General features: G+C 31.9%; 5 protein-coding genes and 2 long non-coding RNA genes across 9 annotated transcripts; 1 reads left to right on the top strand and 6 right to left on the bottom strand.

Moving 5' to 3' along the window:
* Nucleotides 1–8,308: 8,308 nt before the first annotated feature.
* LOC145114836 (uncharacterized) lies at nucleotides 8,309–8,935 on the bottom strand. The gene is made up of 3 exons (XR_013711256.1): nucleotides 8,835–8,935; nucleotides 8,481–8,703; nucleotides 8,309–8,372 (listed from the first exon to the last, which is right to left on the bottom strand). It is a non-coding gene; the product is annotated as an uncharacterized LOC145114836 (long non-coding RNA).
* Nucleotides 8,936–28,791: 19,856 nt separating this feature from the next.
* LOC145114878 (major pollen allergen Ole e 10-like) lies at nucleotides 28,792–29,462 on the bottom strand. Its single transcript, XM_079050991.1, has 3 exons — nucleotides 29,367–29,462; nucleotides 29,014–29,236; nucleotides 28,792–28,904 (listed from the first exon to the last, which is right to left on the bottom strand). Exons 1-3 carry the CDS (start codon nucleotides 29,439–29,441, stop codon nucleotides 28,879–28,881), a joined length of 324 nt encoding a protein of 107 aa, XP_078907117.1. The 5' UTR covers nucleotides 29,442–29,462; the 3' UTR covers nucleotides 28,792–28,878.
* A 19,389-nt stretch (nucleotides 29,463–48,851) lies between these two features.
* On the bottom strand, nucleotides 48,852–49,504 carry LOC145114752 (major pollen allergen Ole e 10-like). The gene is made up of 3 exons (XM_079050839.1): nucleotides 49,410–49,504; nucleotides 49,057–49,279; nucleotides 48,852–48,947 (listed from the first exon to the last, which is right to left on the bottom strand). Exons 1-3 carry the CDS (start codon nucleotides 49,482–49,484, stop codon nucleotides 48,922–48,924), a joined length of 324 nt encoding a protein of 107 aa, XP_078906965.1. The 5' UTR covers nucleotides 49,485–49,504; the 3' UTR covers nucleotides 48,852–48,921.
* A 2,113-nt stretch (nucleotides 49,505–51,617) lies between these two features.
* LOC145114753 (major pollen allergen Ole e 10-like) lies at nucleotides 51,618–52,319 on the bottom strand. Its single transcript, XM_079050840.1, has 3 exons — nucleotides 52,228–52,319; nucleotides 51,823–52,045; nucleotides 51,618–51,713 (listed from the first exon to the last, which is right to left on the bottom strand). The coding sequence occupies exons 1-3, from the start codon at nucleotides 52,300–52,302 to the stop codon at nucleotides 51,688–51,690; spliced, it is 324 nt and encodes a 107-aa protein (XP_078906966.1). The 5' UTR covers nucleotides 52,303–52,319; the 3' UTR covers nucleotides 51,618–51,687.
* Nucleotides 52,320–56,235: 3,916 nt separating this feature from the next.
* On the bottom strand, nucleotides 56,236–56,889 carry LOC145114792 (major pollen allergen Ole e 10-like). The gene is made up of 3 exons (XM_079050875.1): nucleotides 56,795–56,889; nucleotides 56,442–56,664; nucleotides 56,236–56,331 (listed from the first exon to the last, which is right to left on the bottom strand). The coding sequence occupies exons 1-3, from the start codon at nucleotides 56,867–56,869 to the stop codon at nucleotides 56,306–56,308; spliced, it is 324 nt and encodes a 107-aa protein (XP_078907001.1). The 5' UTR covers nucleotides 56,870–56,889; the 3' UTR covers nucleotides 56,236–56,305.
* A 2,068-nt stretch (nucleotides 56,890–58,957) lies between these two features.
* On the bottom strand, nucleotides 58,958–59,663 carry LOC145114751 (major pollen allergen Ole e 10-like). Its single transcript, XM_079050838.1, has 3 exons — nucleotides 59,569–59,663; nucleotides 59,184–59,406; nucleotides 58,958–59,074 (listed from the first exon to the last, which is right to left on the bottom strand). The coding sequence occupies exons 1-3, from the start codon at nucleotides 59,641–59,643 to the stop codon at nucleotides 59,049–59,051; spliced, it is 324 nt and encodes a 107-aa protein (XP_078906964.1). The 5' UTR covers nucleotides 59,644–59,663; the 3' UTR covers nucleotides 58,958–59,048.
* A 7,590-nt stretch (nucleotides 59,664–67,253) lies between these two features.
* On the top strand, nucleotides 67,254–70,460 carry LOC145116151 (uncharacterized). 3 transcript variants are annotated; one of them, XR_013711895.1, is made up of 7 exons: nucleotides 67,254–67,607; nucleotides 68,054–68,146; nucleotides 68,349–68,600; nucleotides 68,686–68,888; nucleotides 68,975–69,208; nucleotides 70,070–70,166; nucleotides 70,278–70,460. It is a non-coding gene; the product is annotated as an uncharacterized LOC145116151 (long non-coding RNA). The 3 variants fall into 3 exon arrangements; XR_013711894.1 differs by lacking the exon at nucleotides 68,054–68,146; XR_013711896.1 differs by lacking the exon at nucleotides 68,054–68,146 and having other exon boundaries at nucleotides 68,326–68,600.
* The last annotated feature ends 1,629 nt before the right edge of the window (nucleotides 70,461–72,089 follow it).

The raw sequence follows: 72,089 nt of genomic DNA, 5'->3' as shown, positions 1-72,089 counted from the left end.
ATATATATATACACACACACACACGCACACACACACACACATAAATACGCCTGTGTGCACGCTCATTATTTATATAATAATAAATATACTATAATAATAAATGTGATCAGCCAATGAGAATGAAATAAAACAAAGAAAAGATAATCTTGTCTACATTTCTTTACTTCTAAAATTAATTTAATTTACTAATGTAAAATGATAATAGTAAAGAGGTTTAATTACACCTTTCAAATGATACCTTAATATATAAATAAAAGTTTCAAGCTTTGTAAATAAAAACTTGGTTATTTTAATGAAGAAGCTTTCTATTTCTAGACAAAAAATAACTTATTCTATATTTCGTTTTATTCAAATGGACTCTTTAATTTCATTGATTTAAGTTTTTTGATTTTTTAATAATATTAAATTTAATTGGTCTTATCAATTCTACCATAGATTAATATGTAATTTGTGTTACCTTATGGTTGTTAAAGTTTTAAGTTATTTTTGATTGGGTATTATGTCTCTAAATTTATATTTGTTCCAAATAAAAAGATAATTAAATGCATACGATATAGCTGCAAAAAAGCGCTTCTTCATTCATCAAACTTTTCTCTTTAACATTGTTTAAACAATGAAAGTTAGACATAGATTATTTCCATTATCTTCACAGATATATTGAGATGCCCATTTTCATTGGTAGACACACGATTAAAAATCAGCATAAAGTAGAAAACTTAATGTGTTATATTCGTTAATGAAATCCAAAATCCATCATTTATATATGTTAGAGTGCAAATAACCTGTTATTTCACGTTTCTTGTCGACAAAAAAAATACGAACATTAATGCAAAAACTATAGTAGTAACGTCCGGAGTGGTGAAACTCATATCACATTCACCATTGAAATTAAAGTTAAGATGAATAACATATGTTGCATGATTGCGTAATGTATTTGGTACATAATACAACCCTCCCAATATGATAGGATGAAGATAAATTTGCAAAAGTACATCGTTCATTAATTAGACTAGTCGTGCTTCTAGCACACATGTTTGGGGCATACACCTTGATTCCCTGGTACAATCACAACAAAAATGTAGTTTAAAGAAACGTTAAAATCTTGAATTTACAAGTAATTAATACATAATGTACAAGAATTATTGGTACCTTACTTCTACATAAGTAGAACAACCAAATAAGGAAACTAAGAAAGCACAATGAAAGATATCTAATGTCATGGAAAATTTTCAACTTCAATATTCTTGTAACGATAGAAACATGTTATGTTTGTGTGAATACTTTTACTCTTTCATTTTATTTCGCCTTTTATATGACTTCCCAAGTGAAACCTATTTAGCATTTAACTACTTTATGTTTGTAACCGACTAAATGGACATGAAAATGTTAATACTAATCTTCCTATTCTAATAAATTAATAAGTTTATTCTCCTATTGACAAGTGTCACAATATTAGAAATCCTCATTAATATTATATGCCACATGTCAACCTATTAATTCTCCATTTTAAATTTTAAATTTTAAATTTTAAATTTCCCACTCTAATTATATTAAATTAATAAATGATAATTGATTCTTCATTTCAAATTACAAATTTCAAATTTACAATCTAATTACATTAAATTAATAACATTAGAATAAAAAATAAAATAAAATTAATATATATTATAAGGTGATATAATTTCATGTATTTATTTAAATTAACGATTATAATTTTATATAATTAAAAAATATCATTTAACTACTAATTTATTTAAAACAATTTATTTGAAATAATTGATTAATAATTTTAAGTTTTTACTTTGAAAGTTTAATTAATTTTATAACCGTGGTTCTCACGGGTTATAAACTAGTAAATAAATGTATTTAGCTTCAAAACTTGATGTAACCGATCAATTGATGGTAATAGCTTTTCAAATCCAATATAAAAAAATGATAATATAAAGTCCTTACTTTCAAACATCATAATGCTTAGAAAATTTTTTGAACACATGATTGTGAAACATGCTTATAAGTTTTGAACATTTTTAGAGGAAATTCTTATAGTGAAAATGATTACCTACACTGATTTTCTAGATAAACGAACAATACGATATGTTTTCCATAGATGGACTTTATTTAGGGATTAAAAAGATCGGAAACTGTGTAATATAATTAAAAGATGAGAGAGTAGACGATTTATATTTTTTTTCTTGATTTGAAGATTACTAAACATATTTTTTCGAAGTGAACGTTTTTGAGAGAGTTCAAAAATTAGTTTAGTGAAAAATTAGGCTCCAAATTATTTCATGTCTTATATATCGATGACAACTAAAACAAGTTCAAAATTCTAAAAAACATAACATTTTCGGGTTAGGTTATTTAGTTTGTAATATTTAAAGGATACAGTACCTTTCTTATATATATCAAGAGAAAATGTTAATTTTCATGAATAACCCTCCAAACTATTTGAAGGTCGCCTCAAACTCAAGAATCATTTGAGTAGTATACACATCATTGCAAATTAATGGAAGCAAATAAACTTTACGGAAGTCTTACAAAAACCATATTATCGATGTTTAATCCAAAAAAGGATAACATCATAACCTTAATTTCAGTCTTTTTTCCAATTTATTTTCAAAATCCATCCGATCATATTTAACCAACAATAAAACATTTCACTTAAACTCAAAAGAAATCAAACGAGTACGTATATTTTGAAAATGAAGAAAAACGTTACTTTCTTAAAATGGTATATGATGTTCTTAGCATACACACAATATAATATATCAAACAACAAGTAAAGACTAAAAGAACATTTTATTTCCACTTATTAGATTGTTTTATACATTCTTTTCAGCGTTCAAGAATTTGAAAAAATATGATCTTCCCTTCAACGTGTCGTTCGATTACGACTTTTTCATCACTTACGGGTAGACACGTGTGCCGAAAGCTACATAAAAACAACACAAAATTAGTTTCAATTTGGTACACCTATCACCCGATATTTGATGTGCGATAGCAGTTCTTTAGAAAATATTCCAATAGAAAAAGAAACTTACATGGATCTGTGACAGCAGGAGTAGCATAACTAATATCGCATACACCGTTAATTTGAAAGTTAAGATCAATAGCATAAGACGCATGATTTCGCACGGTGTTAGGGTTAAAGCATGATCCTCCAGGTTGAATCTCCTTGCAGTCGAGTTGTCCATAAAGATAGTCAAGAACTTGTTGCAACTTCGGTTCGGTAGCCTCGCTTTGAGCTACACACCACGTTTTCCCCTATCCATTATCAAAACAAAAAAAAAACAAAAACATCATAATTCCATAAAATATTTTCATAATATTTTCCAATCTAAAATACTTTTTAAGTTGTTAGTACAATAATAATGAGTTTATATATATATATATATATATATATATATATATATATATATATATATATATATATATATATATATATATATATATATATATATCTTACTTGCACGGAATTGGTGCACATAATGAGGCACAAGAAAAATCCAATGAAGCATTGTGAGAATGTAAGTCTTGCCATGATTTTATAAAATATGTTGCTTTTTTAGAATGGTTTATGAAATATGTTGGGAATGTTCATTGAAATTTATAATGTTTCTGATTCGTAACCGTTTATGTTCTTAGAAATCAAAGAGTTCAACTTTGGAATTAATTATGTATATTTCGTAATTACTACGTAAGTTATACATGATTATTTACATGTACACACACAGGCACACACACACACACATATATGTATATACTAGGCGAATGCCCGCGCGTTGCGTACAAACACCTATATAGTTGAAATATTTAGAAATATATATTTTCTTAAATATAACAATAACGTTGCTGTTAAATTTGATATAATAATTCGTATACGAAGCTGATATAATATAATGATTATTTTGAATAACATCGTTTGAATGACCTCTACCTGCGGGTTACTCATGAATGAAAATAAAAAATAATATATGGTTTAATGTTATTTATAGTTGTTGTTATTGTTAATTAAATTTTTTAAATTTATTAGCTTAACGTTTTAATTTCTATCATTATAATTATTTAAAACATCAAACATTGTTTTTAGTTTTTCAAAAGTAACAATATAATCATTTATATAGTGTTATTTTTAACGATTGGTATTGTAAGCTATTTATTTGAAAACTTTTAATGATTACAAAAATATCTTTAAGAAATATTTTAGTTAAATTGAGATTAAAATTTAGTTTTTGTATTTAGCACTACAATTTATCACTTTTAACTATTCACAAAATATTTTTTGGGTTTATTAAGTGGAACTAAAATTTATATTTAAGTTGACCATGTAATGTTATATTTAAATTAACAATTTAAGTATTTTATTCAAACTGTTCAAAAGTTGTAGTTTTAAACTCATAATGGTTTACATACAACAACATATTAAATCTATTAAATTAAGTATAATATATTAAAAGTTAAAGACATAACTTGATAAGTAGAAGTAAAAATATTATTTTAAAACTGAAATTTAGTTTATTTATGATTACATTTTAGGTTTGATATTTATTTAACCTTATTAACCAACTTATAATCATTAATAGAAAGATACTACAGTTTATCACCTTTAACTATTTACAAAATATTCTTTTTGTGGTTTAAGTTGAAGTAAAATTTATATTTAAGTTGACCCTATAATATTATATTTAAATTAACAATTGGAGTATTTTATCCAAACTATTTAAAAATTATAGGTTTAAAATGATAATGGTTTACATATAACAACATTTTAAAACTAATAAATTAAGTATAATATGTTAAAACTTAAAGACATAACTTTATAAGTAAAAGTAAAGATATTATTTTAATAATGAAATTTAGTTTATATATGATAACACTTTAGGTTAGATATTTATTTAACCTTATTAACCAAGTTATAATCATTATTAAAGAGAAATTGAAAAGTCATGGGAGTTTCAAATGAATGTGGTTAAAGGAAAAATGCTTTCTTTATAAGTATACTAGGCGAATGTCCGCGCGTTGCGCATAAACACCTATATAGTTGAAGTCTTTACAAATATATGTTTTTTAAAAATAGCAATAATGTTGTTGTTAAATTTGATATAATATTTCGTATACTAAATTGATATAATGTATTGATTATTTTGAATTATATGATAATATATACATCTATTATAACTGCATAATCTCAATCGTTTGAATAACTTCTATCCGCGAGTTATACATGAATTAAATTAAATATAATATATGGTTTAATGTTATTTATAGTTGTTGTTATTGTTAATTAATTTTTTATTTGCTTAATGTTTTAATTTTTATCATTATAATTATTTAAAACATCAAACATTGTTTTTTGATTTTAAAGGTAACAATATAATCATTTATATCGAGTTATTTTTAACTATTGTCATTGTAAGTTGTTTTAAGCTACTTATTTGAAAACTTTTAACGATTATAAAAATATCGTTAGGAAATATTTTAGTTAAATTGAGATTACAATTTAGTTATTGCATTTATCACTAAAAATTATCAATTTTAACTATTTACAAAATATTCATTGGTTTTTTAAGTGGAACTGAAATTTATATTTAAGTTGACATTGTAATGTTATATTTAAAATAACAATTTAAGTATTTTGTCCAAACTGTTCAAAACTTGTAGCTTTAAACTGATAATAGTTTAGATACAACAACATATTAAATATAATAAATTAAGTATAATATGTTAAAAGTTAAAGACAATACTTTATAAGTAATAGTAAATATATTATTTTAAAATTGAAATTTAGTATATTTATGATTACACTTTAGGTTTGATATTTATTTAACCTTGTTAACTGACTTATAATCATTATTTGAAAACCACTACAAATAATAATTTAACTATTTACAAAATATTATTTGGGTTGTTTAAATTAAACTAAAATTTATATTTAAGTTGACCCTGTAATGTTATATTCAAATTAATAATTTAAGTATTTTATATAAATTGTTCCAAAATTATATCTTTAAAATGATAATGGTTTACATCCAACAATATATTAAAACTAATAAATTAAGTATAATATGTTAAAGTTAAAAAAAACAATTAATAAGTAGAAGTAAATATATTATTTTAATATTGAAATTTAGTTTATATGTGATTACACTTTAGGTTTGATATTTATTTAACCTTATTAATCAACTTATAATTATTATTAGAAAGAAATTGAAAAGTCATGGGAGTTTCAAATGAATGTGGTGAAAGGAAAAATACATGGGAGTTTCAAATGAATGTGGTGAAAGAAAAAATGTTTCCTTTATAATATAGTATAGTATGATATATATATATATATATATATATATATATATATATATATATTTCATAATTACTTCTAAGTTATGCGCGGACCAATAACTCGGACAATAACCAGGGCCATGACTATGACTATGACTATGACTATGACTATGACTATGACTATGACTATGACAATGACTATGACTATGACTATGACTATGACTATGACTATGACTATGACTATGACTATGACTATGACTATGACTATGACTATGACCGGTGTTGACGTCGAGTTTTTAAAATTAGCTTAGGTTTTATATCTTGTGGATTTGGTAAAAATATCAAATGTAGCACCACTAAGTATGATCAACATATCAAAGTGTTGGTGATCAAGTTTTATCATTATTGATTACGATGTTTACGCCTATTTTCATTCGTTTATTTGTTTACTTTTTATATGTTTGTTTATGTTCATATGTGTTCACTTATTTTTATTTGTCGTTCATTTGTTTATGCTTCTTTATGTTAGTTTGATTAAAACACATAAACGAAAGAAGATGAACACAATCATTTATGTTAGTTCAAAAACAAGTTGTTAGGAACCGACTTATATATGTCATGTGGGTATTAGCCAATCCAAGAAAATGTTTAATATCCCATTTATTACAAACCATAGGGCATGTCATTAGTGCATTAGACCAATAGTCGAGCCAAAATCAGTGTCATACTACAAATATTGCGACTTATTGTCCCACCCAGACAATTGCAACAAATTGGACCATAAACTTATTCTTGGGTTAAGTGAAAGAATTAGTAACTTACTTATGTCATAATAAGAATAAATTAAAATTTTAATGCTGCAATAATTGAAAAAATATGTGGTATTTGCATGTATGTATTTCTCTGTGTGCATCTGTGTGTAAGTGAATGTTAAGAGCACATAAAACAAAAAAACTATGTTAAAGCATTATTTATCCGTACTAAAAATTATGTAATTGTCACATGCATGGAGGTTTAACAGAGAATTGAGATTTTTTCTAATCTCTTAAGTGATCGTTTAAACCCTGTAACCATGGACCTTTCTTATGTAATTGTCACATGCATGGAGGTTTAACAGATATTTGAGCTTTTTTCTGATCTCTTAAGTGATCGTTTGAACCCGGTAACCATGGACCTTTCTTACGAATTCCACCTCTCAACTATTAGTATTCCTCTGCGTCTCAAATCTATATCAAATAGATACATAATTAACCAAAATCCCCACCATCCAGATGGCCCACATGGAACCTACTATATTTTCATCACATATAACGTATATTGCAGTGCACTGGCAATATTTTAGGCATCTTTTATACACTAGCTTTAAATAAACTTCATCAGTATAACTTAATGGACATGTGAATTTGTGTTCTTCAAAAGTGGCTCTAATTACTTGATCCAACAAGGTAAATGAAATTTGGGTAACATCCTTCTTTGGTTTTTCACAAAAGTTCCACAGGTTTTAAGCTATCTCTCTCTCTCTCTCTCTCTCTCTCTCTCTCTCTCTCTCGTGTGTTCGTGTGTGTATCAAGAGAAAATGTTAATTTTCATGAATAACCCTCCAAACTATTTGAAGGTCGCCTCAAACTCAAGAATCATTTGAGTAGTATACACATCATTGCAAATTAAGGGAACCAAATAAACTTTACAGAAGTCTTACAAAAAACCATATTATCGATGTTTAATCCAAAAAAGGATAACATCATAACCTTAATTTCAGTCTTTTTTTCCAATTTATTTTCAAAATCCATCTAATAATATTTAACCAACAATAAAACATTTCACTTAAACTTCAAAAGAAATCAAACGAGTACGTATATTTTGAAAATGAAGAAAAACGTTAATTTCTTAAAATGGTATATGATGTTCTTAGCATACACACAATATAATATATCAAACAACAAGTGAAGACTAAAAGAACATTTTATTTCCACTTATTAGATTGTTTTATACATTCTTTTCAGCGTTCAAGAATTTGAAAAAATACGATCTTCCCTTCAACGTGTCGTTTGATTACGACTTTTTCATCACTTACGGGTAGACACATATGCCGAAAGCTACATAAAAACAACACAAAATTAGTTTCAATTTGGTACACCTATCACCCGATATTAAAGTGCGAGAGCAGTTCTTTAGAAAATATTTCAATAGAAAAAGAAACTTACATGGATCTGTGACAGCAGGAGTAGCATAACTAATATCGCATACACCGTTAATTTGAAAGTTAAGATCAATAGCATAAGACGCATGATTTCGCACAGTGTTATGGTTAAAGCATGATCCTCCAGGTTGAATCTCCTTGCAGTCGAGTTGTCCATAAAGATAGTCAAGAACTTGTTGCAACTTCGGTTCGGTAGCCTGGCTTTGAGCTACACACCACGTTTTCCCCTATCCATTATCAAAACAAAAAAAAACAAAAACATCATAATTCCATAAAATATTTTCATAATATTTTCCAATCTAAAATACTTTTTAAGTTGTTAGTACAATAATAATGAGTTTTTTTATATATATCTTACTCGCACGGAATTGGTGCACATAATGAGGCACAAGAAAAAGCCAATGAAGCACAGTGAGAATGTAAGTCTTGCCATGATTTTTTAAAATATGTTGCTCTTTTATAATGGTTTATGAAATATGCCGGGAATGTTCATTGAAATTTATAATGTTTCTGATTCGTAACCGTTTATGTTCTTACAAATCAAAGAGTTCAAATTTGGAATTAATTATGTATATTTTGTAATTACTACGTAAGTTATACATGATTAATTACATGTACACACACACACACACACACACATATATATATATATATATATATATATATATATATATATATATATATATTTCATAATTACTTCTAAGTTATGCACGGACCAATAACTCGGACAATAACCAGGGCCATGACCATGACCGTTGTTGACGTCGAGTTTTTAAAATTAGCTTAGGTTTTATATCTTGTGGATTTGGTAAAAATATCAAATGTAGCACCACTAAGTATGATCAAAATATCAAAGTGTTGGTGATCAAGTTTTATCATTATCGATTACGATGTTTACGCCTATTTTCATTCGTTTATTTGTGTACGTTTTATATGTTTGTTTATGTTCATATATGTTCACTTATTTTTATTTGTCGTTCATTTGTTTATGCTTCTTTATGTTAGTTTGATTAAAAAACATAAACGAAAGAAGATGAACACAATCATTTATGTTAGTTCACAAATAAGTTGTTAGGAGCCGACTTATATATGTCATGTGGGTATTAGCCAATCCAAGAAAATGTTTAAGATCCCATTTATTACAAACCATAGGGCATGTCATTAGTGCATTAGACCAATAGTTGAGCCAAAATCAGTGTCATACTACAAATATTGCGACTTATTGTCCCACCCAGACAATTGGAACAAATTGGACCATAAACTTATTCTTTGGTTAAGTGCAAGAATTAGTAACTTACTTATGTCATAATAAGAATAAACTAAAATTTTAATGTTGCAATAATTGAAAAAATATGTGGTATTTGCATGTATGTATTTCTCTGTGTGCATGTTGAGAGCACATAAAACAAAAAAACAATGCTAAAACATTATTTATCCGTACTAAAAATTATGTAATTGTCACATGCATGGAGGTTTAACAGAGATTTGAGCTTTTTTCTAATCTCTTAAGTGACCGTTTAAACCCTGTAACCATGGACCTTTCTTATGTAATTGTCACATGCATGGAGGTTTAACAGATATTTGAGCTTTTTTCTGATCTCTTAAGTGATCGTTTGAACCCGGTAACCATGGACCTTTCTTACGAATTCCACCTCTCAACTATTAGTATTCCTCTTCGTCTCAAATCTATATCAAATAGATACATAATTAACCAAAATTCTCACCATCTAGATGGCCCACACGGAACCTACTATATGTTCATCACATATAACGTAAATTGCAGTGCACTGGCAATATTTTAGGCATCTTTTATACACTAGCTTTAAATAAACTTCATCAGTATAATTTAATGGACATGTGAATTTGTGTTCTTCAAAAGTGGCTCTAATTACTTGATCCAACAAGGTAAATGAAAATTGGGTAACATCCTTCTTTGGTTTTTCACAGAAGTTCCACTGGTGTTAAGCTCTCTCTCTCTCTCTCTCTCTCTCTCTCTCTCTCTCTCTCTCTCTCTCTCTCTCTCTCTCTCTCTCGTGTGTGTATCCATAGAAAATGTTAATTTTCATGAATAACCCTCCAAACTATTTGAAGGTCGCCTCAAACTCAAGAATCATTTGAGTAGTATACACATCATTGCAAATTAATGGAAGCAAATAAACTTTACAGAAGTCTTACAAAAAATCATATTATCGATGTTTAATCCAAAAAAGGATAACATCATAACCTTAATTTCAGTCTTTTTTCCAATTTATTTTCAAAATCCATCAAATCATATTTAACCAACAATAAAACAGTTCACTTAAACTCAAAAGAAATCAAACGAGTACGTATATTTTGAAAATGAAGAAAAACGTTACTTTCTTAAAATGGTATATGATGTTCTTCGCATACACACAATATAATATATCAAACAACAAGTAAAGACTAAAAGAACATTTTATTTCCACTTATTAGATTGTTTTATACATTCTTTTCAGCGTTCAAGAATTTGAAAAAATACGATCTTCCCTTCAACGTGTCGTTTGATTACGACTTTTTCATCACTTACGGGTAGACACATGTGCCGAAAGCTACATAAAAACAACACAAAATTAGTTTCAATTTGGTACACCTATGACCCGATATTTAATGTGCGAGAGCAGTTATTTAGAAAATATTCCAATAGAAAAAGAAACTTACATGGATCTGTGACAGCAGGAGTAGCATAACTAATATCGCATACACCGTTAATTTGAAAGTTAAGATCAATAACATAAGACGCATGATTTCGCACAGTGTTAGGGTTAAAGCATGATCCTCCAGGTTGAATCTCCTTGCAGTCGAGTTGTCAACAAAGATAGTCAAGAACTTGTTGCAACTTCAGTTCGGTAGCCTGGCTTTGAGCTACACACCAAGTTTTCCCCTATCCATTATCAAAATAACAAAAACAAAAACATCATAATTCCATAAAATATTTTCATAATATTTTCCAATCTAAAATACTTTTTAAGTTGTTAGTACAATAATAATAAGTTTATATATATATATATATATATATATATATATATATATCTCTTACTTGCACGGAATTGGTGCACATAACGAGGCACAAGAAAAAGCCAATGAAGCACAGTGAGAATGTAAGTCTTGCCATGATTTTATAAAATATGTTGCTCTTTTAGAATGGTTTATGAAATATGTTGGGAATGTTCATTGAAATTTATAATGTTTCTGATTCGTAACCGTTTATCATCTTAAAAATCAAAGAGTTCAACTTTGGAATTAATTATGTAGATTTTGTAATTACTACGTAAGTTATACATTATTAATTACATGTACACACACACACATATATATATATATATATATATATATATATATATATATATATATATATATATATCATAATTACTTCTAAGTTATGCACGGACTAAAAACTCGGACAATGACCATGAACATGACCATGACCGTTGTTGACGTCGAGTTGTTAAAATTTGGTTAGGTTTTATATCTTGTGGATTTGGTAAAAATATCAAATGTAGCACCACTAAGTATGATCAACATATCAAAGTGTTCGTGATCAAGTTTTATCATTATTGATTACGATGTTTACGCCTATTTTCATTCGTTTATTTGTTTACGTTTTATATGTTTGTTTATGTTCATATATGTTCACTTATTTTTATTTGTCGTTCATTTGTTTATGCTTCTTTATGTTACTTTGATTAAAAAACATAAACGAAAGAAGATGAACACAATCATTTATGTTAGTTCAAAAACAAGTTGTTAGGAACCGACTTATATATGTCACTAGGCGAATGGCCGCGCGTTGCGCAGAAACACCTATATAATTGAAGTATTTACAAATATATGTTTTTTTTAAATATAACATTAACATTGTTGTTAAATTTGATATACTAATTTGTATACTAAATTGATATAATATATTGATTATTTTGAATTATATGATAATATATATCTATTATAACTTCATAATCCCAATCGTTTGAATGATTTGTACCCGCGAGTTACACATGAATAAAATTAAATATAATATATGATTTAATGTTATTTATAGTTGTTGTTATTGTTAATTAATTTTTTAAAATTTATTTTTCTTAATGTTTTAATTTCTATCATTATAATTATTTAAAACATCAAACATTGTTTTTTTATTTTAAAGCTAACCATATAATCATTTTTATAGAGTTATTTTTAACTATTGTTATTATAAGTTATTATAAGTTATTATAAGTTACTTATTTGGAAACTTTTAACGATTATAAAAAAAATATTTTTGAAATATTTTAGTTAAATTGAGATTACAATTTACTTTTTTGGCATTTATCACTTTTAACTATTTATAAAATATTCTTTGGTTTTTTAAATAGAACAAAAATTTATATTTGAGTTGACATTGTAATGCGCAGAAACATCTATATAGGTGAAGTCTTTACAAATATTCATTTTAAATATAACACTAACGTTGTTGTTAAATTTAATATAATAATTCGTATACTAAATTGATATAATATATTGATTATTTTGAATTATATGATAATATATACATCTATTATAGCGTCATAATCTTAATCGTTTGAATAACTTCTACCCGCGAGTTACACATTAATAAAATTAAATATTATATATGGTTTAATATTATTTATAGTTGTTGTTATTGTTAACTAATTTTTTAAAATTTAGTTGCTTAATGTTTTAATTTCTATCATTATAATTATTTAAACACCAAACATTATTTCTTAATTTTAAAGGTAACAATATAATCATTTATATAGATTTATTTTTAACTATTGTTATTGTAAGTTATTTTAAGCTACTTATTCGAAAAGTTTTAACGATTATAAAACTATCTTTAGGAAATATTTTAGTTAAATTGATATTACAATTTAGTTTTTCCATTTATCACTAAAATTTCTCACTTTTAACTATTTACAAAATATTCTTTGCTTTTTTTAGTGGAACTAAAATTTATATTTAAGTTGACACTGTAATGTTATATTTAAATTAACAATTTAAGTATTTTGTCCAAACTGTTCAAAAGTTGTAGCTTTAAACTGATAATGGTTTACATACAACACCATTTTAAATCTAATAAATTAAGTATAATATGTTAAAATTTAAAGACATAACTTTCAATATAGAAGTAAAGATTTTATGTTAAAATAGAAATTTAGTCTATTTATGATTACACTTTAGGTTTGATATTTATTTAAGCTTATTATCCATCTGATAATCATTATTAGAAAGACACTATAATTTATCACTTTTAACTATTTATAAAATATTCTTTGGGTTGTTTAAGTTAAACTAAAACTTATATTTAAGTTGACCATGTAATGTTATATTTTAATTAATAGTTTAACTATTTTATACAAATTGTTCAAAAATTATACCTTTAAAATGATAATGGTTTACATCCAAGAATATATTAAAACTAATAAATTAAGTATAATATGTTTAAAGTTAAAAAACATAATTTTATAAGTAGAAGTAAAGATATTATTTTAATATTGAAATTTAGTTTATATATGGTTACACTTTAGGTTTGATATTTATTTAACCTAATTTACCAAATTATTATTATTATTATAAAGAAATTGAAAAGTCATGGGAGTTTCAAATGAATGTGGTGAAAGGAAAAAAAGAATGAGAGTTTCAAATGAATGTGGTGAAAGGAAAAATGCTTTCTTTATAAGTATATAATGAAATGATGTGGGTATTAGCCAATCCAAGAAAATGTTTAAGATCCCATTTATTACAAACCATAGGGCATGTAATTAGTGCATTAGACAAATAGTCGAGCCAAAATCAGTGTCATACTACAAATATTGCGACTTATTGTCCCACCCAGACAATTGGAAAAAATTGGACCATAAACTTATTCTTGGGTTAAGTGCATGAATTAGTAACTTACTTATGTCATGATAAGAATAAATTAAAATTTTAATGCAACAATAATTGAAAAAATATGTGGTATTTGCATGTATGTATTTCTCTGTGTGTGCATCTGTGTGTAAGTGAATGTTGAGAGCACATAAAACAAAAAAACTATGCTAAAACATTATTTATCCGTACTAAAAATTATGTAATTGTCACATGCATGGAGGTTTAACAGAGATTTGAGCTTTTTTCTAATCTCTTAAGTGATCGTTTAAACCCTATAACCATGGACCTTTCTTATGTAATTGTCACATGCATGGAGGTTTAACAGAGATTTGAGCTTTTTTTCATCTCTTAAGTGATCGTTTGAACCCGGTAACCATGGACCTTTCTTACGAATTCCACCTCTCAACTATTAGTATTCCTCTTCATCTCAAATCTATATCAAATAGATACATAATTAACAAAAATTCTCACCATCTAGATGGCCCACACGGAACCTACTATGTGTTCATCACATATAACGTAAATTGCAGTGCACTGGCAATATTTTAGGCATCTTTTATACACTAGCTTCAAAATAAACTTCATGAGTATAATTTAATGGACATGTGAATTTGTGTTCTTCAAAAGTGGCTCTAATTACTTGATCTAACAAGGTAAATGAAATTTGGGTAACATCCTTCTTTGGTTTTTCACAGAAGTTCCACAGGTGTTAAGCGCTCTCTCTCTCTCTCTCTCTCTCTCTCTCTCTCTCTCTCTCTCTCTCTCTCTCTCTCGTGTGTGTGTATCAATAAAAAATGTTAATTTTCATGAATAACCCTCCAAACTATTTGAAGGTCGCCTCAAACTCAAAAATCATTTGAGTAGTATACACATCATTGCAAATTAATGGAAGCAAATAAACTTTACAAAAGTCTTACAAAAAACCATATTATCGATGTTTAATCCAAAAAAGGATAACATCATAACCTTAATTTCAGTCTTTTTTCAAATTTATTTTCAAAATCCATCAAATCATATTTAACCAACAATAAAACATTTCACTTAAACTCAAAAGAAATCAAACGAGTACGTATATTTTGAAAATGAAGAAAAACGTTACTTTCTTAAAATGGTATATGATGTTCTTCGCATACACACAATATAATATATCAAACAACAAGTAAAGACTAAAAGAACATTTTATTTCCACTTATTAGATTGTTTTATACATTCTTTTCTGCGTTCAAGAATTTGAAAAAATACGATCTTCCCTTCAACGTGTCGTTTGATTACGAATTTTTCATCACTTACGGGTAGACACATGTGCCGAAAGCTACATAAAAACAACACAAAATCAGTTTCAATTTGGTACACCTATCACCCGATATTTAATGTACGAGAGCAGTTCTTTAGAAAATATTCCAATAGAAAAAGAAACTTACATGGATCTGTGACAGCAGGAGTAGCATAACTAATATCGCACACACCGTTAATTTGAAAGTTAAGATCAATAGCATAAGACACATGATTTCGCACAGTGTTAGGAAAAAGAAACGCATGATTTCGCACAGTGTTAGTGTTGGATCTGTGACAGCAGGAGTAGCATAACTAATGTAGCACCACTAAGTATGATCAACATATCAAAGTGTTGGTGATCAAGTTTTATCATTATTGATTACGATGTTTACGCCTATTTTCATTCGTTTATTTTTTTACTTTTTATATGTTTGTTTATGTTAATATATGTTCACTTATTTTTATTTGTCGTTCATTTGTTTATGCTTCTTTATGTTAGTTTTATTAAAAAACATAAACGAAAGAAGATGAACACAATCATTTATGTTAGTTCAAAAACAAGTTGTTAGGAACTGAGTTCTATATATCATGTGGGTATTAGCCAATCCAAGAAAATGTTTAAGATCCCATTTATTACAAACCATAGGTGTCACACTCCCAAACCAGACGGCGGAAACGTCCGGGGGTGGAGGACTTCATTTGTAGTATCACAATACATGTAATATAGTAATCATCGTACAAACAACCATTGTATTAAAAAGTATAAATAATTACATGTGTTTCACTTTGTATACTGAAACCCAAAAGTTGTACAAAAGATAAAGACAAAACATAAACTGGTCCATCTTCAAAAGCTCGGGTGTACCTGTCTACGGGTTCCCTGAGAATACAAGTAATTTGAAAAGAGAGTATCAACATAAAGTTGAGTGAGTGCATAAGTATTTATGTTTTGTAAGAGTGTTTTTTGTTTCTTGAATATGTAAATTGTTTCTAGAAAATCCTATATTTTCTGTTGTATATGAAAAGTAGTTGTATATGTATAAAACTGTTCTGTTTGTAAACCAATGTTCTGCATCTTGTAAATTGTATCGTGTAAATTGTATTGTGTAACTGTATCTTGTAAACTGTATCTTGTAAACTAGTACTTTGAAAATGTACTTAAGTTTAGGTAACTATACACTAACGTATTGTTAATACCTTTTTAATGAGTTATTATAACCATACTAACTAGATGGCCTGACCCAACACTATGTATGCGTTGAAAGTTGATGATAACAATTGTCACTCACAGGCGTGTATGCCTGACTGTAGCTAGCAGTCCAAGTGCGGGGGTTGTTAATCCCAATATAGATCTATACACACATTGTTTTGATCCCCTGCTGGAGACTCTAGTTATAATATCAGGACTTTACTGTATCGTTTAAAATGAATTAAACTAACTGTACTCTTTGACTCATAAAAGCGTATAACGTTACATGTATAACAGTTATGAAATTCCAATCATTCTGAAATGAATGATTGATAGTATATCCTTGAATTAGTATTATTAACATGTATTTGAATGAATGAATACACTTGAATAGTTTTGAATTAAACCTTTGTTTTTGTAAAACAATGTACTCTACTATGCTAGTTTCGTGAATTAATGTTCTGTGTATCATAAATTATACCTATTATAATTTATATGTACTTTCTGAATTGATAACGAGTATTCATGTATGGGATCCTTGGCTCAACATGTACAAAAGGTAATTAAATCTAATTGAATAAACTTTTATACTTGTATACATATATAAATATATATAACTAAAAGTTAAATGACACTTGGACAAACAACATACACTTGTAATCCCACATCCAAACAAGGAAAAGGAACCGAAGTGTGTTGTCAGTCCTAAGTCTTTTAAACCTTATTTATATAAATATATGTATACTAGTATGATTTTTGGGGAAAAATATAAGTTTATAAAACATTTAAAAGAAGTTTTATATTTGGAAATCCATTTTGGTAACTTGATGTCTTTTTGAAATAACCACTTAAAACCACTTGATTTGATAAGATGTTTGAAACCATTTGTTTTGATAACTGTATTCCATTTGAAATTATGTGTTATAAGACAATATCTTTATGTTATACTTGTATTCCCCCCCCCCTTAAAACAGTAAAAACTATGAAAATGTGGGGGTATGAACTCACCTGTTGTAAGTTACTCAAATGTAAGATTGGTGTAGGATGATAAGTGTCAAGTGAAGACTTGAGCACACACGGATCCTATTGAACATATAATGACACATATATATGTTTATAATTAGTGAATAAACAACTATTCATGAAAGGTACCACCCTATTAGACTAGGAAACTCTAGGTTTTAAGTACTACAATCACATATGATTGCATACCAAGGGTGTATGGCCATTCTAATGAGTTTATGGCCAACATGGTAAGTCTTATATGAGTTTACGGCCTAGGGTTTACGGCCCTATGAGTTTACGGCCGTAAACTCATAGTATCTTGTACCATTTTGTGTTTTAAAGTCCTAGGTTCTTCCTTGAGGTGTTCTAGACATAGTTCCAAGGCTTAGTAAGAGGTTTAGGGTTCATTTATAATCCCACATCCAAACAAGGAAAAGGAACCGAAGTGTGTTGTCAGTCCTAAGTATTTTAAACCTTATTTATATAAATATGTGTATACTAGTATGATTTTTGGGGAAAAATATAAGTTTATAAAACATTTAAAAGAAGTTTCATATTTGGAAATCCATTTTGGTAACTTGATGTCTTTTTGAAATAACCACTTAAAACCACTTGATTTGATAAGATGTTTGAAACCATTTGTTTTGATAACTGTATTCCATTTGAAATCATTTGTTATAACACAATATCTTTGTGTTATACTTGTATCCCGCCCCCCTTAAAACAGTAAAAACTATGAAAATGTGGGGGTATGAACTCACCTGTTGTAAGTTACTCAAATGTAAGATTGGTGTAGGATGATAAGTGTCAAGTGAAGACTTGAGCACACACGGATCCTATTGAACATATAATGACACATATATGTTTATAATTAGTGAATAAACAACTATTCATGAAAGGTAACACCCTATTAGACTAGGAAACTCTAGGTTTTAAGTACCACAATCACATATGATTGCATACTAAGGGTGTATGGCCATTCTAATGAGTTTATGGCCAACATGGTAAGTCTTATATGAGTTTACGGCCTAGGGTTTACGACGCTATGAGTTTACGGCCGTAAACTCATAGTATCTTGTACCATTTTGTGTTTTAAAGTCCTAGGTTCTTCCTTGAGGTGTTCTAGACTTAGTTCCAAGGCTTAGTAAGAGGTTTAGGGTTCATTTACACCCTTAATTAGGGTTTACGACCCAAGGAGACTGCCTTGGCCGTAAACACCTTTTGATCTTGATTTCTTTATGTTTTCAAGTAGTATAATCAGTAAGTATTACACAAAGGAAGGTACTCAAGGGTTTAGAAGCCTTTAGGAGTGTTTAAAGTCAACATATGCTTCATTATATGGGTTTACGGCCAAGGGAGATTGCCTTGGCCATAAACTCCCTTTGTTCTTGTCAATTGGATGATTCCTAAGTGTTCTTCAAGTATTTCGTGTATATAGCAAGCTTAGGAGAGAGTACTTACAATATAGAAGCTTGATAGGGTGATTAAAGTCCAAAAACACTAGTGTGTGTTCTTGGTGTTCTTGGTGAAATGAAGAACAATTGAAAATCTAGCAAAATGGAATGATTTCTTGGATAAAACCATGTATAATCACTAGATAAGGAGATGTAACAACAATTCAAGTGAAAGAATTCTTACATTTTTGGAAGATCAAAGTGAAGATCTTATGATACTTGAGAGAGAATCTTGGGTGTTCTTGACTAGAAATGGAAGAAAGGAATGAAAAATGGTGTAAACTCATGCATATAGCATGAGTTCACGGCCTATACATGAGTTTACGGCCCAACCATGTGTTGGCCGTAAACTCCTCTTAATGAGTTAAGAGTTTGATTAAGGCACAATGGACTCAAGTAGATACTTCCTAATACCCGATTCTTGAATACCCTAGGCTTAGAACACTAAAACAGACTCTAAACAATGCTAAAAGATAGCAGAAACTAGTTTGTCTTTGATTGAATTGACTGAAAGTACATGATAGAAATTTCGGGTTGTCACATTATCCCCTCGTTAGAGAGAATTTCGTCCCGAAATTAGAGTTTAAGCAATTAAGTAGTTACTAATAACTAAACGAAAAGATGAGGATATTTCAGTTCCATTTGATCCTCGCGTTCCCAAGTGAATTCAGGTCCTCTTTTGGCATTCCAGCGAACCTTCACTATCGGGATACGGCTTTGTTTCGTTTGCTTGACCTCTCGGTTCATGATTTCTACAGGGTATTCCACGAAGTTGAGGCTCTCGTCGATCTCGATCTCGTCGAGTGGGATAACAAGAGTCTCGTCGGACAAACACTTTTTCAAGTTTGAGACGTGGAAAACAGGATGTATGTTACTTAGTTCTTGAGGTAGTCGGAGTTTGTAAGCTACGTGACCAATTCTAGCAAGAATCTCGAATGGTCCTATATACCTTGGATTCCACTTTTCATGCTTTCCAAAGCTTATCATGCCCTTCCAGGGTGAGACCTTCAACATGACGCGGTCACCAACCTGAAACTCCAAAGGTTTTCTTCTTTTGTCGGCGTAGATTTTCTGTCTATCTCTGGAAGCTTTAAGTCGCTCCCGGATTTGTACGATTTTCTTCGTGGTTTCGCGAATGATTTCTGGACCAGTGAGGGCACCGTCAGGAACTTGACTTCTAGCTAACTGCGTATCGCCTACTTCAGCCCAGCACATAGGGGATCTGCACTTACGGCCATAGAGAGCTTCGAAAGGAGCAGCCTTTATGCTAGTGTGACAACTATTATTGTACGAGAATTTGACAAGGGGTAAATGAGTATCCCATGCCTTACCAAAGTCTATCACGCAAGCTCGTAACATATCTTCTAAAGTTTGAATTGTCCTCTCACTTTGTCCGTCAGTCTGAGGATGGTAGGCTGTACTCATGTCGAACCTAATTCCCAAAGATTTTTGTAAAGACTGCCAGAAATGAGAAGTGAATCTACTATCTCGGTCGGAAATAATAGATATTGGAACACCATGCAGTCTAACGATTTCTTTGAGGTAAGTTCTTGTTAGTTTCTCCATCTTATCAGTTTCTCTGATCGGTAAGAAGTACGCGGACTTGGTTAATCTATCGACGATACCCAAATAGTATCATAACCACCCGATGTCTTGGGTAACTTGGTTATGAAGTCCATTGTAATCCGCTCCCACTTCCATTCTGGTATTTCAGGTTGTTGCAATAAACCTGAAGGTTTCTGGTATTCTACCTTTACTTTGGCGCAAGTATGACATTTGCCCACGAAGGTAGCGATTTCAGCCTTCATGTTAGGCCACCAGTACAGTTTCTTAAGGTCCAGATATATCTTGTCTGAACCTGGATGAATAGAGTATCGAGTTTTGTGAGCTTCATTCATGACTACATCTTTGTAACCACCAAACTTAGGTTATCAGATTCGATTCATGAAACAATAAACTCCATCAACCCTGACTTTGAAGTTTTTATCCATTCCTCTCAATGATTCACCTGTCACTTTTTCAGGTTTTAAGGCCTCTAGTTGAGCCTCTCTGATCTACGTGGACAGATGTGAATGGATTGTCATGGTCAACGACTTTACTCGGCGTCTCGAGTATTCTTTTCTGCTAAGGGCGTCAGCTACAACGTTAGCTTTACCAGGGTCATAAAGAATCTGACAATCGTAGTCGCTCAGTAGCTCCACCCATCGCCGTTGTCTCATGTTCAGCTCTTTCTGATTGAAGATGTGCTGGAGACTTTTATGGTCCGTGAATACTGTGCATTTCGTTCCATATAAGTAATGTCTCCAGATCTTCAGAGCAAATACTACTGCTCCTAGTTCAAGGTCATATGTTGAATAATTGACTTCATGTGTCTTTAGCTGTCTTGAGGCATAAGATATCACCTTTCCTCTTTGCATAAGAACACATCCAAGCCCTTGATTAGAAGCATCGCAGTACACTACAAAATCCTCTGTTCCTTCGGGAAGAGATAGGATTGGTGCACTACACAAAGCTCGTTTCAGTGTTTGAAACGCTATTTCTTGTCTTTCTCCCCAGCTAAAAGTCACCCCCTTTTGCGTCAAGGTGGTAAGAGGTTTAGCTATTCTAGAGAAATTTTGGATGAATCTGCGATAATAGCCAGCAAGACTTAAGAATTGACGGATTTATGTAGGTGTTTTAGGTGCTGACCAGTTTTCAATAGCCTTAATTTTGGAAGGATCAACGTGTATTAGTTCAAAACTGACCACGTGACCTAGAAATTCAACCTTTCTAATCCAAAATTCACATTTTGAAAACTTCGCATAGAGTTTCTCTATTCTAAGAGTTTGCAAAACTTGACGAATATGTTGGCCATGTTCCTCTTCACTTCTTGAATAAATAAGAATGTCATCAATGAAGACTATAACGAATTTGTCCAAGAATGGACGACACACTCTGTTCATTAGATCCATGAACACAGCAGGTGCATTCGTCAATCCGAATGACATCACTACGAACTCATAATGACCCTAACGAGTTTTGAACGCGGTTTTGGGAATGTCATCCTCCAAAATTCGTAACCGGTGATATCCGAATCTTAAGTCTATTTTTGAGAAGTAGCTCGCACCTTGAAGTTGGTCGAATAGATCGTCAATGCGAGGTAGAGGGTATCGATTCTTAATGGTAAGTTTATTCAGTTCGCGGTAGTCTATACACATACGGAATGATCCATCCTTCTTTTTTACGAATAAAACCGGTGCTCCCCAGGGTGAGAAGCTTGGTCTTATGAAACCTTTACTAAGAAGTTCGTTAAGCTGGCTGGATAATTCCTGCAATTCTAAAGGTGCAAGACGGTAGGGAGATTTGGCTACAGGGGTAACCCCTGGAATTAAGTCGATTCGGAATTCGACTTGTCTTTCGGGAGGTACTCCTGGAAGATCATCGGGAAAAACGTCGAGAAAGTTACAGACTTCTGGAATTTTTGTGATATCTTTCACTTCTTGCTTTTTGTCTACAACATGAGCTAAGAAAGCACAGTACTCTTTGCGAAGGTACTTCTGTGCCTTGATGCAAGAAATGATTTGGAGGTTCTTTCCAGGTTTGTCGCCGTAAATGACAAGTGTTTCATTAGTTGGTAATTTCAGACGAATGGCTTTTTCATAACATAGGATGTCAGCACGGTTAGGACACAACCAATCCATACCTATTATGACGTCGAAACTCTTGATAGAGACCGGCATAAGGTCAATATGAAACGAATAGTTATTCAAAGTAAGAGTACATCCTATGTATATGTCGTTGGTGGATTCAGATTTCCCATTAGCCATTTCGACCGTGAATGTTTCTTTTAATAGTTGAGAGTTTTGTTTTAGCAAGTGTTTGAAATTATGGCTCACGAAGCTCTTCTCAGCACCACAATCAAATAGAATGCATGCATAAGTGTCGTTGAGAAGAAACGTACCCGTAACTACTGCGGGATTTGCCACAGCTTCTTCCTGGCCCAAGGCTAATATTCTCCCGACTCCACCAGCATTTCCAGGTTTAGGACAGTCTTTCTTAAAATGTCCTACTTCACCACAATTGTAGCATGCTTGACCAATTCCAGCCGCATGTACTTGGTTAAGTGGTTGGGGTGGTGCTCTACAGAATCGGGCAGTACGCCCTTTCATGTTGCAGTTACGACACTGCATTTCCCTACAATTTACATTATGGTGAAAATTACACTTGTTGCACTTTGGGAGATTACCAGCATATGGCTTAGCTGGTGCTGGATTAACAGGAACAACAGTAGGTACAGTCGCAACGTTGACTGCAGCCAGCTGTTGTTTCTTTGAGGAATCCTGAGAAAACTTGCCCTTCCTCTTGTTCCGACCCTTCTTCTTGTTGTTGTTGTTGTTATTGTTGTTGTTGTTGTTTCCCTTTGGGTGTTCTGATGTAGCAACCGCCGAGTGTTGATGGGTTCCGTGATCAATAAGATATTGTGCCAGCTCTTTAGCACTGTCAAAAGTAACAGGCCTTGAAGCTAATACACTTGACTGAAATTGGGGCGACACTCCCCAAATATATCTCTCAATCTTCTTGCTCTCTAGAGCAACCATCTCCGGGCACAGAATTGCCAGATCACAAAATCTACTAGTATAGGTTGATATATCAGAACCAACCATTGAAAGACCCCAGAGCTCCTGCTCAAGTTTTTGTACTTCGCCTCGCGGACAATATTCCCGCATAAGCATAGCTTTGAAGTTCTCCCAGCTGATCGAATTAGCCACTACTAGAGTAAGTGACTTAACGTGACCATTCCACCACGTCAAAGCTCTTTCAGAAAAAGTACAAGCAGCGAACTTGACTTTGTTGTTTTCAGGACAGGAGCAAATTTCAAAAATTGCTTCTGCCTTTTCTATCCATTGCCTTAATGCCATAACGCCACCCGTTCCATTAAAGGTCCTGGGTTTGGCATTGGAAAACTCCTTATAAGTGCACTCTCGCGAATGCCCATGACCTTCGCCTTGGTTAGCAGGATTTGTACCAGCTCCAGACCCACTAGCACCAGAAGGATTAATCTGAGCCATAGCAGCAGTTACAGCTGCCGTAACCGCCGTTTGGAACATAGCGGGGTCGAACTGAGGAGGTGGTGGCGGAGGTGGTACCGGTGGTTCATCAGTATTTTGACGTCTTGGATTCCTACGAGGAGGCATCTTTTCCATAAAAGTCAAAAGATACAATGATGATAAGATATCAAGAGTGAATATAAATTCTGATATCTCTGAACTAAAACAGATAGTTCGACATGAATCTTGGAATGAATTGGAAATAGAAGTCTATGACAAGTACAACTTGTAACTGAATAATATAAAATTAAATGGTTATTTTTCAAGAGTATGAAAATGCATATCGATTAAATTGGCATATTGAATACATAAGTCTGGAAAACTTGACCCTAAACAGGCCTACAATACACCAAATTCTGAGAAAAACATCAACATCAAAAAGACCTATCGAAAATAGAATTTTCGTGGTCTTACTGAAAAATCCTGAAAAATAACATTAAAACCTAACCATAGACTTAACTATAACCAAAAGAGTGAATAAGAAACGAGTAGAGTACTTCCTAATGATGACGAGTATCATTTTGATGTACCCTCAACTCAGCCATTTGACGCTCCATAGCAAGCAAATGCCTTTCATACACTGTCAGGCGTGCTCGAAGTTCTATGACTTCGGCTCGAGTTTCAGCTAATGCTTGCAACAGAGATTCATTGTCCCTTGTATCTCTCTCACGAATATGCTCAAGGCGATTAATACTGATTGTATTAATTCTCATATTGGCAACAACTTCCCCGATTTGGTTGATGGCTGTTCTACCATGAATTTCATTTCGAGCAACTCTACTAACTATAATTGACAGGACTCTGTCTGTCGAACCTCCTTCGCTTATGTTGTAGAAGCTTTTGTCTCCATTGTAAGGCATTGGTTGATTCTGCTCTTGACTCCATGTTTCCAAGCTTTCTACCCACATAGGCGTCAGACCTTGGAAAACTGGACGAGGGTTAGGATTCTGAGCAACTGGTGGTGGATTATAGGCTTCTGATCCGGAATTGTTATCTTCAGGAAAATTCTCAGCAAAGTCATCGTCTAAGGGAATCTCGTGATTTTCCTCTGGTTCTACATCTTGTTCTTGGTTTGGGAAATACGGGTTTCCAGGTATGTGAAATCCAGCCATTGTTATCTAAGTGAGAATAGGGATAAGAGATATAGAATATAGTTAGTAACGATAAGTTTCTACAAGAAAAACCTACAATTAACAAATAATGTACTAAGTACAACTTTTTCTAGATATTACTATAACTATAAAGTGCATATTAATTATATATAACTTGGTTATATTCGACCTTCGATTAAATGACCCGGCTCTAAATCCACAACCAAACAAGGAGCAGGAAATGAAGCTAAATCACATATTCTAAGTCTATGTAATTTTAATTATATATAATTGTAATATACCCTGAATATTTATAGTTCTACCCTTAATTTGTTCTATTGTTTTCACATGTTTGTTATTAGTATATAGTGCCTAAAATACCCCTATGGTATTTTAAACTTTATGTTCTGTTCTAAAGTTCTTCTGAGTATGTATGGTAAGTTTTAGACATGCCACAACACCATTATCACTCCCAAACACATGTTGGTCATATTTCAAATCAATATAGTTGATCAGGCTATATTAATCCCAAATATGATTACATAACTGTCCAGGTTTGACTGTAATGTTCAACATCCAAATACTTTTAAGTTCTTATGACTGTGATACTGTACTTGTAGGTATGAGTGTTTGAAACCATTTGTTTTGATAATTGTATTCCATTTGAAATTATGTGTTATAAGACAATATCTTTATGTTATACTTGTATTCCCCCCCCCCCCCCTAAAACAGTAAAAACTATGAAAATGTGGGGGTATGAACTCACCTGTTGTAAGTTACTCTAATGTAAGATTGGTGTAGGATGATAAGTGTCAAGTGAAGACTTGAGCATACACGGATCCTATTGAACATATAATGACACATATATGTTTATAATTAGTGAATAAACAACTATTCATGAAAGGTAACACCCTATTAGACTAGGAAACTCTAGGTTTTAAGTACTACAATCACATATGATTGCATACTAAGGGTGTATGGCCATTCTAATGAGTTTATGGCCAACATGGTAAGTCTTATATGAGTTTACGGCCTAGGGTTTACGGCCCTATGAGTTTACGGCCGTAAACTCATAGTATCTTGTACCATTTTGTGTTTTAAAGTCCTAGGTTCTTCCTTGAGGTGTTCTAGACTTAGTTCCAAGGCTTAGTAAGAGGTTTAGGGTACATTTACACCCTTAATTAGGGTTTACGGCCCAAGGAGATTGCATTGGCCGTAAACACCTTTTGATCTTGATTTCTTTATGTTCTCAAGTAGTATAATCAGTAAGTATTACACAAAGGAAGGTACTCAAGGGTTTAGAAGCCTTTAGGAGTGTTTAAAGTCAACATATGCTTTATTATATGGGTTTACGGCCAAGGGAGATTGCCTTGGCCGTAAACTCCCTTTGTTCTTGTCAATTGGATGATTCCTAAGTGTTCTTCAAGTATTTCGTGTATATAGCAAGCTTAGGAGAGAGTACTTACAATATAGAAGCTTGATAGGGTGATTAAAGTCCAAAAACACTAGTGTGTGTTCTTGGTGTTCTTGGTGAAATGAAGAACACTTGAAAATCTAGCAAAATGGAATGATTTCATGGATGAAATCATGTATAATCACTAGATAAGGAGATGTAACAACAATTCAAGTGAAAGAATTCTTACATTTTTGGAAGATCAAAGTGAAGATCTTATGATACTTGAGAGAGAATCTTGGGTGTTCTTGACTAGAAATGGAAGAAAGGAATGAAAAATGGTGTAAACTCATGCATATAGCATGAGTTCACGGCCTATACATGAGTTTACGGCCCAACCATGTGTTGGCCGTAAACTCCTCTTAATGAGTTAAGAGTTTGATTAACGCACAGTGGACTCAAGTAGATACTTCATAATACCCGATTCTTGAATACACTAGGCTTAGAACACTCAAACAGACTCTAAACAATGCTAAAAGATAGCAGAAACTAGTTTGTCTTTGATTGAATTGACTGAAAGTACAAGATAGAAATTTCGGGTTGTCACAATAGGGCATGTCATTAGTGCATTAGACCAATAGTCGAGCCAAAATCAGTGTCATACTACAAATATTGCGACTTATTGTCCCACCCAGACAATTGGAACAAATTGGACCATAAACTTATTCTTGGGTTAAGTGCAAGAATTAGTAACTTACTTATGTCAAAATAAGAATAAATTAAAATTTTAATGCTGCCATAATTGAAAAAATATGTGGTATTTGCATGTATATATTTCTCTGTGTGCATCTGTGTGTAAGTGAATGTTGAAAGCACATAAAACAAAAAAACAATGCTAAAGCATTATTTATCCGTACTAAAAATTATGTAATTGTCACATGCATGGAGGTTTAACAGAGATTAATTTGAGCTTTTTTATAATCTCTTAAGTGATTGTTTAAACCCTGTAACCATGGACCTTTCTTATGTAATTGTCACATGCACGGAGGTTTAACAGAGATTTGAGCTTTTTTCTGATCTCTTAAATGATCGTTTGAACCCGGTAACCATGGACCTTTCTTACGAATTCCACCTCTCAACTATTAGTATTCCTCTTCGTCTGAAATCTATATCAAATAGATACATAATTAACCAAAATTCTCACCATCTAGATGGCCCACACGGAACCTACTATATGTTCATCACATATAACGTAAATTGCAGTGCACTGGCAATATTTTAGGCATCTTTTATACACTAACTTTAAATAAACTTCATCAGTATAATTTAATGGAAATGTGAGTTTGTGTTCTTCAAAAGTGGCTCTAATTACTTGATCCAACACGGTAAATGAAATTTGGGTAACATCCTTCTTTGGTTTTTCACAGAAGTTCCACATGTGTTAAGATCTCTCTCTCTCTCTCTCTCTCTCTCTCTCTCTCTCTCTCTCTCTCTCTCTCTCGTGTGTGTTCGTGTGTGTATCAAGAGAAAATGTTAATTTTCATGAATAACCCTCCAAACTATTTGAAGGTCGCCTCAAACTCAAGAATCATTTGAGTAGTATACACATCATTTTAAATTAATGGAAGCAAATAAACTTTACAGAAGTCTTACAAAAAACCATATTATCGATGTTTAATCCAAAAAAGGATAACATCATAACCTTAATTTCAGTCTTTTTTCCAATTTATTTTCAAAATCCATCAAATCATATTTAACCAACAATAAAACATTTCACTTAAACTCAAAAGAAATCAAACGACTACATATATTTTGAAGATGAAGAAAAACGTTACTTTCTTAAAATGGTATATGATGTTCTTAGCATACACACAATATAATATATCAAACAACAAGTAAAGACTAAAAGAACATTTTATTTCCACTTATTAGATTGTGTTATACATTCTTTTCAGCGTTCAAGAATTTGAAAAAATACGATCTTCCCTTCAACGTGTCGTTTGATTACGACTTTTTCATCACTTACGGGTAGACACATGTGCCGAAAGCTACATAAAAACAACACAAAATCAGTTTCAATTTGGTACACCTATCACCCGATATTTAATGTGCGAGAGCAGTTCTTTAGAAAATATTCCAATAAAAAAAGAAACTTACATGGATCTGTGACAGCAGGAGTAGCATAACTAATATCGCATACACCGTTAATTTGAAAGTTAAGATCAATAGCATAAGACACATGATTTCGCATAGTGTTAGGGTTAAAGCATGATCCTCCGGGTTGAATCTCCTTGCAGTCGAGTTGTCCACAAAGATAGTCAAGAACTTGTTGCAACTTTGGTTCGGTAGCCTGGCTTTGAGCTACACACCAAGTTTTCCCCTATCCATTATCAAAACAACAAAAACAAAAACATCATAATTCCATAAAATATTTTCATAATATTTTTTAATCTAAAATACTTTTTAAGTTGTTAGTACAATAATAATGAGTTTTTTTATATATATCTTACTTGCACGGAATTGATGCACATAATGAGGCACAAGAAAAAGCCAATGAAGCACAGTGACAATGTAAGTTTTGCCATGATTTTATAAAATATGTTGCTTTTTTAGAATGGTTTATTAAATATGTTGGGAATGTTTATTGAAATTTATAATGTTTCTAATTCGTAACCGTTTATGTTCTTACAAATCAAAGAGTTCAACTTTGGAATTAATTATGTATATTTCGCAATTACTACGTAAGTTATACATGATTAATTACATGTACACACACGCACACATACACACACACACACACACACATATATATATATATATATATATATATATATATATTTCATAACTACTTCTAAGTTATGCACAGACCAATAACTCGGACAATAACCATGACCATGACCATGACCATGACCATGACCATGACCGGTGTTGACGTCGAGTTTTTAAATTTAGCTTAGGTTTTATATCTTGTGGATTTGGTAAAAATATCAAATGTAGCACCACTAAGTATGATCAACATATCAAAGTGTTCGTGATCAAGTTTTATCATTACTGATTACGATGTTTACACCTATTTTCATTCGTTTATTTGTTTACTTTTTATATGTTTGTTTATGTTCATATATGTTCACTTATTTTTGTTTGTCGTTCATTTGTTTATGCTTCTTTATGTTAGTTTGATTAAAACACATAAACGAAAGAAGATGAACACAATCATTTATGTTAGTTCAAAAACAAGCTGTTAGGACCCGACTTATATATGTCATGTGGGTATTAGCCAATCCAAGAAAATGTTTAAGATCCCATTTATTACAAACCATAGGGCATGTCATTAGTGCATTAGACCAATAGTCGAGCCAAAATCAGTGTCATACTATAAATATTGCGACTTGTTGTCCCACCCAGACAATTGGAACAAATTAGACCATAAACTTATTCTTGGGTTAAGTGCAAGAATTAGTAACTTACTTATGTCATAATAAGAATAAATTAAAATTTTAATGTTGCAATAATTGAAAAAATATGTGGTATTTGCATGTATGTATTTCTCTGTGTGCATGTTGAGAGCACATAAAACAAAAAAACTATGCTAAATAATTATTTATCCGTACTAAAAATTATGTAATTGTCACATGCATGGAGGTTTAACAGAGATTTGAGCTTTTTTCTAATCTCTTAAGTGATAATTTAAACCCTGTAACCATGGACCTTTCTTATGTAATTGTCACATGCATGGAGGTTTAACAGAGATTTGAGCTTTTTTCTGATCTCTTAAGTGATCGTTTGAACCCGGTAACCATGGACCTTTCTTACGAATTCCACCTCTCAACTATTAGTATTCCTCTTCGTCTCAAATCTATATCAAATAGATACATAATTAACCAAAATTCTCACCATCTAGATGGCCCACACGGAACCTACTATATGTTCATCACATATAACGTAAATTGCAGTGCACTAGCAATATTTTAGGCATCTTTTATACACTAGCTTTAAATAAACTTCATCAGTATAATTTAATGGACATGTGAATTTGTTTTCTTCAAAAGTGGCTCTAATTACTTGATCCAACAAGGTAAATGAAATTTGGGTAACATCCTTCTTTGGTTTTTCACAGAAGATCCACTGGTGTTAAGCTCTCTCTCTCTCTCTCTCTCTTGTGTGTGTATCAAGAGAAAATGTTAATTTTCATGAATAACCCTCCAAACTATTTGAAGGTCTTCTCAAACTCAAGAATCATTTGAGTAGTATACACATCATTGCAAATTAATGGAAGCAGATAAACTTTACAGAAGTCTTACAAAAAATCATATTATCGATGTTTATTCCAAAAAAGGATAACATCATAACCTTAATTTCAGTCTTTTTTCCAATTTATTTTCAAAATCCATCAAATCATATTTAACCAACAATAAAACAGTTCACTTAAACTCAAAAGAAATCAAACGAGTACGTATATTTTGAAAATGAAGAAAAACGTTACTTTCTTAAAATGGTATATGATGTTCTTAGCATACACACAATATAATATATCAAACAACAAGTAAAGACTAAAAGAACATTTTATTTCCACTTATTAGATTGTTTTATACATTCTTTTCAGAGTTCAAGAATTTGAAAAAATACGATCTTCCCTTCAACGTGTCGTTTGATTACGACTTTTTCATCACTTACGGGTAGACACATGTGCCGAAAGCTACATAGAAACAACACAAAATTAGTTTCAATTTGGTACACCTATGACCCGATATTTAATGTGCGATAGCAGTTCTTTAGAAAATATTCCAATAGAAAAAGAAACTTACATGGATCTGTGACAGCAGGAGTAGCATAACTAATATCGCATACACCGTTAATTTGAAAGTTAAGATCAATAGCATAAGACGCATGATTTCGCACAGTGTTAGGGTTAAAGCATGATCCTCCGGGTTGAATCTCCTTGCAGTCGAGTTGTCCACAAAGATAGTCAAGAACTTGTTTCAACTTCGGTTCGGTAGCCTGGCTTTGAGCTACACACCAAGTTTTCCCCTATCCATTATCAAAACAACAAAAACAAAAACATCATAATTCCATAAAATATTTTCATAATATTTTCCAATCTAAAATACTTTTTAAGTTGTTAGTACAATAAGGCACAAGAAAAAGCCAATGAAGCACAGTGAGAATGTAAGTCTTGCCATGATTTTATAAAATATGTTGCTCTTTTAGAATGGTTTATGAAATATGTTGGGAATGTTCATTGAAATTTATAATGTTTCTGGTTCGTAACCGTTTATCATCTTAAAAATCAAAGAGTTCAACTTTGGAATTAATTATGTAGATTTTGTAATTACTACGTAAGTTATACATGATTAATTACATGTACACACACATATATATATATATATATATATATATATATATATATATATATCATAATTACTTCTAAGTTATGCACGGACCAAAAACTCGGACAATGACCATGACCATGACCATGACCGTTGTTGACGTCGAGTTTTTAAAATTTGGTTAGGTTTTATATCTTGTGGATTTGGTAAAAATATCAAATGTAGCACCACTAAGTATGATCAACATATCAAAGTGTTCGTGATCAAGTTTTATCATTATTGATTACGATGTTTACGCCTATTTTCATTCGTTTATTTGTTTACGTTTTATATGTTTGTTTATGTTCATATATGTTCACTTATTTTTATTTGTCGTTCATTTGTTTATGCTTCTTTATGTTACTTTGATTAAAAAACATAAACGAAAGAAGATGAACACAATCATTTATGTTAATTCAAAAACAAGTTGTTAGGAACCGACTTATATATGTCACTAGGCGAATGTCCGCGCGTTGCGCAGAAACACCTATATAATTGAAGTATTTACAAATATATGTTTTTTTTAAATATAACATTAACTTTACTAATTTGTATACTAAATTGATATAATATATTGATTATTTTGAATTATATGATAATATATACATCTATTATAACTTCATAATCCCAATCGTTTGAATGAATTGTACCCGCGAGTTACACATGAATAAAATTAAATATAATATATGATTTAATGTTATTTATAGTTGTTGTTATTGTTAATTAATTTTTTAAAATTTATTTTTCTTAATGTTTTAATTTCTATCATTATAATTATTTAAAACGTCAAACATTGTTTTTTTATTTTAAAGCTAACCATATAATCATTTTATAGAGTTATTTTTAACTATTGTTATTATAAGTTATTATAAGTTACTTATTTGGAAACTTTTAACGATTATAAAAAAATATTTTTGAAATATTTTAGTTAAATTGAGATAACAATTTACTTTTTTTGCATTTATCACTTTTAACTATTTACAAAATAGTCTTTGTGTCACACTCCCAAACCAAGGATGGCGGAAACGTCCGGGGGTGGAGGACTTCATGTATAGTATCATAACAGCAATTGTAATAGTAATTCAAGCAAACACAACCAACATATATATAATTGAAAAAAAATTACATCATTGTATGAATTACATGTTTACGAATCAATTACAATATGTTGATAAAATATGAAATAGTAGACGCCTTAGCGTCCCATCCTCAAAAGCACTTGATTACCTGTTTAATGATTTCCTGAGAATACAAGTTGTTTGAAAAAGTGTCAATACAAAGGTTGGTGAGTTCATAAGCTTTTCGTTTGTAAAAGTAGTATTTGTGTTAGAAAAATCCAATATTTTCCTTAATGTGTAAATGTAGTCTTAAAACCCAAAGACCGAAATGTACAAGTAATTTGTCATATTTATAGTAAAACAATGCAAGTTTAAATCGACATAAACTCGTTAAATTTTAATGAAGTTCCCGTAATTTCCAATGTTTGTTAATACTTTATGTGAGTTTATTATAACCATACTATGACCAAGGTTGCCTAAAACGACGTTCTTCAGGCGTCGGAAATGTTATGACATTTGTCACCCCAGACCTATCGGTCTAACTGTTGCATGCAGTTTAGGTGTGGGTTTGTCAAACCCAATATAGATCTATACACAAGTATCACGCTCTCCCTCAAGGAGACTCTGGTTACAATACAGGACTTAATGGTAATTTGAAGTAAATGTCTCACAAAGTCATTAACGGAATTACGTGTTATGAAAACTTGGTACCGTATGGCCGTACCTTGCTTAATGAAAATATCCTTTGTATAAATGTACCCTTTTTAAATGTATGTGTTATGTAATGTATCATAAACTATACCTATTATAGTTTATCAACCAAGGGTAGTACGTGGTAATGTATGCAAACTATATTCAAAATAGTTTATTTAATGTTTGAATGTATCGATTGTACTTTGATTATAATCACTTGTTATTCTTTATATTTTATATGACCAAATCCAGTTGTAAACTGATGTGTGTCTAAATATTAAGATAAAATGTCATATATTGCAGTAACATATAATCACATAAAGATATACACCTTGCTCAACATGTTACAAGGTGAAATGAAATTAACAGCAACTTTTCGTTAAAAACAGTTTCTGTTACCGTTCTTAGAAAATTTATAGAAAAATCATCAAAGCTCTAAATCCAAATCCGCAAATTTTGAGAGTTTGGAATATGAGTCTAGTTTGTTCGTAAATTTTATCATGATTTTTAGTGATCTCTAACAGAGGTGAAAATGTTCATAATCACAGACTGGTCCGGGTTTGCCTCTGAAATGACAGGCAGTTTTGTAAAAATCACCATAAATTGTAGAAAAATCATATGGAGATGTGCAAGTAGCCATTTTAAAGCTAAGAGTTTGAACTACTTGCACCTGAAACAGTTTTGAAAACTAAAATATTTAATTTGACCAAAACAGTCCGTGATTAACGTCCATCTTTTCTGATGTAATCTGTTAGGAAAAGTTTAATTGTGTTCTTGATGATTTTACTTGTATTCCCCCCCTTAAAACTTAAGAAAACATGTAAATGTATGGGTATGAACTCACCTTATGTGGTTTCAGTAGATGAAAGTGAGAGAGAGGAAGTGTTCAACCCAAGAACACTAAGAAGATGTCTTGACGACTCGAGAATCTAACACCGAATAAGATGGAACTTGTGTAAGATATCAGAGATTTGAGTAGAATGGAGTTTAATAATTATGTGAATGATGAAGATACTTACTAATTGAAGAAAGAAATCCCTGGAGAAAGCCTTGAAGTTCTTGAAGTTGAGAGAAAAGATGAGAGAATTTTGGAGAGTGTTCTTGGTTGCTAAGTGTAGAATGAAAGAGTTTTATGGAGAATGAGGAGAGAGGATCAATCCTCCAGCTCTTAGAACGTGGGAAGAGCTGGAGATTGGCTGTAAAGGTCCACTAAGGAGACAAGGGGTAGTGGAAAAGAATGGCTAATCATAGAGTGAGGTGGTGGTGGTTTGCTTTTGCCATAAATTAAGGAAAAGCAAATATTCCCTCAATAATTAGTTCAATCACCAATTCTTTTAATATATTTTAGAAAAACCCTGGAGATTTATATATTTTGGGGCCTTAGTTTATAAAATAAAGTTTTGGGTGAAAATCCCACGTTAAAATAATGAAAAACGAAGTTAAAACGAAGTCGTAGTCGAAAAACCGGTAAAAAGGAGCTGTCTGCGAGGCTTCGGACCTTCGGACCTTCGGACCCTCGCTTCGGACCTTCGGACCCTCGCTTCGGATGCGAGGCCTCGGATGCGAGGCTTCGGATGCGAGGCTTCGGTCCAGAAGCTTAGGTTTCGGATCCTTAAAGCTATTTTACTCGTTTTTACTCCGTTTCAAGCGATTTTTGACCCGGTCAAGGGTCGAAATGACCCAAATGATTACAAAAAGTTAAAGTAACTTTTGAGTGAGATTTGGGAGAGATTTGGGAGAGATTTCAAATAGAAAGAGATAGAGTGAAAACGATTTAGAGAGGTTTCGTTTGTGCTTAATTTGAGTGTCCGGCTTCACAACGCAAGGTTCGTAAACCCCATTAAACCGTGTTTTAGTGTCTTACACAATCCCGATGATTGTGTAATAGTGTTTTATCGCTTTGGTTCGTTGTTTAGCACTTGTTAAGGCTAAGGAAAATCAAACACATGAACTTTCCAAATGATGATTTCTCATTAAAATAGCGAATTGTATAGTGATTACATAACGTAAACCCTAGCATACAAGGGTTATTGGAGTTGACCGGTTTGACTTGTTGACTTTGAATTGACCGAAATTTGACGGTTGTCACATCATCCCCCCGTTAGAAGGAATTTCGTCCCGAAATTTTCATTTTGACTGGGATTTCAAGAGTTTGGGAAGAGATGTGGATACTTTTGTTTCATCTGATCCTCGCGTTCCCAGGTGAATTCGGGTCCTCGTTTAGCGTTCCAACGTACCTTCACGATGGGAATACGACTTTGTTTCGTTCGTTTGATTTCCCGATCCATGATTTCGACTGGTTCCTCCACGAAGTGGAGATTTTCGTTAACTTTGATTTCGTCGAGTGGTATTACGAGTGTCTCATCAGACAAACACTTCTTTAGGTTCGACACGTGAAATGTGGGATGTACTTTGTCGAGTTCCTGAGGTAATCGAAGTTTGTATGCTACTGGCCCAATCCTAGCAAGGATTTCGAATGGCCCGATGTACCTTGGATTTAGTTTCCCGCGTTTGCCGAATCGTATCATTCCTTTCCAAGGGGAAACTTTTAGTAGTACTCTATCACCCACCTGGAATTCCAAGGGTTTGCGTCGTTTGTCTATGTAACTCTTTTGCCGATCGCGAGACGCTTTCAGTCTCTCTTGAATTTGAACGATCTTTTCTGTGGTTTCCCTTATGATTTCAGGGCCAGTGAGGGTGCTATTAGAGACTTGCCCTCTAGCTAGCTGTGTATCCCCCACCTCAGCCCAACACAGGGGTGATCTGCATTTGCGACCGTAAAGAGCTTCGAATGGAGCGACTTTGATGCTAGTATGATAGCTGTTATTGTAGGAGAATTCGATAAGCGGTAGATGGGTATCCCATGCTTTACCGAAGTCTATCACACAAGCTCTTAACATGTCTTCCAACGTTTGAATGGTTCGCTCGCTCTGTCCGTCGGTTTGTGGGTGGTAGGCCGTACTCATGTCAAGCCTAGTTCCCAATGATTTTTGTAGAGACTGCCAAAACCGTGAGGTAAATCTACTATCTCTATCGGAGATAATGGATATCGGCACACCATGGAGTCGTACAATCTCTCTGATGTACGTTCTAGTCAGCTTCTCCATCTTGTCGGTTTCTTTCATTGGTAGGAAGTGTGCTGATTTGGTCAATCTGTCTACAATTACCCATATTGTGTCAAGCCCGCCCGATGTCTTAGGCAGCTTCGTTATGAAGTCCATGGTTATTCGTTCCCACTTCCACTCAGGTATATCCAGCTGTTGTAATAGCCCGGATGGTTTCTGGTATTCGGTTTTGACCTTAGCGCAAGTCAAGCACTTGCTCACATAGGTAGCAATCTCAGCTTTCATGTTCGGCCACCAGTATAATTTCTTGAGGTCCAGATACATCTTATCCGACCCGGGATGGATGGAGTATCGAGTCTTGTGTGCTTCATTCATGACGACATCTCGGAGTCCACCGAACTTCGGTGTCCAAATCCGGTTCATGATATAACGTGCTCCATTATCCTTGACTTCTAAGTTTTTATCCATTCCCCTTAATGTCTCTCCTGCCACCTTTTCTGGTTTCAAAGCTTCCAGTTGAGCTTCCTTGATTTGTATGGTCAGGTGGGAATGGATTGTCATTGTTAAGGATTTTACTCGGCGGCCCGAGTACTCCTTCCTGCTTAGAGCATCGGCCACTACATTGGCCTTGCCCGGATGATAACGAATTTCGCACTTGTAGTCATTCAGCAACTCCACCCATCTCCTCTGTCGCATGTTGAGCTCTTTCTGATTGAGGATATGCTGAAGACTTTTGTGATCAGTGAAGATAGTGCATTTCGTGCCGTAGAGGTAGTGTCTCCAGATCTTCAAAGCGAATACCACTGATCCTAATTCCAGGTCGTGCGTAGTATAATTAACCTCTTGCGTCTTAAGCTGTCTTGATGCATACGCGATAACCTTCCCTCTCTGCATGAGCACACATCCGAGGCCTTGATTCGAAGCATCACAGTACACTACGAAGTCCTCGGTTCCCTCTGGGAGAGACAAGATCGGTGCGCTGCATAGGGCTTGTTTTAACGTTTGGAAAGCAGTTTCTTGTTTATTTTCCCACTTGAATATCACACCTTTCTGCGTCAAGGTGGTGAGTGGTTTCGCAATCTTGGAGAAGTTTTGTATAAATCTTCGGTAGTAGCCAGCAAGCCCAAGGAACTGTCGAATTTCGGTTGGCGTCTTGGGTGCTGACCAATTCTCGATTGCCTTGATCTTGGAGGGATCCACATGTATGCCTTTCTCACTTACCACATGTCCAAGGAAATCCACTTCTCTAATCCAGAATTCACACTTAGAGAACTTAGCATAAAGCTTCTCCGCTCTTAGCGTCTCTAGCACTTAGCGTAGATGTAGGCGATGCTCTTCTTCGCTTCGCGAGTAGATCAAGATATCGTCGATGAATACGATTACAAACTTGTCTAGGTAGGGTCGACACACTCTATTCATTAGGTCCATGAATACCGCAGGTGCGTTTGTTAAACCGAAGGACATCACCACAAACTTGTAGTGCCCATAGCGAGTTCTGAATGCAGTTTTGGGAATATCTTCTTCTTGAACTCGTAGCTGATGGTAGCCTGACCTTAGGTCGATCTTTGAGAAGAAATTTGCTCCTTGGAGTTGGTCGAAAAGGTCATCGATTCGGGGTAGAGGATATCGGTTCTTGATGGTGAGCTTGTTTAGTTCCCGATAGTCGATGCACATGCGAAAGGATCCGTCCTTCTTCTTTACAAAAAGGACTGGTGCTCCCCAAGGTGAGAAGCTTGGTCTGATGAACCCTTTGCTCAAAAGCTCGTTCAACTGACTGGACAACTCTTGCATTTCTGATGGTGCGAGGCGGTATGGAGCTGTGGCTACGGGGGTAGCTCCGGGTATTAAGTCAATTCTGAAATCGACTTGTCGTGCGAGTGGTACACCAGGAAGATCTTCTGGGAACACATCCGGGAAGTTACACACTTCGGGGATGTCTTTGATGTCTTTCATGTCTTGTTTCTTGTCTACTACATGGGCTAAGAAGGCGTGGTACTCCTTCCGGAGATACTTTTGGGCTTTGATGCATGAGATGATTTGTAAATTCGCACTAGGTTTGTTACCATAGATGAGAAGGGTTTCGTCATTTGGTAGATTGAGGCGAACGGCCCTTTCGTAACATAGAATGTCGGCACGGTGAGGAACTAACCAATCCATCCCGATGATTACGTCGAAGCTTTTTATGGTGACCGGCATCAGGTCAATTTTAAATGTATGGTTGCCTAGAGTGAGAGTACATTCTGAGTATATATCGCTAGTGCGTTCTACTTTCCCATTTGCCATTTCTACTACATAAGTATCCTTTAGTGATTGGGGATTTTGTTCAAGTAACTGTTTATATTGGTGGCTCACGAAACTCCTCTCCGCTCCACTATCGAATAGTACGCATGCATAAGAGTTATTTAGGAGAAACGTACCGGTAACCACCGTGGGATCCTCGACTGCTTCCCCATGTCCTATTGCCAGGACTCTTCCTACTCCACCAGCATTAGGGGCTTGTGCTTTGGGGCAGTCTCTTTTGAAGTGACCTGCGTCTCCACAGTTGTAGCAGGTCCGGGTTGCCCCCGTACTGGCGACTTGGTTGATTGGTTGAGCCGGCGCTTTACAGAAACGAGCAGTGTGCCCCTTCCTGTCGCAGTTGTTACAGTGCATCTCCCTACAAGCACCATTGTGGTGAAAGTTGCACTTGTTGCACTTAGGTAGTTTTCCCGCATATGGCTTCGGTGGTGCTGGAGTGGTAGCAGTAGTGGCAGTATTAGTGGCAGCATGGACAGCAACAATTTGTTGCTTCTTAGCGGGGTCCTGTGCTGGTTGGCTCTTCTTTTCGTTCCAGAACTTCCTTTTGTTGTTTCCTCCTTTTGATTTATCAGTGGTGGTGGTTGTAGTATTATGACCGGCTCGGTGGTCAACAAGTTGTTGTGCCAGCTCCCTGGCACTGTCAAAAGTAGTTGGCCTTGAAGCCAGGACACTACTTTGCACGTGGAGAGACAGTCCCCAAAGGTATCGCTCCACCTTTTTCTCCTCCGGAGTAACCATTGTTGGGCAGAGGAGAGCCAATTCATTGAATCGGGTGGTGTAGGTTTCAAGGTCAGAGCCCGTCATCCTGAGGTTCCAAAGTTCTTGTTCCAGCTTTTGAATTTCACCTCTCGGGCAGTACTCCTTCATCATCAACGTTTTTAGTTATGCCCAGGTTATGGAGCTAGCCACTTCGAGAGTAAGTGACTTAATCCGGCAGTTCCACCAAGTAAGGGCCCGGCCGGTGAAGGTGAAGGCTGCGAACTTAACTTTGCTCGCTTCGGGGCAAGAGCACACCTGAAAGACTACTTCGGTCTTTTCAAACCATTGCATCAACGTGATGACTCCCCCGCTTCCATTGAAGTTGTCGGGTTTGCCATTTGTGAAGTCTTTGTATGAACACTCTTTTGCACGCCACGTACTATCTCCGTGGTTAGAGTGTGTAGCTCCCGATCCCGAACCATCAGCTCCGTTGGTCCCTATCTGCGACATTGCGGCCGCTACGGCTGCTGTTACTGCAGCCTGGAACATCGCGGGATCAAACTGTGGAGGCGGCGGCGGAGGAGGTGTTGCTGTGTTGCTGGAAGGTCTTGGTCTTCTTCTTGGCGGCATGGTTCTGTCATAAGTTGCAAAGTGCATACTAATTTAGTCGGGACATAATTAATATATTATATTTTAAAATGATCTTTATCGGTTACTTAATTAGTTGCAAAGTGCATACCAGTCATATGTGATTAAGATATAATAGTCCTTCGAATAGATGACCCTAACTCCAAGACCACAACCAAACAAGGACAGGAAGTGAAACAAAGATACATAAATTCTAAGTCTATAGCATCTTAGTTACATATGACCTTAGCGCATCCACTTAGCAGCTATTAATTTATAAATAAAGACCTATTTAATTATCAGATAATTTATTATAGTAACACAAAATACTCCTATAGTATTTGTAAATGTTTAGTTTTGAGTCCTTAAAGTATCCTTTGTAGTCTGTTATTAGGTTTGTTAGATTTGTTGTCCATCCTGACCATCCCCCGGTATATGCAAGTCAATTCCCGGACAGATATAGTTGATCAGGCTATATCCTTCCCAGACTTGATTTACATATACCAAGGCATACCCATAATGTACAACTCCTCTTCTTTTATTTTATGTTCTTCTAGTTATGACACTATATGAGCATGTATGCATGTATTTATACTTTTAATAAAAAAAAATCATTTATTTTCTAAAAGTATATTTATTTGAAAATGCACAAATCAGAGACTATTAGTCCCAATTGTGTTTATAGTTTGTATATCTTATGTGGTTTGATATACTTAATTCACTATAAACTGCGCTCTAATACCAATCTGTCACACTCCCAAACCAAGGATGGCGGAAACGTCCGGGGGTGGAGGACTTCATGTATAGTATCATAACAGCAATTGTAATAGTAATTCAAGCAAACACAACCAACATATATATAATTGAAAAAAAATTACATCATTGTATGAATTACATGTTTACGAATCAATTACAATATGTTGATAAAATATGAAATAGTAGACGCCTTAGCGTCCCATCCTCAAAAGCACTTGATTACCTGTTTAATGATTTCCTGAGAATACAAGTTGTTTGAAAAAGTGTCAACACAAAGGTTGGTGAGTTCATAAGCTTTTCGTTTGTAAAAGTAGTATTTGTGTTAGAAAAATCCAATATTTTCCTTAATATGTAAATGTAGTCTTAAAACCCAAAGACCGAAATGTACAAGTAATTTGTCATATTTATAGTAAAACAATGCAAGTTTAAATCGACATAAACTCGTTAAATTTTAATGAAGTTCCCGTAATTTCCAATGTTTGTTAATACTTTATGTGAGTTTATTATAACCATACTATGACCAAGGTTGCCTAAAACGACGTTCTTCAGGCGTCGGAAATGTTATGACATTTGTCACCCCAGACCTATCGGTCTAACTGTTGCATGCAGTTTAGGTGTGGGTTTGTCAAACCCAATATAGATCTATACACAAGTATCACGCTCTCCCTCAAGGAGACTCTGGTTACAATACATGACTTAATGGTAATTTGAAGTAAATGTCTCACAAAGTCATTAACGGAATTACGTGTTATGAAAACTTGGTACCGTATGGCCGTACCTTGCTTAATGAAAATATCCTTTGTATAAATGTACCCTTTTTAAATGTATGTGTTATGTAATGTATCATAAACTATACCTATTATAGTTTATCAACCAAGGGTAGTACGTGGTAATGTATGCAAACTATATTCAAAATAGTTTATTTAATGTTTGAATGTATCGATTGTACTTTGATTATAATCACTTGTTATTCTTTATATTTTATATGACCAAATCCAGTTGTAAACTGATGTGTGTCTAAATATTAAGATAAAATGTCATATATTGCAGTAACATATAATCACATAAAGATATACACCTTGCTCAACATGTTACAAGGTGAAATGAAATTAACAGCAACTTTTCGTTAAAAACAGTTTCTGTTACCGTTCTTAGAAAATTTATAGAAAAATCATCAAAGCTCTAAATCCAAATCCGCAAATTTTGAGAGTTTGGAATATGAGTCTAGTTTGTTCGTAAATTTTATCATGATTTTTAGTGATCTCTAACAGAGGTGAAAATGTTCATAATCACAGACTGGTCCGGGTTTGCCTCTGAAATGACAGACAGTTTTGTAAAAATCACCATAAATTGTAGAAAAATCATATGGAGATGTGCAAGTAGCCATTTTAAAGCTAAGAGTTTGAACTACTTGCACCTGAAACAGTTTTGAAAACTAAAATATTTAATTTGACCAAAACAGTCTGTGATTAACGTCCATCTTTTCTGATGTAATCTGTTAGGAAAAGTTTAATTGTGTTCTTGATGATTTTACTTGTATTCCCCCCCTTAAAACTTAAGAAAACATGTAAATGTATGGGTATGAACTCACCTTATGTGGTTTCAGTAGATGAAAGTGAGAGAGAGGAAGTGTTCAACCCAAGAACACTAAGAAGATGTCTTGACGACTCGAGAATCTAACACCGAATAAGATGGAACTTGTGTAAGATATCAATGATTTGAGTAGAATGGAGTTTAATAATTATGTGAATGATGAAGATACTTACTAATTGAAGAAAGAAATCCCTGGAGAAAGCCTTGAAGTTCTTGAAGTTGAGAGAAAAGATGAGAGAATTTTGGAGAGTGTTCTTGGTTGCTAAGTGTAGAATGAAAGAGTTTTATGGAGAATGAGGAGAGAGGATCAATCCTCCAGCTCTTAGAACGTGGGAAGAGCTGGAGATTGGCTGTAAAGGTCCACTAAGGAGACAAGGGGTAGTGGGAAAGAATGGCTAATCATAGAGTGAGGTGGTGGTGGTTTGCTTTTGCCATAAATTAAGGAAAAGCAAATATTCCCTCAATAATTAGTTCAATCACCAATTCTTTTAATATATTTTATAAAAACCCTGGAGATTTATATATTTTGGGGCCTTAGTTTATAAAATAAAGTTTTGGGTGAAAATCCCACGTTAAAATAATGAAAAACGGAGTTAAAACGAAGTCGTAGTCGAAAAACCGGTAAAAAGGAGCTGTCTGCGAGGCTTCGGACCTTCGGACCTTCGGACCTTCGCTTCGGAATTGACCGAAATTTGACGGTTGTCACACTTTGGTTTTTTAAATAGAACAAAAATTTATATTTGAGTTGACATTGTAGTGCGCAGAAACATCTATATAGGTGAAGTCTTTACAAATATTCATTTTAAATATAACACTAACGTTGTTGTTAAATTTAATATAATAATTCGTATACTAAATTGATACAATATATTGATTATTTTGAATTATATGATAATATATACATCTATTATAGCGTCATAATCTTAATCGTTTGAATGATTTCTACCCGCGAATTACACATTAATAAAATTAAATATTATATATGGTTTAATATTATTTATAGTTGTTGTTATTGTTAACTAATTTTTTAAAATTTATTTGCTTAATGTTTTAATTTCTATCATTATAATTATTTAAACACCAAACATTATTTTTTAATTTTAAAGGTAACAATATAATCATTTATATAGAGTTATTTTTAACTATTGTTATTGTAAGTTATTTTAAGCTACTTATTTGAAAAGTTTTAACGATTATAAAACTATCTTTAGGAAATATTTTAGTTAAATTGATATTACAATTTAGTTTTTCCATTTATCACTAAAATTTCTCACTTTTAACTACTTACAAAATATTCTTTGTTTTTTTAGTGGAACTGAAATTTATATTTAAGTTGACACTGTAATGTTATATTTAAATTAACAATTTAAGTATTTTGTCCAAACTGTTCAAAAGTTGTAGCTTTAAACTGATAATGGTTTACATACAACACCATTTTAAATCTAATAAATTAAGTATAATATGTTAAAATTTAAAGTCATAACTTTCAATATAGAAGTAAAGATTTTATTTTAAAATAGAAATTTAGTCTATTTATGATTACACTTTAGGTTTGATGTTTATTTAAGCTTATTATCCATGTGATAATCATTATTAGAAAGACACTATAATTTATCACTTTTAACTATTTATAAAATATTCTTTGGGTTGTTTAAGTTAAACTAAAACTTATATTTAAGTTGACCCTGTAATGTTATATTTTAATTAATAATTTAACTATTTTATACAAATTGTTCAAAAATTATACCTTTAAAATGATAATGGTTTACATCCAAGAATATATTAAAACTAATAAATTAAGTATAATATGTTTAAAGTTAAAAAACATAATTTTATAAGTAGAAGTAAAGATATTATTTTAATATTGAAATTTAGTTTATATATGGTTACACTTTAGATTTGATATTTATTTAACCTAATTTACCAAATTATTATTATTATTATAAAGAAATTGAAAAGTCATGGAAGTTTCAAATGAATGTGGTGAAAGGAAAAAAGAATGAGAGTTTTAAATTAATGTGGTGAAAGGAAAAATGCTTCATTTATAAGTATATAATGAAATGATGTGGGTATTAGCCAATCCAAGAAAATGTTTAAGATCCCATTTATTACAAACCATAGGGCATGTAATTAGTGCATTAGACAAATAGTCGAGCCAAAATCAGTGTCATGCTACAAATATTGCGACTTATTGTCCCACCCAGACAATTGGAACAAATTGGACCATAAACTTATTCTTGGGTTAAGTGCACGAATTAGTAACTTACTTATGTCATGATAAGAATAAATTAAAATTTTAATGCAACAATAATTGAAAAAATATGTGGTATTTGCATGTATGTATTTCTCTGTGTGTGCATCTGTGTGTAAGTGAATGTTGAGAGCACATAAAACAAAAAAACTATGCTAAAACATTATTTATCCGTACTAAAAATTATGTAATTGTCACATGCATGGAGGTTTAACAGAGATTTGAGCTTTTTTCTAATCTCTTAAGTGATCGTTTAAACCCAGTAACCACGGACCTTTCTTATGTAATTGTCACATGCATGGAGGTTTAACAGAGATTTGAGCTTTTTTTTCATCTCTTAAGTGATCGTTTGAACCCGGTAACCATGGACCTTTCTTACGAATTCCACCTCTCAACTATTAGTATTCCTCTTCGTCTCAAATCTATATCAAATAGATACATAATTAACAAAAATTCTCACCATCTTGATGGCCCACACGGAACCTACTATATGTTCATCACATATAACGTAAATTGCAGTGCACTGGCAATATTTTAGGCATCTTTTATACACTAGCTTCAAAATAAACTTCATCAGTATAATTTAATGGACATGTGAATTTGTGTTCTTCAAAAGTGGCTCTAATTACTTGATCTAACAAGGTAAATGAAATTTGGGTAACATCCTTCTTTGGTTTTTCACAGAAGTTCCACAGGTGTTAAGCGCTCTCTCTCTCTCTCTCTCTCTCTCTCTCTCTCTCTCTCTCTCTCTCTCTCTCTCTCTCTCTCTCTCTCTCTCTCTCTCTCTCTCTCTCTCTCTCTCTCTCTCTCTCTCTCGTGTGTGTGTGTGCGTGTGTATCAATAAAAAATGTTAACTTTCATGAATAACCCTCCAAACTATTTGAAGGTCGCCTCAAACCCAAGAATCATTTGAGTAGTATACACATCATTGCAAATTAATGGAAGCAAATAAACTTTACAAAAGTCTTACAAAAAACCATATTATTGATGTTTAATCCAAAAAAGGATAACATCATAACCTTAATTTCAGTCTTTTTTCAAATTTATTTTCAAAATCCATCAAATCATATTTAACCAACAATAAAACATTTCACTTAAACTCAAAAGAAATCAAACGAGTACGTATATTTTGAAAATGAAGAAAAACGTTACTTTCTTAAAATGGTATATGATGTTCTTCGCATACACACAATATAATATATCAAACAACAAGTAAAGACTAAAAGAACATTTTATTTCCACTTATTATATTGTTTTATACATTCTTTTCAGCGTTCAAGAATTTGAAAAAATACGATCTTCCCTTCAATGTGTCGTTTGATTACGACATTTTCATCACTTACGGGTAGACACATGTGCCGAAAGCTACATAAAAACAACACAAACTCAGTTTCAATTTGGTACACCTATCACCCGATATTTAATGTGCGAGAGCAGTTCTTTAGAAAATATTCCAATAGAAAAAGAAACTTACATGGATCTGTGACAGCAGGAGTAGCATAACTAATATCGCATACACCGTTAATTTGAAAGTTAAGATCAATAGCATAAGACGCATGATTTCGCACAGTGTTAGGGTTAAAGCATGATCCTCCAGGTTGAATCTCCTTGCAGTCGAGTTGTCCACAAAGATAGTCAGGAACTTGTTGCAACTTCGGTTCGGTAGCCTGGCTTTGAGCTACACACCAAGTTTTCCCCTATCCATTATCAAAACAACAAAAACAAAAACATCATAATTCCATAAAATATTATCATAATATTTTCCAATCTAAAATACTTTTTAAGTTGTTAGTACAATAATAATGAGTTTTTTTATATATATCTTACTTGCACGGAATTGGTGCACATAATGAGGCACAAGAAAAAGCCAATGAAGCACAGTGAGAATGTAAGTTTTTCCATGATTTTATAAAATATGTTGCTTTTTAGAATGGTTTATTAAATATGTTGGGAATGTTCATTGAAATTTATAATGTTTCTAATTCGTAACCGTTTATGTTCTTCCAAATCAAAGAGTTCAACTTTGGAATTAATTATGTATATTTCGCAATTACTACGTAAGTTATACATGATTAATTACATGTACACACACGCGCGCGCACACACACACACACACACACACATATATATATATATATATATATATATATATATATATATATATATATTTCATAACTACTTCTAAGTTATGCACGGACCAATAACTCGGACAATAACCAGGGCCATGACCATGACCATGACCATGACCATGACCATGACCATGACCATGACCATGACCATGACCATGACCATGACCGGTGTTGACGTCGAGTTTTTAAATTTAGCTTAGGTTTTATATCTTGTGGATTTGGTAAAAATATCAAATGTAGCACCACTAAGTATGATCAACATATCAAAGTGTTCTAGATCAAGTTTTATCATTACTGATTACGATGTTTACACCTATTGAAAAAATATGTGGTATTTGCATGTATGTATTTCTCTGTTTGCATGTTGAGAGCACATAAAACAAAAAAACTATGCTAAAACATTATTTATCCGTACTAAAAATTATGTAATTGTCACATGCATGGAGGTTTAACAGAGATTTGAGCTTTTTTCTAATCTCTTAAGTGATCGTTTAAACCCTATAACCATTGACCTTTCTTATGTAATTGTCACATGCATGGAGGTTTAACAGAGATTTGAGCTTTTTTCTGATCTCTTAAGTGATCGTTTGAACCCGGTAACCATGGACCTTTCTTACGAATTCCACCTCTCAACTATTAGTATTCCTCTTCGTCTCAAATCTATATCAAATAGATACATAATTAACCAAAATTCTCACCATCTAGATGGCCCACACGGAACCTACTATATGTTCATCACATATAACGTAAATTGCAGTACACTAGCAATATTTTAGGCATCTTTTATACACTAGCTTTAAATAAACTTCATGAGTATAATTTAATGGACATGTGAATTTGTGTTCTTCAAAAGTGGCTCTAATTACTTGATCTAACAAGGTAAATGAAATTTGGGTAACATCCTTCTTTGGTTTTTCACAGAAGTTCCACAGGTGTTAAGCGCTCTCTCTCTCTCTCTCTCTCTCTCTCTCTCTCTCTCTCTCTCTCTCTCTCTCTCTCTCTCTCTCTCTCGTGTGTGTGTGTGTGTATCAATAAAAAATGTTAATTTTCATGAATAACCCTCCAAACTATTTGAAGGTCGCCTCAAACTCAAGAATCATTTGAGTAGTATACACATCATTGCAAATTAATGGAAGCAAATAAACTTTACAGAAGTCTTACAAAAAACCATATTATCGATGTTTAATCCAAAAAAGGATAACATCATAACCTTAATTTCAGTCTTTTTTCAAATTTATTTTCAAAATCCATCAAATCATATTTAACCAACAATAAAACATTTCACTTAAACTCAAAAGAAAGCAAACGAGTACGTATATTTTGAAAATGAAGAAAAACGTTACTTTCTTAAAATGGTATATGATGTTCTTCGCATACACACAATATAATATATAAAACAACAAGTAAAGACTAAAAGAACATTTTATTTCCACTTATTAGATTGTTTTATACATTCTTTTCAGCGTTCAAGAATTTGAAAAAATACGATCTTCCCTTCAACGTGTCGTTTGATTACGACTTTTTCATCACTTACGGGTAGACACATGTGCCGAAAGCTACATAAAAACAACACAAAATCAGTTTCAATTTGGTACACCTATCACCCGATATTTAATGTGCGAGAGCAGTTCTTTAGAAAATATTCCAATAGAAAAAGAAACTTACATGGATCTGTGACAGCAGGAGTAGCATAACTAATATCGCATACACCGTTAATTTGAAAGTTAAGATCAATAGCATAAGACGCATGATTTCGCACAGTGTTAGGGTTAAAGCATGATCCTCCAGGTTGAATCTCCTTGCAGTCGAGTTGTCCACAAAGATAGTCAAGAACTTGTTGCAACTTCGGTTCGGTAGCCTGGCTTTGAGCTACACACCAAGTTTTCCCCTATCCATTATCAAAACAACAAAAACAAAAACATCATAATTCCATAAAATATTATCATAATATTTTCCAATCTAAAATACTTTTTAAGTTGTTAGTACAATAATAATGAGTTTTTTTATATATATCTTACTTGCACGGAATTGGTGCACATAATGAGGCACAAGAAAAAGCCAATGAAGCACAGTGAGAGTGTAAGTTTTGCCATGATTTTATAAAATATGTTGCTTTTTTAGAATGGTTTATTAAATATGTTGGGAATGTTCATTGAAATTTATAATGTTTCTAATTCGTAACCGTTTATGTTCTTCCAAATCAAAGAGTTCAACTTTGGAATTAATTATGTATATTTCGCAATTACTACGTAAGTTATACATGATTAATTACATGTACACACACGCGCGCGCACACACACACACACACACACATATATATATATATATATATATATATATATATATATATATATATATATATATATATATATATATATATATATATATATATATATATATATATTTCATAACTACTTCTAAGTTATGCACGGACCAATAACTCGGACAATAACCAGGGCCATGACCATGACCATGACCATGACCATGACCATGACCATGACCGGTGTTGACGTCGAGTTTTTAAATTTAGCTTAGGTTTTATATCTTGTGGATTTGGTAAAAATATCAAATGTAGCACCACTAAGTATGATCAACATATCAAAGTGTTCGTGATCAAGTTTTATCATTACTGATTACGATGTTTACACCTATTTTCATTCGTTTATTTATTTACTTTTTATATGTTTGTTTATGTTCATATGTGTTCACTTATTTTTATTTGTCGTTCATTTGTTTATGCTTCTTTATGTTAGTTTGATTAAAACACATAAACGAAAGAAGATGAACACAATCATTTATGTTAGTTCAAAAACAAGCTGTTAGGACCCGACTTATATATGTCATGTGGGTATTAGCCAATCCAAGAAAATGTTTAAGATCCCATTTATTACAAACCATAGGGCATGTCATTAGTGCATTAGACCAATAGTCGAGCCAAAATCAGTGTCATACTACAAATATTGCGACTTGTTGTCCCACCCAGACAATTGGAACAAATTAGACCATAAACTTAATCTTGGGTTAAGTGCAAGAATTAGTAACTTACTTATGTCATAATAAGAATAAATTAAAATTTTAATGTTGCAATAATTGAAAAAATATGTGGTATTTGCATGTATGTATTTCTCTGTGTGCATGTTGAGAGCACATAAAACAAAAAAACTATGTTAAAACATTATTTATCCGTACTAAAAATTATGTAATTGTCACATGCATGGAGGTTTAACAGAGATTTGAGCTTTTTTCTAATCTCTTAAGTGATCGTTTAAACCCTGTAACCATAGACCTTTCTTATGTAATTGTCACATGCATGGAGGTTTAACAGAGATTTGAGCTTTTTTCTGATCTCTTAAGTGATCGTTTGAACCCGGTAACCATGGACCTTTCTTACGAATTCCACCTCTCAACTATTAGTATTCCTCTTCGTCTCAAATCTATATCAAATAGATACATAATTAACCAAAATTCTCACCATCTAGATGGCCCACACGGAACCTACTATATGTTCATCACATATAACGTAAATTGCAGTGCACTGCAATATTTTAGGCATCTTTTATACACTGGCTTTAAATAAACTTCATGAGTATAATTTAATGGACATGTGAATTTGTGTTCTTCAAAAGTGGCTCTAATTACTTGATCTAACAAGGTAAATGAAATTTGGGTAACATCCTTCTTTGGTTTTTCACAAAAGTTCCACAGGTGTTAAGCGTTCTCTCTCTCTCTCTCTCTCTCTCTCTCTCTCTCTCTCTCTCTCTCTCTCTCTCTCTCTCTCGTGTGTGTGTGTGTGTATAAAAAAAAATGTTAATTTTCATGAATAACCCTCCAAACTATTTGAAGGTCGCCTCAAACTCAAGAATCATTTGAGTAGTATACACATCATTGCAAATTAATGGAAGCAAATAAGCTTTACAGAAGTCTTACAAAAAACCATATTATCGATGTTTAATCCAAAAAAGGATAACATCATAACCTTAATTTCAGTCTTTTTTCAAATTTATTTTCAAAATCCATCAAATCATATTTAACCAACAATAAAACATTTCACTTAAACTCAAAAGAAAGCAAACGAGTACGTATATTTTGAAAATGAAGAAAAACGTTACTTTCTTAAAATGGTATATGATGTTCTTCGCATACACACAATATAATATATCAAACAACAAGTAAAGACTAAAAGAACATTTTATTTCCACATATTAGATTGTTTTATACATTCTTTTCAGCGTTCAAGAATTTGAAAAAATACGATCTTCCCTTCAACGTGTCGTTTGATTACGACTTTTTCATCACTTACGGGTAGACACATGTGCCGAAAGCTACATAAAAACAACACAAAATCAGTTTCAATTTGGTACACCTATCACCCGATATTTAATGTGCGATAGCAGTTCTTTAGAAAATATTCCAATCGAAAAAGAAACTTACATGGATCTGTGACAGCAGGAGTAGCATAACTAATATCGCATACACCGTTAATTTGAAAGTTAAGATCAATAGCATAAGACGCATGATTTCGCACAGTGTTAGGGTTAAAGCATGATCCTCCAGGTTGAATCTCCTTGCAGTCGAGTTGTCCACAAAGATAGTCAAGAACTTGTTGCAACTTCGATTCGGTAGCCTGGCTTTGAGCTACACACCAAGTTTTCCCCTATCCATTATCAAAACAACAAAAACAAAAACATCATAATTCCATAAAATATTTTCATAATATTTTCCAATCTAAAATACTTTTTAAGTTGTTAGTACAATAATAATGAGTTTATATATATATATATATATATATATATATATATATATATATATATATATATATATATATATATATCTTACTTGTACGGAATTGGTGCACATAATGAGGCACAAGAAAAAGCCAATGAAGCACAGTGAGAATGTAAGTCTTGCCATGATTTTATAAAATATGTTGCTCTTTTAGAATGGTTTATGAAATATGTTGGGAATGTTCATTGAAATTTATAATGTTTCTGGTTCGTATCCGTTTATCATCTTAAAAATCAAAGAGTTCAACTTTGGAATTAATTATGTAGATTTTGTAATTACTACGTAAGTTATACATGATTAATTACATGTACACACACACACACACACACATATATATATATATATATATATATATATATATATATATCATAATTACTTCTAAGTTATGCACGAACCAAAAACTCGGACAATGACCATGACCATGACCATGACCATTGTTGACGTCGAGTTTTTAAAATTTGGTTAGGTTTTATATCTTGTGGATTTGGTAAAAATATCAAATGTAGCACCACTAAGTATGATCAACATATCAAAGTGTTCGTGATCAAGTTTTATCATTATTGATTACGATGTTTACGCCTATTTTCATTCGTTTATTTGTTTACGTTTTATATGTTTGTTTATGTTCATATATGTTCACTTATTTTTATTTGTCGTTCATTTGTTTATGCTTCTTTATGTTACTTTGATTAAAAAACATAAACGAAAGAAGATGAAAACAATCATTTATGTTAGTTCAAAAACAAGTTGTTAGGAACCGACTTATATATGTCACTAGGCGAATGTCCGCGCGTTGCGCATAAACACCTATATAATTGAAGTATTTACAAATATATGTTTTTTTTTAAATATAACATTAACTTTACTAATTTGTATACTAAATTGATATAATATATTGATTATTTTGAATTATATGATAATATATACATCTATTATAACTTCATAATCCCAATCGTTTGAATGAATTGTACCCGCGAGTTACACATGAATAAAATTAAATATAATATATGATTTAATGTTATTTATAGTTGTTGTTATTGTTAATTAATTTTTTAAAATTTATTTTTCTTAATGTTTTAATTTCTATCATTATAATTATTTAAAACGTCAAACATTGTTTTTTTATTTTAAAGCTAACCATATAATCATTTTATAGAGTTATTTTTAACTATTGTTATTATAAGTTATTATAAGTTACTTATTTGGAAACTTTTAACGATTATAAAAAAATATTTTTGAAATATTTTAGTTAAATTGAGATAACAATTTACTTTTTTTGCATTTATCACTTTTAACTATTTACAAAATAGTCTTTGGTTTTTTAAATAGAACAAAAATTTATATTTGAGTTGACATTGTAGTGCGTAGAAACATCTATATAGGTGAAGTCTTTACAAATATTCATTTTAAATATAACACTAACGTTGTTGTTAAATTTAATATAATAATTCGTATACTAAATTGATATAATATATTGATTATTTTGAATTATATGATAATATATACATCTATTATAGCGTCATAATCTTAATCGTTTGAATGACTTCTACCCGCGAATTACACATTAATAAAATTAAATATTATATATGGTTTAATATTATTTATAGTTGTTGTTATTATTAACTAATTTTTTAAAATTTATTTGCTTAATGTTTTAATTTCTATCATTATAATTATTTAAACACCAAACATTATTTTTTAATTTTAAAGGTAACAATATAATCATTTATATAGAGTTATTTTTAACTATTGTTATTGTAAGTTATTTTAAGCTACTTATTTGAAAAGTTTTAACGATTATAAAACTATCTTTAGGAAATATTTTAGTTAAATTGATATTACAATTTAATTTTTCCATTTATCACTAAAATTTCTCACTTTTAACTATTTACAAAATATTCTTTGCTTTTTTTAGTGGAACTGAAATTTATATTTAAGTTGACACTGTAATGTTATATTTAAATTAACAATTTAAGTATTTTGTCCAAACTGTTCAAAAGTTGTAGCTTTAAACTGATAATGGTTTACATACAACACCATTTTAAATCTAATAAATTAAGTATAATATGTTAAAATTTAAAGTCATAACTTTCAATATAGAAGTAAAGATTTTATTTTAAAATAGAAATTTAGTCTATTTATGATTACACTTTAGGTTTGATATTTATTTGAGCTTATTATACATCTGATAATCATTATTAGAAAGACACTATAATTTATCACTTTTAACTATTTATAAAATATTCTTTGGGTTGTTTAAGTTAAACTAAAACTTATATTTAAGTTGACCCTGTAATGTTATATTTTAATTAATAATTTAACTATTTTATACAAATTGTTCAAAAATTATACCTTTAAAATGATAATGGTTTACATCCAAGAATATATTAAAACTAATAAATTAAGTATAATATGTTTAAATTTAAAAAACATAATTTTATAAGTAGAAGTAAAGATATTATTTTAATATTGAAATTTAGTTTATATATGGTTACACTTTAGGTTTGATATTTATTTAACCTAATTTACCAAATTATTATTATTATTATAAAGAAATTGAAAAGTCATGGAAGTTTCAAATGAATGTGGTGAAAGGAAAAAAGAATGAGAGTTTCAAATTAATGTGGTTAAAGGAAAAATGCTTCCTTTATAAGTATATAATGAAATGATGTGGGTATTAGCCAATCCAAGAAAATGTTTAAGATCCCATTTATTACAAACCATAGGGCATGTAATTAGTGCATTAGACAAATAGTCGAGCCAAAATCAGTGTCATACTACAAATATTGCGACTTATTGTCCCACCCAGACAATTGGAACAAATTGGACCATAAATTTATTCTTGGGTTAAGTGCACGAATTAGTAACTTACTTATGTCATGATAAGAATAAATTAAAATTTTAATGCAACAATAATTGAAAAAATATGTGGTATTTGCATGTATGTATTTCTCTGTGTGTGCATCTATGTGTAAGTGAATGTTGAGAGCACATAAAACAAAAAAACTATGCTAAAACATTATTTATCCGTACTAAAAATTATGTAATTGTCACATGCATGGAGGTTTAACAGAGATTTGAGCTTTTTTCTAATCTCTTAAGTGATCGTTTAAACCCTGTAACCATGGACCTTTCTTATGTAATTGTCACATGCATGGAGGTTTAACAGAGATTTGAGCTTTTTTTTCATCTCTTAAGTGATCGTTTGAACCCGGTAACCATGGACCTTTCTTACGAATTCCACCTCTCAACTATTAGTATTCCTCTTCGTCTCAAATCTATATCAAATAGATACATAATTAACAAAAATTCTCACCATCTAGATGGCCCACACGGAACCTACTATATGTTCATCACATATAACGTAAATTGCAGTGCACTGGCAATATTTTAGGCATCTTTTATACACTAACTTCAAAATAAACTTCATCAGTATAATTTAATGGACATGTGAATTTGTGTTCTTCAAAAGTGGCTCTAATTACTTGATCTAACAAGGTAAATGAAATTTGGGTAACATCCTTCTTTGGTTTTTCACAGAAGTTCCACAGGTGTTAAGCGCTCTCTCTCTCTCTCTCTCTCTCTCTCTCTCTCTCTCTCTCTCTCTCTCGTGTGTGTGTGTGTGTATCAATAAAAAATGTTAATTTTCATGAATAACCCTCCAAACTATTTGAAGGTCGCCTCAAACTCAAGAATCATTTGAGTAGTATACACATCATTGCAAATTAATGGAAGCAAATAAACTTTACATAAGTCTTACAAAAAACCATATTATCGATGTTTAATCCAAAAAAGGATAACATCATAACCTTAATTTCAGTCTTTTTTCAAATTTATTTTCAAAATCCATAAAATCATATTTAACCAACAATAAAACATTTCACTTAAACTCAAAAGAAATCAAACGAGTACGTATATTTTGAAAATGAAGAAAAACGTTACTTTCTTAAAATGGTATATGATGTTCTTCGCATACACACAATATAATATATCAAACAACAAGTAAAGACTAAAAGAACATTTTATTTCCACTTATTAGATTGTTTTATACATTCTTTTCAGCGTTCAAGAATTTGAAAAAATACGATCTTCCCTTCAACGTGTCGTTTGATTACGACTTTTTCATCACTTACGGGTAGACACATGTGCCGAAAGCTACATAAAAACAACACAAAATCAGTTTCAATTTGGTACACCTATCACCCCGATATTTAATGTGCGATAGCAGTTCTTTAGAAAATATTCCAATAGAAAAAGAAACTTACATGGATCTGTGACAGCAGGAGTAGCATAACTAATATCGCATACACCGTTAATTTGAAAGTTAAGATCAATAGCATAAGACGCATGATTTCGCACAGTGTTAGGGTTAAAGCATGATCTTCCGGGTTGAATCTCCTTGCAGTCGAGTTGTCCACAAAGATAGTCAAGAACTTGTTGCAACTTCGGTTCGGTAGCCTGGCTTTGAGCTACACACCAAGTTTTCCCCTATCCATTATCAAAACAACAAAAACAAAAACATCATAATTCCATAAAATATTTTCATAATATTTTCCAATCTAAAATACTTTTTAAGTTGTTAGTACAATAATAATGAGTTTTTTTATATATATCTTACTTGCACGGAATTGGTGCACATAATGAGGCACAAGAAAAAGCCAATGAAGCACAGTGAGAATGTAAGTTTTGCCATGATTTTATAAAATATGTTGCTTTTTTAGAATGGTTTATTAAATATGTTGGGAATGTTCATTGAAATTTATAATGTTTCTAATTCGTAACCGTTTATGTTCTTCCAAATCAAAGAGTTCAACTTTGGAATTAATTATGTATATTTCGCAATTACTACGTAAGTTATAAATGATTAATTACATGTACACACACGCGCGCACACACACACACACACACACATATATATATATATATATATATATATATATATATATATATATATATATATATATTTCATAACTACTTCTAAGTTATGCACGGACCAATAACTCGGACAATAACCAGGGCCATGACCATGACCATGACCATGACCATGACCATGACCATGACCATGACCATGACCATGACCATGACCGGTGTTGACGTCGAGTTTTTAAATTTAGCTTAGGTTTTATATCTTGTGGATTTGGTAAAAATATCAAATGTAGCACCACTAAGTATGATCAACATATCAAAGTGTTCGTGATCAAGTTTTATCATTACTGATTACGATGTTTACACCTATTTTCATTCGTTTATTTGTTTACTTTTTATATGTTTGTTTATTTTCATATATGTTCACTTATTTTTATTTGTCGTTCATTTGTTTATGCTTCTTTATGTTAGTTTGATTAAAACACATAAACGAAAGAAGATGAACACAATCATTTATGTTAGTTCAAAAACAAGCTGTTAGGACCCGACTTATATATGTCATGTGGGTATTAGCCAATCCAAGAAAATGTTTAAGATCCCATTTATTACAAACCATAGGGCATGTCATTAGTGCATTAGACCAATAGTCGAGCCAAAATCAGTATCATACTACAAATATTGCGACTTATTTTCCCACCCAGACAATTGGAACAAATTAGACCATAAACTTATTCTTGGGTTAAGTGCAAGAATTAGTAACTTACTTATGTCATAATAAGAATAAATTAAAATTTTAATGTTGCAATAATTGAAAAAATATGTGGTATTTGCATGTATGTATTTCTCTGTTTGCATGTTGAGAGCACATAAAACAAAAAAACTATGCTAAAACATTATTTATCTGTACTAAAAATTATGTAATTGTCACATGCATGGAGGTTTAACAGAGATTTGAGCTTTTTTCTAATCTCTTAAGTGATCGTTTAAACCCTATAACCATTGACCTTTCTTATGTAATTGTCACATGCATGGAGGTTTAACAGAGATTTGAGCTTTTTTCTGATCTCTTAAGTGATCGTTTGAACCCGGTAACCATGGACCTTTCTTACGAATTCCACCTCTCAACTATTAGTATTCCTCTTCGTCTCAAATCTATATCAAATAGATACATAATTAACAAAAATTCTCACCATCTAGATGGCCCACACGGAACCTACTATATGTTCATCACATATAACGTAAATTGCAGTGCACTAGCAATATTTTAGGCATCTTTTATACACTAGCTTTAAATAAACTTCATGAGTATAATTTAATGGACATGTGAATTTGTGTTCTTCAAAAGTGGCTCTAATTACTTGATCTAACAAGGTAAATGAAATTTGGGTAACATCCTTCTTTGGTTTTTCACAGAAGTTCCACAGGTGTTAAGCGCTCTCTCTCTCTCTCTCTCTCTCTCTCTCTCTCTCTCTCTCTCTCTCTCTCTCTCGTGTGTGTGTGTGTATCAATAAAAAATGTTAATTTTCATGAATAACCCTCCAAACTATTTGAAGGTCGCCTCAAACTCAAGAATCATTTGAGTAGTATACACATCATTGCAAATTAATGGAAGCAAATAAACTTTACAGAAGTCTTACAAAAAACCATACTATCGATGTTTAATCCAAAAAAGGATAACATCATAACCTTAATTTCAGTCTTTTTTCAAATTTATTTTCAAAATCCATCAAATCATATTTAACCAACAATAAAACATTTCACTTAAACTCAAAAGAAATCAAACGAGTACGTATATTTTGAAAATGAAGAAAAACGTTACTTTCTTAAAATGGTATATGATGTTCTTCGCATACACACAATATAATATATCAAACAACAAGTAAAGACTAAAAGAACATTTTATTTCCACTTATTATATTGTTTTATACATTCTTTTCAGCGTTCAAGAATTTGAAAAAATACGATCTTCCCTTCAATGTGTCGTTTGATTACGACATTTTCATCACTTACGGGTAGACACATGTGCCGAAAGCTACATAAAAACAACACAAACTCAGTTTCAATTTGGTACACCTATCACCCGATATTTAATGTGCGAGAGCAGTTCTTTAGAAAATATTCCAATAGAAAAAGAAACTTACATGGATCTGTGACAGCAGGAGTAGCATAACTAATATCGCATACACCGTTAATTTGAAAGTTAAGATCAATAGCATAAGACGCATGATTTCGCACAGTGTTAGGGTTAAAGCATGATCCTCCGGGTTGAATCTCCTTGCAGTCGAGTTGTCCACAAAGATAGTCAAGAACTTGTTGCAACTTCGGTTCGGTAGCCTGGCTTTGAGCTACACACCAAGTTTTCCCCTATCCATTATCAAAACAACAAAAACAAAAACATCATAATTCCATAAAATATTTTCATAATATTTTCATATCTAAAATACTTTTTAAGTTGTTAGTACAATAATAATGAGTTTATATATATATATATATATATATATATATATATATATATATATATCTTACTTGCACGGAATTGGTGCACATAATGAGGCACAAGAAAAAGCCAATGAAGCACAGTGAGAATGTAAGTCTTGCCATGATTTTATAAAATATGTTGCTCTTTTAGAATGGTTTATGAAATATGTTGGGAATGTTCATTGAAATTTATAATGTTTCTGGTTCGTAACCGTTTATCATCTTAAAAATCAAAGAGTTCAACTTTGGAATTAATTATGTAGATTTTGTAATTACTACGTAAGTTATACATGATTAATTACATGTACACACACACACACACACACATATATATATATATATATATATATATATATATATATATATATATATATATATATATATATATATATATATCATAATTACTTCTAAGTTATGCACGGACCAAAAACTCGGACAATGACCATGACCATGACCATGACCGTTGTTGACGTCGAGTTTTTAAAATTTGGTTAGGTTTTATATCTTGTGGATTTGGTAAAAATATCAAATGTAGCACCACTAAGTATGATCAACATATCAAAGTGTTCGTGATCAAGTTTTATCATTATTGATTACGATGTTTACGCCTATTTTCATTCGTTTATTTGTTTACGTTTTATATGTTTGTTTATGTTCATATATGTTCACTTATTTTTATTTGTCGTTCATTTGTTTATGCTTCTTTATGTTACTTTGATTAAAAAACATAAACGAAAGAAGATGAACACAATCATTTATGTTAGTTCAAAAACAAGTTGTTAGGAACCGACTTATATATGTCACTAGGCGAATGTCCGCGCGTTGCGCAGAAACACCTATATAATTGAAGTATTTACAAATATATGTTTTTTTTAAATATAACACTAACGTTGTTGTTAAATTTAATATAATAATTCGTATACTAAATTGATATAATATATTGATTATTTTGAATTATATGATAATATATACATCTATTATAGCGTCATAATCTTAATCATTTGAATGACTTCTACCCGCGAGTTACACATTAATAAAATTAAATATTATATATGGTTTAATATTATTTATAGTTGTTGTTATTGTTAACTAATTTTTTAAAATTTATTTGTTTAATGTTTTAATTTCTATCATTATAATTATTTAAACACCAAACATTATTTTTTAATTTTAAAGGTAACAATATAATCATTTATATAGAGTTATTTTTAACTATTGTTATTGTAATTTATTTTAAGCTACTTATTTGAAAAGTTTTTAACGATTATAAAACTATCTTTAGGAAATATTTTAGTTAAATTGATATTACAATTTAGTTTTTCCATTTATCACTAAAATTTCTCACTTTTAACTATTTACAAAATATTCTTTGCTTTTTTTAGTGGAACTGAAATTTATATTTAAGTTGACACTGTAATGTTATATTTAAATTAACAATTTAAGTATTTTGTCCAAACTGTTCAAAAGTTGTAGCTTTAAACTGATAATGGTTTACATACAACACCATTTTAAATCTAATAAATTAAGTATAATATGTTAAAATTTAAAGTCATAACTTTCAATATAGAAGTAAAGATTTTATTTTAAAATAGAAATTTAGTCTATTTATGATTACACTTTAGGTTTGATATTTATTTGAGCTTATTATACATCTGATAATCATTATTAGAAAGACACTATAATTTATCACTTTTAACTATTTATAAAATATTCTTTGGGTTGTTTAAGTTAAACTAAAACTTATATTTAAGTTGACCCTGTAATGTTATATTTTAATTAATAATTTAACTATTTTATACAAATTGTTCAAAAATTATACCTTTAAAATGATAATGGTTTACATCCAAGAATATATTAAAACTAATAAATTAAGTATAATATGTTTAAATTTAAAAAACATAATTTTATAAGTAGAAGTAAAGATATTATTTTAATATTGAAATTTAGTTTATATATGGTTACACTTTATGTTTGATATTTATTTAACCTAATTTACCAAATTATTATTATTATTATAAAGAAATTGAAAAGTCATGGGAGTTTCAAATGAATGTGGTGAAAGGAAAAAAGAATGAGAGTTTCAAATGAATGTGGTAAAAGGAAAAATGCTTCCTTTATAAGTATATAATGAAATGATGTGGGTATTAGCCAATCCAAGAAAATGTTTAAGATCCCATTTATTACAAACCATAGGGCATGTAATTAGTGCATTAGACAAATAGTCGAGCCAAAATCAGTGTCATACTACAAATATTGCGACTTATTGTCCCACCCAGACAATTGGAACAAATTGGACCATAAACTTATTCTTGGGTTAAGTGCACGAATTAGTAACTTACTTATGTCATGATAAGAATAAATTAAAATTTTAATGCAACAATAATTGAAAAAATATGTGGTATTTGCATGTATGTATTTCTCTGTGTGTGCATCTGTGTGTAAGTGAATGTTGAGAGCACATAAAACAAAAAAACTATGCTAAAACATTATTTATCCGTACTAAAAATTATGTAATTGTCACATGCATGGAGGTTTAACAGAGATTTGAGCTTTTTTCTAATCTCTTAAGTGATCGTTTAAACCCTGTAACCATGGACCTTTCTTATGTAATTGTCACATGCATGGAGGTTTAACAGAGATTTGAGCTTTTTTTTCATCTCTTAAGTGATCGTTTGAACCCGGTAACCATGGACCTTTCTTACGAATTCCACCTCTCAACTATTAGTATTCCTCTTCGTCTCAAATCTATATCAAATAGATACATAATTAACAAAAATTCTCACCATCTTGATGGCCCACACGGAACCTACTATATGTTCATCACATATAACGTAAATTGCAGTGCACTGGCAATATTTTAGGCATCTTTTATACACTAGCTTCAAAATAAACTTCATCAGTATAATTTAATGGACATGTGAATTTGTGTTCTTCAAAAGTGGCTCTAATTACTTGATCTAACAAGGTAAATGAAATTTGGGTAACATCCTTCTTTGGTTTTTCACAGAAGTTCCACAGGTGTTAAGCGCTCTCTCTCTCTCTCTCTCTCTCTCTCTCTCGTGTGTGTGTGTGTATCAATAAAAAATGTTAATTTTCATGAATAACCCTCCAAACTATTTGAAGGTCGCCTCAAACTCAAAAATCATTTGAGTAGTATACACATCATTGCAAATTAATGGAAGCAAATAAACTTTACAGAAGTCTTACAAAAAACCATATTATCGATGTTTAATCCAAAAAAGGATAACATCATAACCTTAATTTCAGTCTTTTTTCAAATTTATTTTCAAAATCCATCAAATCATATTTAACCCTAATTATTACACACTAAAATTTGGTGGTTGTCGAGGCCAACAAAATTTGGTGGTTGTCGAGGCCAACAAAATTAATAACCCTAATTATTACACACTAAAATAGTGTATAGTGGTAAAGGGATCGAATCCACGGGGATTGGTTCAATTTAATAACTCTATGAAAAATCTCTTTGTAAAAATACTTGGAAAATGACAATAAATTAAAACGGGGGGTTTTGGTGTTTTGAAATACTTGAAACAAACTAGAATTAACTAAGATTTAAATAGACAATTTCAACAAAAATAAGAGTTTGATGTAAAATCAATAAGAGAAGGATGGTTGACTTAAGGTTCCTCACTTTGACTTTTGATGAACATATCATTAGAATCAAATGGTGCAATACTTGTTTTAAACCCTTAATTTGGCTATAGTAATCCAAGGAGCTTGAGATTACCTAGACTTTTCTTAATTGTTGAAATGGTTAGAGAAGCTCATAACAATTTCCTTAGTTAAAGTCACTAATTCCATTAAGCATGTAATTAGTGAAAGTCAACTAGCATTAAGAACCAAAAAAGTCACCAAATCCAAGAGGGGTCAAATGCTTTCACCACCATGTTGGAGAAAATGTTTTTATGATTGTGTGAAGTAAAACTAACACAAGAATCACTTGTTGCTTGCTAATTTGAAGATCCTTTACTTAATCAAGAAATTAGCCAACTAATCACCACAAACACATTTGAACTCATGAATAAAAACATGCAAGTAATGATAAGATGTTAAAACACAAAACATTTTCATAAAGATTCAAACACAAATTCATGGATTCTTCAATATTCAACAAAAGTTCAAAGGATTCAACAAAAGTCAACCAAGATTAGTTTAGCCAAGCATGACTAAACTCAAGGAAACAAAGTTAGTTAAGATTGTACCAAACATTTAGCAAGAATTAAGAGATGAAATGGTGAAGTTCTTGAGGGTTCTTGGCCTTCAAAAATGCTCCAAACTCCAGACAGAAAGCATCAAAATCGGACCTCCAAGAAGAGGCTAAAGAGGCACACCAACCTTCCCAATATAGAGCTCTAAGTAAAATCCCGAAATTGCCCTTGTCAGGAATCCACGCGGGCCGCGGGGAATCTTACGCGGGCCGCGTGACTTCGACGGAAATTTTTGGGCTTCTTCAAGTCTTGGGCCCCCACAGCTAATCCATTGGCCCAGTTCGAATCCAATCTGCTTCTAGCCCATTTTTCTTCAAGTTCTCTTCAATTTGAGCCCAATTTGACTTTTCCAAATCCTCCAAAGCTCTTGTAATCGCCCGATCATCAGCCTCCGCACACTCGAAAATTCTCCCGCGCCTTGCAAATTTAAAGTTCAAATCTTCCAAGCCTTCAAGCAATTGACAAGCCCACTCCATGAATCACCTCCATAGCCATCAAGCATGAAATCCCCATTTCCCTTCAAGCCCAACTGCCTCCCAAGAGTCCCGCTCCGCTAGTCTTCAAAAAATCTGCAATAATGCTCAAGAAACTAGAAAATACCCGAAATGGTCATAAAAATAACAAAAAGGAAAATATGCATGGAAATTAACTAAAATGCGAATGAAATGTGCTAAAAAAACTATAAAAAGAAGTAAATAAAATGGAGCTATCAGATCTGTGACAGCAGGAGTAGCATAACTAATATCGCATACACCGTTAATTTGAAAGTTAAGATCAATAGCATAAGACGCATGATTTCGCACAGTGTTAGGGTTAAAGCATGATCCTCCAGGTTGAATCTCCTTGCAGTCGAGTTGTCCACAACGATAGTCAAGAACTTGTTGCAACTTCGGTTCGGTAGCCTGGCTTTGAGCTACACACCAAGTTTTCCCCTATCCATTATCAAAACAACAAAAACAAAAACATCATAATTCCATAAAATATTATCATAATATTTTCCAATCTAAAATACTTTTTAAGTTGTTAGTACAATAATAATGAGTTTTTTTTATATATATCTTACTTGCACGGAATTGGTGCACATAATGAGGCACAAGAAAAAGCCAATGAAGCACAGTGATAATGTAAGTCTTGCCATGATTTTATAAAAGGGGGAATTTCGTATATGTCATTGCTAAACAACTAAATATCGTATTTACCCAGCCTAAACTCTAAATATCGTATTTGTCTTTCTTAATGTTTTATAATATCATATATACTCAAATCTATTTTTTATTAATTTTTATTGATTTATAATCCTTTTTTATAATCTTAAATCATTAAAACTAAAAACAACAATCAAATGGACAATATTGCCCTTCATTTACAAATCATAGTTTTAATTCATTGGCCTTCAGACGAGGTTTAATTCATTTAATTCCTCATGATGAGTTCTAAATTTCAATACAATAGATCACATGTGTTGAGGCTCGTTACGATCACAAATTCGTTGGGCTTCCCTATCTCACATCCTGGCTTCTTCCCTATCGCAAACTCTTAATACATAGGAGCAACCTCCTGTTCTCCCTTGTTGCCGCACACAAGCAATACACATCAGGTAATCGGACAATGATGCACCAGGTAGGTTTCCTCTTTTTTCAAGATTAATAGCAAGCTCGAGGTTGTTTAATTGCATTAACACATCAAATTAAGATTCTGATAGTAATAAAATAGTGAAATTGGTCGATGATGAAATGACTTTAAGAACTTACCTGTCCACTAACAAAAGGCTCAATTTTGCAGTGGCAAGTAAGACCTGCCCACGTCTATTGACATCATAGAAACCCCCAACTGATGAAGCTTTAGATGTCAGAAAACTTGGAGCTTTTGGTGGCAAAAGAAATAAGAATAGAAGGATTATCATTTCCAGAGAACTATTTAAAATGTATAAATATCCGATCAACTTTATGCAACCGGTTACAATATGAATAAATATATAAAACAACTATCTTTTTTTCAGTTGCAGTATTAAAGTAAATATGGGTACTTTGAAAGAGGAAAATGATGTTGCATGCGCTTCAAGTGCTTGACTCTCATGCCCACCATTGGCTGAAATCCAAAACAATAAAATAGAAGAAGATAAGATACTCACAGAACTCCATAGGCTTCAAAACGCAGGTGCTAACTTACCTCCAAATTTTAGGGAAGTTGTCTTTCCATCAAAATTTGGTAAAATGATAGGGAGTGGAGGATTACAACCCCAACCAGTCGGCATCAAGAAACGATGAAAAAGAACAGGGCATAACAATTGATCACCTCCATATTCTAAATCCCAAAAACGTATCAGTCTGGAACACGAAGAGATTAATGAGAATTGTCAGGCTTGGGACATTAAGTACATCGGATGAACAATTGCATAACCTGGATGAACAAGATGACGAATCAATGACAAAATCAGTGAAAGCCAACATAACTAAGCTCTCAAATACAACATAACTAAGCTAATTGTAAAAAGAATTTGAACAATTGAGACTAGGAACCCTAAAAACGAAATTCGCACTCCAGATGATTGAAAATAATAGGTCACATTTTGTTTACCTGATGCATGAGTGTGATGTGAATTACAGGGGAAGCAAGCTGCGATCGGAAGTAATGACAGGGAAGCAACGATCAGAATTTAGGTGAGATAGGAAGCAACGATCGTAAGTATTGTGTATTGGAATTTACAAGTAAGGGCATTATTGTCCATTTAATATTTATTGTCAATTATAATGATTTAAGGTTATAAAAAAGGATTATAAATCAATAAAAATTAACAAAAAAATACATTTGGGTATATATGATATTATAAAACATTAATAAGGCAAATATGATATTTAGATTTTAGACCGAGCAAATACGATATTTAGTTGTTTACGAAGGGCATATACGGAATTCCACCTTTATAAAATATGTTGCTGTTTTAGAATGGTTTATGAAATATGTTGGGAATGTTCATTGAAATTTATAATGTTTCTGATTCGTAACTTTGGCGTTTATGTTCTTACAAATCAAAGAGTTCAACTTTGGAATTAATTATGTATATTTTGTAATTACTACGTAAGTTATACATGATTAATTACATATATATATATATATATATATATATATATATATATATATATATATATTTCATAATTACTTCTAAGTTATGCACGGACCAATAACTCGGACAATAAACTACTGATATTTTATAATCGATACTTTATCTGGTTCCGATTTGTTTTTATTTTTGCTTAAAAAGCTAATCAGTATTATTTTAGTATGCTTTCATAATTAAGAACATAGGCACATGAAAAAATAACAAAATTATTTAATGAATATATAATGCAAATTAGAAAATAAAAGAGTCCGGTAATTGGTTGGATGAAAAAGTAAATAAATACTCCTTTTAAAAAAGGAAATGCCTATCATTTGTACCGGTGCAAATTTATGCCAAAAATATGTAAAGATTTTGGTTGACTTATTTTTAGGTAAAATTTTGGATATCCCGGCGCCATGAAAATTCAATAACCCTCCATGAAAATTTGATATCCCGCCACCATATTTGAGGTCCAATCGATTAGAACCCAAACCACTACGTACTTCTTTACTCCTCTTCTTCTCTACTGCAGCAACCGAGGATTTTGAGGGATTTTTCGCCTCAAAGCCTTCTCTTGTGCCTCAACCGACGACTCCACTTCATCGTGTCGACCACCACATCCATGCGTTAGACCTTTCTTTTCTCCTAGATTAAACCTATCTCGTTCCTCATATCACTAGCTTGCTCGCCAAATCATTGCTAGTGTAGCAGTACTGGATCGTCTAGACGACTCCACATTTCTATTGGTGTTGTACTTTGTAAGTTTACTAATTGGTATTTGTTTTTATTATACCCATTGATTGTTATAGCTTCGAGTGTTTTGATTATCGATGACAAAAATCTTGTATTACTAAAGTTGTTTGGTTCTTATTCACATCCTTGTCTTTGTTGATTTCTAAGTCGAGAATCCATAGACTTTACTTGTTATCGGAATACTTGCAAATTCTCATTTGGGCCAGTGAAGTAATTGATATAATTCTGATACCTTTTCTTCCAAAAGAAAAGGGGGCTTCTTGTTACTCTTCTAATATCTTTAATACATGTACATGTTTTCTTCTTATTCTTCTTCAAAGCGATTTCTGTTTTATTTCTTGAAAACTTTTTGTTTTTCTTCTTCTTATTTGACAATTAGTTCCGTGTTCACATCTTACACTTATGTTGGATGACTAATGTTTGATATTATTTGATATTAATTGTATTCCAGGAATACATCAATATTGTTAAGAGGATAACACAAAATCTGTAGATCAAATGGAACAAAGAAACTCAGCCCTATCCTAATCAACTGCAAATAAAGGCAAATGAAAACATATTCCAGATTATTTAAAATATGTTATTGTTTATTTTTGAATCTAAGAGGCTTTATCTTTTAATAAGAACTAATGTATTATATATTTTTATTTTTAAATCTAATACCTAAACCAAGCCACGTAAGCATTATGATACCATGTTGAACTATTTTTGTAATCTGTTCAGGTATGTAATTGTGCCTTTTGCAGATCATCTAGATCAACAACCAGAGCCATGACCACAACCAAGGGAAAAAAACAGCCACATGTCTAATGGATATAATAAGTCTATAATAGAGCCACAAGAAGTTGAGTTCAACAATATTGGTCAGGATTGTGGCGATAAACAAAATAAGTTTGCCAACGAACTGCGGTGTTCTTACGAGCAAGTTAATTTCTATCGAATATCCGACTTGGAAGAACGTACCAGGGAATGAAAAAGATAACTTATCGATCATAAAAGTTTGTTATCTCAAACACATTATATGTGCTTTCATTTAATTAGTATATGTTACTAATAATTACTCTTTTTTCAAAACAAAAACAGAAGTGTTGGAATATTTGTGATGATAAACGCAAAACAAATATGCTTAAGACTTACAACGAGAAGTGGAGATCATTCAAGAAGAGGGTTGAAAAGAATTTCTTAGCAAATGAGCATAAGCGAAATCCACTTGAAACCTACTTATATATATGGAGAAGATTGCATTGCAAAAGTTTAATGAGATGATATCATCAAAGGAATTCCAGGTTTAATTGTAGGACTATAATGTCTATTGGTAATATTAATTATTATGTTGCCATTTTATAATTGTGGTTGTTACTTTTATTGGCAGATAATAAGTGAGAAAGCAAAGATGAGTTTGTAGTTTAATACAAATCCAGCCCGATTAGGTCCGCATGGTTATCAGGGCAACAAACCTAAGTGGGAACAGTAGATAGCATCGGGTGAGCTGCCGCCACTGTTGCATGAGATAAAAAGTGAGCGTTCATTAGCTTATGTATGCATTGTTGTTCAAAAGAATAGTTGTGGATCAACATCGACATTGGATGCTTTAGATGCGATAAAGGTAATCCTTTATTATAGCATCCCTTTTTCACTTTTTCATATTATAGCATTATACTTTGAAATGTCATTTTCCATAAAATTTTAATATAAATTAACTCATGGTGTTTACTTTTTATGATGAAAATGGATTTTAATTTTGATTTATAGATGACATGTTTGAAATAAATTAAGTAACATTTTATTGAATATGTTTGTGCGTTAAGACATACAGAGGAAACAATAAAAGACTTCTCAAAACTAGAAATGAAAATTGCCTTATACGTATGTATATAACATGACTAAATGCCCCCTATTTATGCTACACTTTAGCCTTATTAACTCTTTTAACATTAGATTTATTTTAATGCCACATTTTACTACATTTGTTAAAAAATAACTTAAGGTTTGGCTTAATGTTTCACTTACTCTGTTTATCAACATGAATAGTCTGTGTCTCTAAAACATTTACATGCATGATTCTTGTAAGACACAAATACATGAATGGTACCTGTGTTGAAGCAATTACAGAAATGGTCCCTATAAGATTTTTTTTCTTACAAAAATGGTCCATATAAGATTTTTTTGCTGAATTGGTCCCTGTGTTATACAAATGTATAGTATTGGTCTCTATGTTTTAGAAAATTTACAAAATAGTACCGGACTTTCGTAGTTAGCAAATTTGTTTTAAAATTGCAAATTTGTATGTTTATTGGATGTTTGAGTTTCTAATGACCAGACAATATGGATTCGCAAATAGAGTAAGTACTTTTTAAATTTTTTTTTTCATTTTGTCTGTATCAAGAAACTATCTGTTATGTTATTCACTTTTTCATGAATTTTAATTTAATATTTCATATAGTTTGGTACCCTTTGGAATGAACAGGCTCCCTCAGAAGAAAAGGTGTTGGTTACGACTGTTGCTATTTGGGCCGGAGAATTTCTGAATAATTTTATGAATGATGTTTAAAAGTGCATATAAGGTTAGTTGTTAATCTTTATAGCATCCTACTTTTAGTTTAATTATTGTTTGTTAAATTTAACCATTTTGAAATATTAGACAAAATTGATTCTTTGTTATGTTTGTTTTTCAGTAAGAATGGAGGATAACAACTACTCTTGATTATGGGACAATCCTACTTCGATGGGATAACAACTTTTTTTTTGAATTTTTTGTAAGTTTTATGTAGTAAGACATGACCAAATCAAGGATTTTTTTGTGACATGCAAACATGTTTATATCAGTTTATATCAATGACTAATGGTTGGTTATCTAACATGTCTACATTAGCATAACTTCTTTATCAAAGCATACTTTTTTGTATTGAATGTGTTTTGGATGTAAGTTTCAGTTGTGTTGGTGGTTATTTATAACATAATTTAATTTTGGATGTACAGTTTGTTGGTTATTTCATAAGAAAACTATTATAAAAAAATCAGCTTTCTTTTACAAGAATCAACCTTCTTTAAATGACCTGGTTATTAGAATGGAACCGGTGTAGATGTGATCGTTATGTGATCCGGTTTTGAGTATTTGAACTGGGTCTTATCTCCTTATATGACCCGGTTTTATGTTGCATAACCATGTCCAAATCTCCTTGTGTGGCTTGGTTTTGTGGACTCTGATATCGTTACCTTTTACTATTGATAGAACCCGGTTTTGAAACCGGGTTTTATTCCATTTTTCACATAAGACTCGCCGACAATAGGACTCGGTTGAAAACCGGGTTATTTAACTGATATAATCGGGTCCTATAAGCTTCTTTGTAGTAGTGTACTTCTAAGTTATGCACGGACCAATAACAGGGCAGGGCCAAGACCAGGACCATGACCATTGTTGACGTCGAGTTTTTAAAATTAGCTTAGGTTTTATATCTTGTGGATTTGGTAAAAATATCAAATGTAGGACCACTAAGTATGATCAACATATCAAATAGTTGGTGATCAAGTTTTATCATTATTGATTACGATGTTTACGCTTATTTTCATTCGTTTATTTGTTTATGTTCATATATGTTCACTTATTTTTATTTGTCGTTCATTTGTTTATGCTTCTTTATGTTAGTTTGATTAAAAAACATAAACGAAAGAAGATTAACACAATCATTTATGTTAGTTCAAAAACAAGTTGTTATGAACCGACTTATATATGTCATGTGGGTATTAGCCAATCCAAGAAAATGTTTAAGATCCCATTTATTACAAACCATAGGGCATGTCATTAGTGCATTAGACAAATAGTCGAGCCAAAATCAGTATCATACTACAAATATTGCGACTTATTCATACAACTCGCCGAGTCCATGCACATATTCATACAACTCGTCGAGTACACCCATGTGACTCGCCGAGTCTCTCCAGTTCTCAATCCATACAGTGGCTTATCGAGCCATGCAGGGGCTCAATCCATAGATCCACTCTTCTACAGTCTACCCCCCACGTAAAGTTGCAAACTTTACGTGAAACCAAGGAGCTAAAGGCCCAAAACACTCTAGGGATAGGGTTTAAGACAAAGGGGCTTCACCAACAACTTATTAACATGAACTTTATGACCTTCTGGACCATCACAAGTCTAGATCTGAGGTAGCAACCTCAGATCTAGGCCTCTAACTCGACATAGATCTCAATCATGCCCAAAATGCCCCAAATCTCAAACATAAGATAGATCTATTTGCAATAAAGCCAAAGCAACAGCTTATTACCTCCAATATATGCTCCAACTGAAGTAGATCCCGGATCTACATCACTCCTTTGCAGCAAGCCTCTTAATCTTCAAGCCCCTTTCCACCAAAATCACTTATCTAGGCTCTAAATTGCTTCCAAGGGCTCTCACTCACGATTTAGGATTTCTGGATCTCAAAAGGGGAGTAAAGAGGCTGGGGAAGGGATGTAATGTTCTTTAAATA

The sequence above is a fragment of the Lactuca virosa genome, chromosome 5, assembly GCF_052849685.1.
Source record: "Lactuca virosa cultivar CGN04683 chromosome 5, Lactuca_virosa_CGN04683_v6, whole genome shotgun sequence".
Taxonomy (NCBI): Eukaryota; Viridiplantae; Streptophyta; class Magnoliopsida; order Asterales; family Asteraceae; genus Lactuca; species Lactuca virosa.
Note: the sequence above shows the minus strand (reverse complement) of the source record. Positions and strands in the feature narration are given on the sequence as shown.

Coding starts and splice junctions, on each gene's coding strand:
- LOC145114878 (XM_079050991.1), bottom strand. CDS start 29,441: ATGGCAAAACTTACATTGTCACTGTGCTTCATTGGCTTTTTCTTGTGC. Junction 29,237..29,366: donor TGTGCATCAATTCCGTGCAA/GTAAGATATATA, acceptor GATAATGGATAG/GGGAAAACTTGGTGTGTAGC. Junction 28,905..29,013: donor TCCTGCTGTCACAGATCCAT/GTAAGTTTCTTT, acceptor GTTTTTATGTAG/CTTTCGGCACATGTGTCTAC.
- LOC145114752 (XM_079050839.1), bottom strand. CDS start 49,484: ATGGCAAAACTTACACTCTCACTGTGCTTCATTGGCTTTTTCTTGTGC. Junction 49,280..49,409: donor TGTGCACCAATTCCGTGCAA/GTAAGATATATA, acceptor GATAATGGATAG/GGGAAAACTTGGTGTGTAGC. Junction 48,948..49,056: donor TCCTGCTGTCACAGATCCAT/GTAAGTTTCTTT, acceptor GTTTTTATGTAG/CTTTCGGCACATGTGTCTAC.
- LOC145114753 (XM_079050840.1), bottom strand. CDS start 52,302: ATGGCAAGACTTACATTCTCACTGTGCTTCATTGGCTTTTTCTTGTGC. Junction 52,046..52,227: donor TGTGCACCAATTCCGTACAA/GTAAGATATATA, acceptor GATAATGGATAG/GGGAAAACTTGGTGTGTAGC. Junction 51,714..51,822: donor TCCTGCTGTCACAGATCCAT/GTAAGTTTCTTT, acceptor GTTTTTATGTAG/CTTTCGGCACATGTGTCTAC.
- LOC145114792 (XM_079050875.1), bottom strand. CDS start 56,869: ATGGCAAAACTTACATTCTCACTGTGCTTCATTGGCTTTTTCTTGTGC. Junction 56,665..56,794: donor TGTGCACCAATTCCGTGCAA/GTAAGATATATA, acceptor GATAATGGATAG/GGGAAAACTTGGTGTGTAGC. Junction 56,332..56,441: donor TCCTGCTGTCACAGATCCAT/GTAAGTTTCTTT, acceptor GTTTTTATGTAG/CTTTCGGCACATGTGTCTAC.
- LOC145114751 (XM_079050838.1), bottom strand. CDS start 59,643: ATGGCAAGACTTACATTCTCACTGTGCTTCATTGGCTTTTTCTTGTGC. Junction 59,407..59,568: donor TGTGCACCAATTCCGTGCAA/GTAAGATATATA, acceptor GATAATGGATAG/GGGAAAACTTGGTGTGTAGC. Junction 59,075..59,183: donor TCCTGCTGTCACAGATCCAT/GTAAGTTTCTTT, acceptor GTTTTTATGTAG/CTTTCGGCACATGTGTCTAC.